Source organism: Lampetra fluviatilis, chromosome 38, assembly GCF_964198595.1.
Source record: "Lampetra fluviatilis chromosome 38, kcLamFluv1.1, whole genome shotgun sequence".
In the NCBI taxonomy this organism is placed as follows: domain Eukaryota; kingdom Metazoa; phylum Chordata; class Hyperoartia; order Petromyzontiformes; family Petromyzontidae; genus Lampetra; species Lampetra fluviatilis.
The window spans coordinates 1,485,837-1,557,925 of NC_136312.1; the positions used below are offsets into that span (position 1 = coordinate 1,485,837).

General features: G+C 49.3%; 1 protein-coding gene across 1 annotated transcript; it reads left to right on the forward strand.

Annotated features, from left to right (window-relative positions):
• Positions 1-28,361: 28,361 nt before the first annotated feature.
• Positions 28,362-55,510, forward strand: LOC144945669 (dual specificity tyrosine-phosphorylation-regulated kinase 2-like). The gene is made up of 10 exons (XM_078874235.1): positions 28,362-28,367; positions 30,089-30,220; positions 31,812-31,948; positions 37,277-37,423; positions 49,301-49,376; positions 50,858-50,933; positions 51,312-51,487; positions 52,980-53,040; positions 53,704-53,821; positions 55,453-55,510. The coding sequence occupies exons 1-10, from the start codon at positions 28,362-28,364 to the stop codon at positions 55,508-55,510; spliced, it is 987 nt and encodes a 328-aa protein (XP_078730361.1).
• The last annotated feature ends 16,579 nt before the right edge of the window (positions 55,511-72,089 follow it).

A 72,089-nucleotide genomic window follows, 5' to 3' on the forward strand; every position in this document is an offset into this window, starting at 1 on the left:
GCACAGACAACAGCCAACGCAGCCTCGCCTGCCGGAGGAGCTCGCTGATGATCGGACAGTGTCCAGATTTGTCAAGGATCTGTGAGCTACTCGCACACAAAGACCCCCCATGTAGCCTTTAACATACTGTTGGGGCAAGTGCTTTATAACATCATCAAAGGGGCGCTGCAATACGATGCTATCAAAATCACCGATCAGAGATTTTCCCATATATGGTCTTTGTTGATCGTGAATCGAGACTAATTGTATTGATTCCACTCAGTCGATCCGGAAGCAAGCTCTAAATGTCCGATTTTATCTGAAATATTCTGCGTTTCACAGATCATACAAAGCAACGGTATTGATGCCCGATTTGTTTGTACTTTTTATCTAAAAAAATGCATGTAGTCTATCAGACTTTTGTGTAAAATCGCTCTGCAAAAAGTCCTTTTGTATACTTATAAATCAATGTTATGCTATTGCCAAATTTCATCATAGCCAAGACTCAGTTTACTCCGATGTGCTATGTCATCCTTAAATCGATCTTGTGAGTGTACAATTTTTTATTAAACTTCATTTAGTGAGTGAATACAAAACCATTTAAATGCTGATGTCCATTTTTATCATAGCGGTGATTTCATTCAGCCATTCACTCACTCCGCCACAAACTCACTCAGCCACTCACTCACTCAGCTATTCACTCACTTAACCACTCACTCACTCACTCAATAAGTAACTCAACCACTCACTCAACCAATCATTCAACCACCCACTCACTCACTCAACCACTCAACCATCACTCTCTCACCCACTCAACCATTCACCCACTCAGCCACACACTCACTCAACGACTCACTTACTCAACCACTCAGCCGCTGACTCACTCAGGTGTTCACTCACTCAACCACTCACTTAATAATTAACTCAACCACTCACTCAACCAATCATTCAACCACTCACTCATTCACTCCGCCACTCACTCATTCAACCATTCACTTACTCAGCCACACACTCAGCCGCTCACTCACTCAATCACTCAACCACTGGCTCACTCAACCAGTCGCTCATTCAACTACTCAGCCACTCCCTCCTCCCTCAACCACTAACTGACTGAACCACTCAACCACTCACTAATTCACTCAACCACTAATTTGTTCACTCAACCACTCACTTGCTCACTCAACCTCTCTCTCACTCACTCAGCCACTCACTAATTCACTCAACCACTAATTTGTTCACTCAACCACTCACTTGCTCACTCAACCTCTCTCTCACTCACTCAGCCACTCACTCTTTCACTCAGCCACTCACTATTTCACTCAGCCACTCACTCATACAGCCACTCACTTAACGACTCACTCATTCAACCACTCACTAATTCACTCAACCACTCACTCAACCACTAATTTGTTCACTCAACCACTCACTTGCTCACTCAACCTCTCTCTCACTCACTCAGCCACTCACTCTTTCACTCAGCCACTCACTATTTCACTCAGCCACTCACTCATACAGCCACTCACTTAACGACTCACTCATTCAACCACTCACTAATTCACTCAACCACTCACTCAACCACTAATTTGTTCACTCAACCACTCACTTGCTCACTCAACCTCTCTCTCACTCAGTCAGCCACTCACTCTTTCACTCAGCTACTCACTCCTTCACTCAGCCACTCACTCTTTCACTCAGCCACTCACTCATTCAGCCACTCACTTAACGACTCACTCACTTAACCACTCAGCCGCTCACTCACTAAGCTACTTACTTAACCACTCACTCACCTAACCACTTACTCAAGCACTCAATCATCACTCTCACTCACTCAACCATTCACTCACTCAGCCACTCACTCACTCACTCAGCCACTCACTCATTTAGCCACTCACTCAGCCACACACTCAACGACTCACTCAATCAACCACTCAGCCGCTCACTCACTAAGCTACTCACTCACTCAACCACTCACTCAACCACTCACTCACTTAATCACTTACTCAACCACTCGACCATCACTCTTTCACTCACTCAACCATTCACTCAATCAGCCACACTCACTCAACGACTCACTAACTTAACCACTCAGCCGCCCACTCACTCCATAACTCAATCACTCAACCACTCGCTCACTCAACTACTCAGCCACTCACTTCCTCAACCACTAACTGACTGAACCACTCACTCAACCACTCACTCATTCAACGATTCACTAATTCGCTCAACCACTCACTCAACCATTAACTCGCTCAATCACTCACTCAACTACTAATTTGTTCACTCAACCACTCACTTGCTCACTCAACCAATCACTTGCTCACTCAACCACTCACTCAGGCAGCCACTCACTCAACCAATCACTTACTCACTCAATTATTAACTCAACCACTCACTCAGCCACTCACTTGCACACTCAACCATTCAATCAGTCAACCACTCACTCACTCAACCACTCATTGAAGCACTCACTCAGCCACTCACTCAACCACTCACTCAACCCCTAGCCCAACCACTCACTCACTTAATAACTTACTCAACCACTCAACCGATCACTTTCTCACTTACTCAACCATTCACTCACTTGGCGACTCACTCTTTCACTCAGCCACTCACTCAGCTGCAAACCCACTCAACGACTCACTCAACCACTCAGGCGCACACTCACTGTGCTACTCACTCACTCAACCACTCACTCAACCACTCACTTACTCAACCACTCACTCAACCACTCGATTACAGCAGTGCATACTGCTGTGGTGGAACCTGCTATGATGACAGCAGTGGATACTGACTGTGGTGGTACCTGCTTTCACTACAGAAGTGCATACTGACTGAGGTGGTACCTGCTATCACCACAGCAGTGCATACTGACTGTGGTGGTACCTGCTATCACCACACCAGTGCATGTTGACTGTGGTGGCACCTGCTATCATCACAGCAGTGCATACTGACTGTGGTGGTATCTCCTATCACACACACTGCGTGTATGTACAGGATGGCCCATAAGTTACCACACGTAGGGTTATGTTTATTTTAACAAATGACATCCAGGCTATTTGGTTTATTTAAATAAACGTTCAAACGAACTCCCATTAACATTAATGCGTGCTTTATGTACAATTGTCTTGTCTCAATTAATTCTACTGAATGTTATCTGAACACAAAAACAACATTAATAATGATAATACAATATTAACTTAAAGAAAAAAGAAAACGTTTTAATGGCGGTGTTAGAATAAATGAAATCAGCACCTCTGCGTCCTGACTTTTTGGGCCACCCTGTAAATACAGAAATACTGCATTTGTCAGTGCACGTGCGAATCTGTGCCCGTGTGGCCTCTCGCACAACGGTGACGTCATTCCTAACATCCGCAGAGGGCGGGCGCAACACACGCACAACGGTCGCACGCAAATTAACCTCCGTTGCCATCGTCAGAGACTCCACGGACACTCTTCATTTTATTTTTGGTAGCTCCGCAAGGAGACAAGGTCCATGGAGACATTGAGAGGTGTCATGCTTAAGTCGAAGCAACGCGCAGCTTTTGTCTGCAGAGGGGTGGGTGGGGGTGGGTTATACTTTATAGACAACCCGGTGCACAAGTCTCACTATTCTTAGGTTTTTCGGTAAAGTCACGTAGGTAAACATTTTAAATTAATAAAAGTTAAATAAAACAAAATAAAAAATCACGACGTTTCGGAAGAAACACAAGCCTCCGTCTTCAGGTGGAACCGTCACAGCCACGACAGCTGTATCAAGTAAATGAGAGATCACAAGAAATACCACCCCGTATATATAATGGTTGAGGGGGGAAGGGCCAGGAACGGCACACTTTTTATTAATATGGTAAGGTGAGGCTGAAGACTAAGAATATACTGCATAACAAAGGACTGAGCCTTTGTTATGGGGAGGTGCGGTTTGTAACTAACACCTAGCATACATAACAAAAGTGTGAAAAAAGAAAGCAAGTAAAAACTAAAACTGGTAAAACAACAAACTGGATATGATGACGACGAACGTAATTACATTCTGGTGAGGCTCACTACAAAACTAGTCTTGGGGGCGGTCACAGGGCCCAGAGGTAGCGGGGTTTGTGGCTTCTTGTTATTGCACTTGAATTTCCAACCAGGGCAATGACACACGCACACACCAACGAGCTTCACAATCAGAATGTTTAATCCTGAGTGAAGCCCTTTAAGATAAGAAGCATTTTTTCAAGGGAATCTTAGCCAGCAGACAGTTTCAAAGCATTCGACAATTACACCCACTTGCACACTTACTCACCCACCCACACACGCACTCACTTGCTGACTCACTCACTCATTCACCCACACAATCACTCACCGACCCACTCGCCCACTCACCAACGCACTCACCCGCACACATCTGAATCAGAAGTTAATTTCCCGAGTAAAGCCCGTTGAGCTCAGAAGCTCTTTTTAAGGGTGACTAAGCCAGCAGACATCTAAGCATTCCAAATTATGGTAAAATAAAACTTCATAATTCCAGCAATTTTTTGTATTACATTCACACTTCTTAAACGTTGTGATTTTAACAAGTCAGTTTAAATGATTGTACCTTTCGTGCAGTTCCGACATGATCACCTCCACTACCGCTGAGGTGCTCAAGATGATTGGGGAAGGTCAAGGCCAGGTGATCCAGTGCCTTGACCACAAGAGTAACACCCTGGTAGCTGTAAAGATCCTGGTGTCACCGTCGAGGTAAGACTTCAGAGACGTGCCATCACGAGGCCGACGTTGTTGTTAAGTCCATTGCAGGGCGATGCGGTGGTGACACTCGTGCTTCACAGCGAGAAGGGGGGGCCTTGGTTCGGCTCCTGACTCGGGCGCCATTGTGTGTGGGGTGTGTACGTTCTACCCCTGTTCTGCATCGGTTCCTTCTGGGTACTCTGGTTTTTCGTCCCTAAAGCTTAACATACACACACACAGTGTCAACTGGTATGGGCCACAACATCCCGTTGCTAAAAGATTACCTCCACATTGCAGTAAGTCATCATTTAATGCTGTAGATACATTCCTGGAAAGTTCCGAGTTAAGTGAAAAAGCATTGAGCGAAAATAATCTCTCCATAAATAATGTAACAATAAAGTTTGGCGAGATACAATGTATGCATACACTGTGAGATGATGAGACCAATAACTGAGGGTATGCTGTCATGTTACTTTTATCATTCCGAGTACTGTATCATACCGCTCAACGGTGCAGCTCAAAAAAGTATTTTGTTGTAGACTACTCACAAACCACGTTATGATGGGCTTATTCCGTGTTATAATGGGTGCGTATCTTGTTAGAATGGGCGTGGTCCGTGTTGTAATGGTCGCGTTTCGTGTTACAACGGGCACATTCCTGCATTGTGTAAAAAGTGTGGAAGAACCACGTTATAGCGAAAACGCGTTGTTTTAACACGCGTTTGCATTTAGTTTTCCCGAATGACCAATCTGATTTGAATGGCTATTCACCTTCATATCTTATTGGGCACCCTACGTCGGCTCCTGCCCCCCGTATGGTACCAATGAGAGTCGAGAACGCTACTTTAGCTCACAATGCCATTAGACCTGGTGAAAGCATATTTAATTATGAATAGTATTTGCCTCTGGGTATTTCTTAAGAAAGTGTAAGTTATTAATTTGTGGACTTCCTCTGCGGAGCTCCAAGGAAGAAACATTGCAGAGGATGGAGCTCCAGATAGCTCTGGAACTTCAGTGAGGCCAGCAATGAAGATTACAACGTCATCAAAATCCTAAATAGCTTTGATTTCAGGGACACCACTGCCTTGTCCTGGAGCTGTTGAAGTATGTACCGCGTGTTCCATCTCCCCCTCCCCACACTAATAGCGTGGTCAACTGATTAACTAAACAAACTTTTTTGATTTTCCTGGGAAAGTCCACTGACCTAATAGTTATTTTTTGTAAGCGACCTGCCCACAAATTATAGCTTAACAAAGTAACTTATCACGCGGAAATGTATAGCAGCCAAATACTATAAATGCATGTTGATTTGAAATGTGGAGGGGAAAACCAGAGGACCTACAGAATAATCCACATGACCACAGGGAGAACATGCAAACTCCAAATGTACATGCGTCAAGTTCGGGATCAAACCCCACGACCTTACCAGGCGGAGTTTTTATCTTCTCCCCATGGATAACCCTCTACCACCTGGCAAAAATGCCAATGAAATCAATTTGTCAAGTGGGCAAATGAGCCAACTGATTTGGTTTATCGGCAAACCAACGACCTGAACCCACACTGAACTATGACTCTAAATATTGGTCGTGAATATGCATGAACAATATTAAGATTATTGTCGTTAGCAGAATCAGCACAACATTTAAGGAGATGACACTGACACTGTGCTGGTTTTGTTTCTGCTTTTGTCTCTCTCACAGGGAGAGCCTTTATGATGTGATGAGAGAATTGGGGTTCCGGTTGGACATGGCAATGGTGAAAAGCTATACCAGGGGAATCCTCATGTTCCTGTGCCACATCTATTCCAGGAACATAGTTCACGCGGACATCAAGCCAGTAAGTGGACACAGCGCTCAGTATGACTTTGTTGCAGAGGTGTATCATTATTAGGGAATCGTTCCACGGAGAAAACCGGCCACGTTCGTCACAAGGTCGATGCGTTCGCTCTTTCTATCTAACTGGAAAGAGGCAGGTCATAGTAGCCCTGGTGAAGATAATGCGGTATGAATTAAACTGTAGTGTAGAGTCGTGTCGGTATTGGGGACTCACCATAGACAAAACCGGCAACGTTGATCACAGCGTTACCCCAGTCCTTCGGAGACAGAAACTGGAGCAAAGAAAAACGATTTCCTAAGTGTGCCAAACATGTATTTTGACCTGACAGCTTGCCCGTTGTCGGCTTCCACACTGCGAATGGAAAACTTCCGAAGACAAACGCGCGGAGGATAGCGTCATGGAATCCGCGAGCTCTCATGTGGAGCATTTGGTCCGTAACCCGTTAAAGGGCACTCTTGCAGCTGTGAGCACCATGCGGCTCTCCTGTCGGAGGAACCACGATCAGTTGTCAATAGGGCTGCCCTCCTTTAGTTCAAAGGTGCCTCAGAGTGCTTTGAACATGAGTCTCAACTCAAATCTCTATTTTAGACGCAATTGAAAGGGGCAACCCCCAGTAATAGCTGTCAACAAACACCGAATGTTGCACTTGACCGACGCTCGTCAACGGCACTACGCCTCGTTTAGTTCCCCTGTTTAGTGTAGGTGGTGGTACGTGATCGTTCAACTGCTGGCTGAATGTTATCGGCATAACCTCTGAGTTTGAATTCATTCTGCCCCTTCTCCTGCAGGAAAATGTTCTCGTCAAGGACACCGTGACCGGCACTGTGAGGGTCACGGACTTTGGCACGAGCTTTTTTGTGGAAAGTCAACGTGAGTGACCTCACCTGGGTGTGTGAGCGTCTGCGTGTAGGTGTCTATGTGGGTGTCTTTGTGTATGGGTGTATCTGTGTCTGTGTGCGAGTATCTGTGTGTAAGTGTTTGTCTGATTGTGTCTATGTGTGAGTATCTGTACATGTGACTGTTTACGTGTGTGATGAAGATGCTGTTTAAGAAACAATGAGTACACAAACACACATGTGTTGTTCTTGTGATTGGTGTGCAGCTATGGATGTTGGTGGGACCCTGGAATACACGGCTCCGGAGCTGTACCTGGGCTACAGCTTGACCTGTGGAGTAGACATGTGGGCGCTGGGTTGCACGGTGGCGGAGTTGGCAACGGGCAGGCAATTATTCCAGTCCGAAAGTGACGAAGATCACCTCCCACGCTGCATTGAGGTATTTCCCACTGAGCGTCCATCCGCTCGTGATCCCCCTCTCTTTCCTTGGAGTCGTGGGTTTTGGGGGTGGCAGGAGGGGGGGTGGCCACTTAGTGATCTGGCGAATAGCGGCCGTCGTATGTTGTGTATGTGTGTACACGTGTCCGTCTTGTACGTGTGAGGGGAGCGGTAGTGTAGCGGTTAGCATGCTGCGCTATAAACTGAGTTTTATCCCAGCTCATGGCCCACGCTAGTGATGATTATCTGAACCTGTCCTGGGCCTCCCTTAGTTAGCCTCAGCCTTAAATGAGTACCTAGTGCAGTGTGTAAAATACCTGGGGCAATGTGGCCCACCACCCCCTGTCTCTGTGTGCCATAATGCTGGCCCTCAACAAGCGCTGCTGCTGTTGCTACGCCATACTAACAGCACTTGCCCCTACAGTCACCCGAGATTACACGGGTGACCTTTGTCTTTGTCTCAACCATGTGCAGATTCTGGGAATGCCTCCAAGATACATGGTGAACGCAGATCCCGACAGAAGGCAGTTCTTTGGTGAGTTAAAGGGTGGTGCGAGCGACGGACGGGATTCAGTTTTAAGGAGAGGCCTGCGGCTGTTGTCATTTTTGGGGGGGGAGGGAATGGCCTCTTTGTATTTTAAATTCCTTGGGTGAGTGGGTGGGTATATAGGTGTGTGTGGGCAATTGGGTGGGTATGTGGTTGAGTAGGTGAGTAGGTTGTAGGGTAAGTGGGCGAATTGGTCAGTGGGTAAGCGGGTGGACGGGTGAGTGGGTGGGTGGGTCGGTGATTGGGTAGATGGGTAGGTGAGTGAGTGATTGTGTAGGTGGAAGAGTGGGTGGGTAGGTGAGTGGGTTAATAGATGAGTTGGTAAGTGGGTAAGTAGGCGGCATGGTGGTTGGTGACTGCATCTGTCCCGCTGTGCATGGCTCCCGCAGACCGTCGAGGGAAGATGTTCTGCCCAGGCAAGACAAGGGTACCGGGGAGCTTCCCACTTGACAGGGTGCTCAAAAGCCACGACCCGGCGTTTGTGGAATTCGTCAGCTCCTGTCTGCGGTAAGAACCCCCCACCACCCTCTCCCCATGAGGATCCCCCCCTCTCCAATTGATCGGAGATCACTCTCCACCGATCGCCAGGAAAATGTGGAGCTGAGTGAACCTGCTGATGTGCAGTACCACCGGTGTCAAGATCACCCTCTGTGGAGGAGGGGGAGGTCCGTGCAAGATGCTGCTGGCCAATGCGAAGCTCGGGGCGTTTTTAAGCTACTGGGCATCAGAGGATTGCCACTGCTCCTGCTGCTTCCGCTGCTGCCGTGCATTCCTTGACCTCTTCGGAGAAGGGAAGGAACTTCAATGCTCTCACCACGCTTCTCTCACCACATGCGGCGCGTGTATCTCCCACGCATCTCTCAACAGATGGGATCCGGATTGTCGTATGACGCCAGTGCAGGCGCTGGATCACAGGTGGCTCCGGACCGCAGTCACCAGCAACACCAGCAATGCCACCACCACTGCTACTCCTGGCCGTGTACAGTGCTTTGGAGCTGCTGAACGACGGTAACCCACTTTATGCTTGTCCAATGTCCAAGGCAGTCCATAGAGAGGTGTGGGGCCAAGGCAAATAACAACTCCATATTCCACATGGAGAAAGTGGCCCAAGTATGGGCATTAAACCCAGGTCCCTCTTTGGCTGTGAGTTCCAGCCCTGCCGCCCACAAACTAATACACGGAGAGTTCAAATCCCACGTGTACATTCGGTTATATACGGATATATTTGTATAATTACTTTCTGGGTGAGGACAACTAATGAAGCGGCCATATCTTTGCCATGTAGCCCTTCATCCACTGTGACATCGCCAGTCCCCCCCCCACCCCCCCCGATGGTGGAGGAGGGATGGCTGCAGTCTCTGCTGTAGCAGTAAGTTTGAACGATGTCGTGCGCATCTCTTCACAGAGCGGAGCCGGCGCTGCCCCCATTCTCGTCGCTCGCCCAGGCCTCTGAATGGAAGCTGAAGGTTGTGGAGGAAGAGGAGACCCTGGTGGAGGAGCTGGTGATGCAGGAGGAGGAGGAGACCCTGGTGGAGGAGCTGGTGGTGCAGGAGGAAGAGACCCTGTTGGAGGAGCTGGTGGTGCAGGAGGAGGAGACCCTGGTGGAGGAGCTGGTGGTGCAGGAGGAAGAGATCCTGGTGGAGGAGCTGGTGGTGCAGAAGGAGGAGACCCTGGTGGAGGAGCTGGTGGTGCAGGAGGAAGAGACCCTGGTGGAGGAGCTGGTGGTGCAGGAGGAGGAGACCCTGGTGGAGGAGCTGGTGGTGCAGGAGGAGGAGACCCTGGTGGAGGAGCTGGTGGTGCAGGAGGAGGAGACTCTGGTGGAGGAGCTGGTGGTGCAGGAGGAGGAGACTCTGGTGGAGGAGCTGGTGATGCAGGAGGAGGAGACCCTGGTGGAGGAGCTGGTGGTGCAGGAGGAGGAGACCCTGGTGGAGGAGCTGGTGGTGCAGGAGGAGGAGACTCTGGTGGAGCAGCTGGTCGTGCAGGAGGAGTCCCTGGTGGAGGAGCTGGTCGTGCAAGAGGACACCCTCGTGGAGGAGATCGTGGTGGAAGAGATGGTGGTGGAGTAGAAGGAGAAAACAAGGGTAGAGGATCAGGTGATGGTGATGCAGGAGAAGAGGAAGCCAGGGGGCCTGACCCGCATGGGGAGAGTCATCCGCTCACTCCTCCGACGCGCGCTGCTGTGTGGTGGCCGGTCCACCGCACAGTAGAGATGGTTGTGGTCGTTGATCGTTGTGATCCACGACCACTATCACCACACCCACCACGCACACCCTGCACCCACCCACCCCGTGACACCAACCATCCTCCACACACCCCACACACACCCTGCACCCACCCACCCCGTGACACCCACCACCCTCCACACACCCTGCACCCACCCACCCCGTGATACCCACCACCCACCACACACACCCTGCACCCACCCACCCAGTGACACCCACCACACACCACACTCCACACACACCCTGCACCCACCCACCCACCCCGTGACACCCACCACCCACCACACACACCCTGCGCACCCACCCACTCCGTGACACCCACCACACACCACACACCACACACACCCTGCACCCACCCACCCACCCCATGACACCCACCACCTACTGCACACCACACACACCCTGCACCCACCCACCCACCCACCCCGTGATACACACCACACACCCTGCACCCACCCACCCCGTGACACCCACCACACACCATACTCCACACACACCCTGCACCCACCCACCCCGTGATACCCACCACCCACCACACTCCACACACACCCTGCACCCACCCACCCCGTGACACCCACCACCCTCCACACACCCTGCACCCACCCACCCCGTGATACCCACCACCCACCATACACACCCTGCACCCACCCACCCAGTGACACCCACCACACACCACACTCCACACACACCCTGCACCCACCCACCCACCCCGTGACACCCACCACCAACCACACACACCCTGCGCACCCACCCACTCCGTGACACCCACCACACACCACACACCACACACACCCTGCACCCACCCACCCACCCCATGACACCCACCATCTACTGCACACCACACACACCCTGCACCCACCCACCCACCCACCCCGTGATACACACCACACATCCTGCACCCACCCACCCCGTGACACCCACCACACACCATACTCCACACACACCCTGCACACACCCCGTGACACCTACCACCCACCACACTCCACACACACCCTGCACCCACCCACCCCGTGATACCCACCACCCACCACACTCCACACACACCCTGCACCCACCCACCCCGTGACACCCACCACACTCCACACACACCCTGCACCCACCCACCTACTCCATGACACCCACTACCCACCACACTCCACACACACCCTGCACCCACCCACCCCGTGATACCCACCACCCACCACACTCCACACACACCCTGCACCCACCCACCTACCCCATGACACCCACTACCCACCACACTCCACACACACCCTGCACCCACCCACCCCGTGATACACACCACACACCCTGCACCCACCCACACCGTGACACCCACCACACTCCACACACACCCTGCACCCACCCACCTACCCCATGACACCCACTACCCACCACACACCACACAACACACACACCCTGCACCCACCCACCCCGTGACACCCACCACACACCACACACACCCTGCACCCACCCCGTGACACCCACCACACACCACACTCCACACAAAGGGTTAAGAGTTTTGAGGGTTAGGTGTTTAAAGGATTAGGGGTGGAGAGATCTAGGGGTTTAGAAAATTATTGTTTTAACAGTAAAGAGGTTTAGAGTGTTAGGGGGTTTGGGATTTTATGGTATTTGGGTTAGGGTTTCAAAGGGTGAGGAGTTATATGGATAGGGTTTTATGGGTAAATCGGTTTAAAGGGTTAGGGATTTAGAGGATTATAAGTTGAGGGTTTAGAGATGTACAGGGTGATCGGTTTAGAGGTTTAGAGGGTTAGGTATTTAGAGGGTTTGGGGTTTAGAGGTTTAGGGGTTTAGAGGGTGAGGGTTTTAAGGGTAAAGGGGTTTAAGATTTTAGCGATTTAGAAATAATTGAAGACTTAGTCCAACATGGACTGAATCCTGACGTACCAACTTTGCTTAGGCACCAACACTTACTTCACCTGGAATGGTACTTTCTAGCCAATGTGTTTATGGAAAAGTTTGAATCAGACGCCATCCAGACGTCCACCCTGTGTCCTTCCCTGTGGAAGAGGTATGTGGATGACACTTTCGTCATTTGGCCACATGGCCTCCCAGCATTGAACCATTTCCTGGACCACATCAATTCCAGCCACCCATCCATCAGATTCACCATGGAAGTGGAGAAAGATGGCAAACTACCATTCTTAGATGTTCTGTTTGAGAGGAGACCTGATGGATCCTTGGGACATTCTGTCTACAGGAAAGCCACCCACACAGATTCCTATCTAAAACCTGATTCCCACTACCGTCCAGCACAGAAGGATTCCCTCATCAAAACACTACACCTTAGGGCCCACTGCATCTACGACCAACACCACCTAGCCAGTGATCTGGAACACGTACACCAAGCCCTCAAGATGAATGGGTACTCAGACCGCATTTTTCGCAAAGCTGTTTCTCCAACCATGGAGAAACAATCTCCTGAGAGTCCAATCAAAACCATCACTTTACCATACATACCAGGTGTTACCAAAAGATTTCCAAAATCTTAAACAAACACAAGATCCAGGTCCGATTCATTACAGTACACAAAATCCGTGATCTAATCCCATCTGTGAAGGAGATCATTCCTGACATGCATTTCCCTGGAATCTACAAACTGAGATGAACCTGTGGTAGCAGTTACATTGGGGAAATGAAACGACACTTCTCGGACCGTGTTCGCGAACACAAGGCAGATCTGAAACATGGCAGAACCAATACCTCTGCCGTAGCTGACCATTGTTATAAAGCTGTGGGCTCACATGATATTGGTTTTGTCCGAGACCAAGGTACTCTGCAAACCTTCGGGCTACTATCAAAAGTTTGTTTATGAAGCCGTCCAGATATATAAACATAGACAAAACTTCAACCGAGAAGATGGATACAAATTGAACAATCATTGGAAGGATGTTATCAACCAGGCAATGCCTTAACTTGTTGTTTCCATCATTACCTGCCGGTTTGCTGCTCACCCTGCCCACGTCCCCCCCCAGCCTCACGTCCTCTATCTGTTCTTCCACCACCTTCCCACTTCTAGCCCTGACCACTTCCCCCCCCCCTCTCAGCCTCACGTCCTCTTCCCCTAGCGCTCACGTGCCCCCCCTCTCCCTAGCACACACCCCCCCCCCCTCTCTTCCCGTGCCTCCTCCCCCCTCTCTTAACTATATAACCTCTTGCCACGGCAGCTCTCCCGCCGACTTCAGCATTTTCTTGCTGTGGTTGTCCCACCTGATGAAGATCGCTTGTGTTGCGATCGATACGTCGTGATTTGTTTAATTTTATTTCTACCTACGTGACTTTACCGAAAGAATAATAAAGTATGAACTATTTTAATCTTACCATAGAATCACACAGACCGGTTAGACTCACACAGAGACCTAAACCACTAAACCTCTAACAATTAAAACCCATAAACCCTCTAAACATCCAAACACATAACTATCTAAACCCCTAACCCTCTAAACCCATAACCTGCTAAACCCTAAACCTCTAAATCCTAAACCCTCTAAACCCCTTTACCCTTAAAACCCTAACCGTCTAAACCCCCAACCTTCTAAATTCCTAGGCCCCTAACCCTCAACCATTACACCCCAACCCACCAAAAACCCATTACCCTCTAAACCCCTAACCATTGGAACCCAAACCTTCTAAGCCATTAAAAACCAAAGCCTGTAAACACTCTGAACCCCTAACACTCTGAACCTCGAAACCCTAACCTTCTAAAACCCTAAATCCCTAACCTGAATCCCAAACAATCTAAACCACAACCCTCGAAAGAACTAACCCTCAAGACGCCTAACCCTTAACACACCTATACCCCTAAAACGCTAACCCTCTAAACCCATAATAAATATATCTTCGGGTTAGATCGTGTAAATATAAATATATCCTCACAAACCCCATACATGCACTTAAGGCTGTGATCGACTGCGAAGATTTCATAGCAATTGTTGTCAACAATCATCACTGCAATAGTTTCCACAGATTGCTCCATTATAAAGATCTTGTAGCCCATAATAACGACACATTTCACTGTAGTGCCCATAGTGGGCAACTGGAATGGCAACTTCAAAATCAACTAACAGACAATTAATGTGACTGATTTATATAATTCTGTCTTCATTGGTAATAAATTACCACTTCAAGTGCTTGCATGAGTGGGATGGTGGAGAGATCGGGTGATGATGTCGGGAGATGGTGTTGTTATTTGGAGAGGTCAAATAGTGGAATGTTCTCGAGAGATGGTGTCTTGTGATGGTATAGACACACGATGAGGCTCTATGATGGTGCATTTAATTGGCCGTGGTGGTGTGGTGTCATGAGAAAGGTAATGTGAAGAGATGGTGTAGTGATATTTTGGTGTGATGGTGTGCTAGTTTTGGAGAGAATGTTGTGTGTTTGACTCCCACAGACCCCACACCTTTGGGGAGTGATGCTTGTAGCAACTTTGGCCTGGGAAAGGGTCCATCTTATCCATGTCCCCCCACGTGGTCGATTGACACGACGACTCCCGGCCTACAAAGAACAGAAAATGAATTCAAACGACGAGTATGGAATTAGAGAACGAAGGACGTGGAGTTTCACAGAAATAATTTTAAGATCGCTGTAATTGCCTCTTACCACACAACAGGACCTGATATTGAGAAATATTCATCACATGGCAGTAAAACTTTACAAGTCATGTTTAGCTTGAGACCCCAGTTTAAACAAAAATGGCTGAAACTCAGATCTGAACCCATCCTCTCAGCCAGACTCGATCATTACGTCTTCCCATCACCACCAAGCCATGTCTACTAAAAGTAATTGATCAAGGAGCCTCCTTCTCTGCATATAAGCAATGTGATGCAGGTATCTGGGACTTACCCTCATAGTCATCCAAGATCTCAGCCCACTTGATTTGGCTGTCCATGTTGTTGGGAAGGAGTAGATGCTGTATGAAGTTGGATGGCCTGGGGAGGTTGGAACGCTCAGATTTTGCAACCTTTTGACTTATTCATCCTCTCAATTATTACATATTTGACCACTCACTGTACCAATTCAATAAATTTCATGCCTGTTGCTTTACAAGCCATTCACTCGCTCGTTTGCCCAATCATGCATGCGTCCGATCACTCATTCATCCACATGAACATGTTTATTCCGCCTGCATTAAACATCATCGCCAGACTTAATGATATTTAACCTCTAATCCAGACATGCATGTCAATGTACAGACCATTTGTATTAATAGAATGCTTGATAAAGGCCCCCCCCTATGCCTTGTACGTCATCAGGGTCATATGACCATACTTAAAATTATTTGTTATAACCCGAGCATGACTTCGCAGGTTATTTGATGTCAGAAATACCATCCATGTGGCTGTGCCTTCAGATTGGAGACAACTATGGCAGCAGCGAGTGTCTGAACATGAAGGCAAACTCCTCCCCAATGTTGAATAACATTTAGTACATGTAATTGAGGGCACAATTGTGCCAGCAATCAGAACACAATCATTGTAGACATGTTATTCATATTCTAAGAGCTTTAAAAAGGTTCGTTATGCATGTTTTAAATGCTGACTCACTTGGGGTCTAAACAATGACAGTAACAGCAACATATCAGGGCTTGCCAAGATACTTATCTAACAGTCCTTGTTTCAGTTTCATTAATACTGGTAGGAACCTTCTGGTTACACCAGCCGACAGGGGATTATTATGTCCGTCCGTTGTGCAGGGAGGGCGTGGGTGGGGAGGGTGGGGAGGGGCTGGGTGGGGAGGGGAGGGGCTGGGTGGGGGGTGGGAGGGGTGGGGCTGGGTGGGGAGGGGCTGGTCACCCCGTGGTGCCCTGATAAAACTCAACGTTTAACCTACTCATGCCAGCTTGTGCCCGCCCTCACAGTCGGCCATATTTGCAGAATACGCCACGCCGCCGTTGACCCTGGCCATTGACCGAGCAACCCAACGTTCCTACCAGCTCCCTCCGCAGGAATGTGTTGTTTTATAACCCTGTGAGCCATGCGGCTCTTGACTCGGGTGCAACCGCAAAAAAAAGCAAGAAACATCGCAACAGAAAAATCCTGGATAAAACAGCAAAGTCTTCCAGAATAAACACCGGATTCCAACGCCATGTGCAAAAATCCAAGTGGGATGCAAGTCAAACAATAACAACCATTAGACAATGTAGATTAAAGTTATCAGGCTAACTCTGTACTACAACAAACAAACATGGCTTAACAAAACGTTTTCAAAATCACAAAAATAAGGCTATAAATACAATGTAACAGTGATCATAGAAACTGTGATTCAAATTTAACAATAAACGATACACATAACATGTACGACCAAACTTTGCAGCTGTAGTTGGCTGCATGAGTCACTCCACAACAGCAGGAGTATCAGTAGCAGAATATAAATTTTTCAATGCACCTTTAAAAATCAGCACACTCTAATCAAAAATCAAGATCGTAGAGTTCTGCCCTTACTAGTGTAGTGACATAGAACGGTCACTACTGTGTCGGCCCGTACGAGGGCTGGGGCCCCCAAGGGGGTGCCTGGGGGGTCACGTGGTGGAGGGATCCGGACCTTCCCAGAGGTGGGGGAAGGGAGGCGTGGCCTGGGAAGGGAGGCGTGGCCTGGGAGGGGAGGCGTGGCCTGGGCGGAGCCAGCCACGCCGGGGCGGAGCCGGCCACGCCAAAGCAGATATAAGTGTGGTGTGAACGCAGAGTGAGGCTGTTGTACTGTACTCCGAAGTGAAGACACCATCGGTCGTCAAGTCTCGAGTCGTCGTCCTGGGCCAGGCAGGCCGTTTGCTTATTTCTATCGATGTTCCAAAATCCGACCTTTTCAAGCGGTGTTTCTTCATCTCGTGTACATTCGCTCACTTCCCAGGCGCATTTCTTTAGAACGACTCATTCTTTCAGAACTGCCTTCTGCGTTTAGTTTGTTGTCCTGCCCCCGCACCTCCTCCGATTAACACGGTTGGCTACGTATGGTGGGAAAGAAGTTAAACGTACGTAAAGCACGCTTGTAACGTTTAAAGGAGTCTGCGCTTTAATCTTGTGTCTCGTAACCAATCCGTGCGTACGGTGCTGGTAAACGTCGTGTTCAACAGACGTTCACATATCGGACGTATCCGCATATACTTTGGTACCACGGCGAGTCTGATACGCACTCCCGCCCCCCCCCCCTACAACAGGTAGACAGACTGTGGCATAATTGTGGATTTTCAGGAGGGCCTATAATAGCACCCCATCAACATAGATTGCCATAAAGATGTCAGGAGCATTAAACAACCTCTATGAGTGCAGTCTGACAAGGTATGATCATCAAACTGCCAGTGCCAACTGTTTCTGCTTGGTCAGAGAGTGGTGCAATTATTCCCTTTAGAATTCCAGATCATGCTCTTGGGTTAGGTTTAGTCTGACCTTAATCCAGATGCAAATGTGCACCAACTATATAGTCAGTCAGGCAGTTATTTTGGGTAACGGCCATTTAGTTAAGCATGTATTTTTTTATGGTGACCTAAACTGGTCATAGTAGCAATAAACAAATTATTTTCCAAATGGGCCCCATGGTTTTCGTTGTCTGTTTACCCATATCTGTGCACGAGATCGCCCTAAGTGTTGAGTGGGGGGGGGCAGGGGTTGTCATCGCCCGGCAAATTCTTGAGCGCGCACACGCGGTACCCAAAAACCGAACACTTTGCCAGGAGCATGGCCCAGCCACGCGAGACTAAGTGCCGCTTGTGCAACAGAGCAGCGTGGCAGCCGGCGAAGAAGGCTTCACGAGCACTAATTACGTAATAATAATACCGTGCGGTAATAATTGTGCTCTACTAAATTTCAGAATGATGTAAAGGATGTTTTGTGGGGGTTGTTTTCTACGAGCGGCAGGATAAAGTGTGGGTTACTACAACCTATTCCAAGGCGTCTTGCAAGCTTGGAAGAGCTCACCAAAAAATACCCTCTAGAACAGCACTCTTGAGCTATTTCTAGCAGAGGCCCTTTCACCAGCAGTGGCACAAATAATTGCAGGGGCTGTACCATTACCTTGTATTACAGTTACCACGGTAGCGAAATGTTAACTACCTCGACTGGTATACACGAAGTCGTGGATTCGATCTCGACCCTGACATCAGCATATTTGGGGTTTGCATATTCTCCCCGTGGTCGCGTGGATTTTTCTCTGGATCCCCCGGTTTTTCCCTCCACATTTAGAATATAAACATGCGTTCGGAGTATTTGGCTGCGAAAAATTTCCAAGCGATAAGTCACTTCGTTTTGCTATCATTCGTGGCCAGATCGCTTCTAAAAAAGAGTTATATAGCTTAGTGGGCCTTCCCTGGTAAATAACAAAAAAGTTTAGTAATTATTTCACGGCTATTATACGACAATCAAGCTAAGACAATGTTCATGCGAGCACTGGGGCGTCACCCATCTCCATTAGTGGTAATTCCATAGAGACTTTCCACAAGACAACCACCGATTCATTATTCCACAACACAACAGTCGTATATTTTGCAATAATCGCACATTCCGAGTGGAGTATTACAGCGATACCAGTGTTTGTCTCTGGAAATTTTCCGATTTACAATAAAGTGGAATGGTGGCGCAGTGCATTCACATACAACTGAACCTCGAAGAGTTGCTCTTCATAGCCCATGTGACGGAAGACGTTTGATACCCGGCCCGAGGTTTAACACTTGAGCCAGCCTTGGCTCCCCTTCATCAACCTGCAATGACCAGTGTAGTGAGGGCCTAGTCAAACAACAACCATGACAAACATGTTGTGGGGAAGCCTTCAATCAGCAGTGAATTGGACAATTACTTTGGTATGCCCCCCCCCCCAACCAGACCTCAAGACTTCGCAAAAACTACCTAACACGGCAATCAGATTTGTCTTCACGTTACATCTTTTTTTTTCTTCCAAACTTGCAACTCAATAAAAAAATATCGGAATGAGAAGACAGTTTAGAACATACTGATTGTCCATGAACATTTTCAGTCGCATTTTGTTACCTAGGTCAAAGATTATACATATTCGATTATTGATACCATCGTTCACACGTCCCTCCTGTTTAGGACGAGCCCTATGTACGACAAAATACTGCTGTGATTGACAGGATGACTCGCGTCTAGACAAATTAAGTTTCTCGTCATGTACACCGCTGTGTGGAGAATGATGTAAACGCCGAGCACACGTTTTGGACGGGAACCATGTTGGAAGAGCCATCAGATGTGACAGTGGTTCTCATTGCCACAACGTAAAATGTTAAACTCATAAACATCAAAGCAGCTGGCTCCTAGATCTCTGAAAACAACAATGTCTTTGGCAACCGTGTTGTTAAAACTGTGCATGATGGTCGTGCACACTCCAAGGGTGAATAATGTTAACAAATGTATGGATTTGTATACGACTTGCCACTATGAGCGCCGGTACTAAAGATGTTTGTTGTAGAGACAAATGAAGGAACGATTGTCTACGAATTGCGGTTAAAAAAAGTGCATGCATGGCAATTAAGATTGGTTAATTTTCCAGTGGCCGTGAGTTGCAATGAAACTATGACTTGTTACAGCAACAGTGTGTGATGGATATAAACAGTATATCTATTTTATGTTTTGCGTGACTTGTTATATCAGTGTTACAGATTACATTTTTCCAAATTCTTCCGGAAAAAATACATGGAATTTCAATAAGCTCAGATCTATTGACGCACATACTGTATATGAGATAGATGCATTTCTTTGATAGTTGTTTATGCTTACCATTTTGTATGTTGAATTGTTTTCACTTGAGTAAATAATAGAAACTGTAATAATGATGATAAATTCGGTCTGCTTAATATCATTCCTCATTTATGTTTCGTAGTAAACTCATGCAACAGCATTCGTGTAAAAAGTATTCACCCGTGGTGTTATTCTAATGCCCCATATGCACGAGTAGAGAAAGGCACGTATGATATGAATGTGTAATAATCCTTCTTGAGACGGCTTCGGAATCAGTCCTTTTTATTTCCACTTCCACAATACACTTTACTCACTCACTCTCCGTTGCTGGCAGACAACGGAGAGAGGACTGACTTTACACTAAGTCCCTACCGCGCACGTGGCACCCGGAGCCCCCATCCGCGCGTGACCCTGCTCTTATCGTTTCCCAGTCTGCTCTCGATCGTTCTCTCTCACTCTCTCTTAATCCCTTCGTCACGTGGTCCCCCCAGCCAATCGTTCATGGACAGCTTCGACCATTCTCGATGGTTCCCTGTCAATCCCGGGACCACGCCCCTCATCCGGCTCCCCATTAGCTGGGGCCCCGAATGGCTAGGCCAATCACTCCTGATGACATGCCGTGATCACGCCTGGGCCATGGTCTCTATCTCGACCCTTATTGGCTACAAGCAGGACCGGCAAGCCAATCCCCACGTGAACCCTCTATGGCTGTTATTACATCACCCCCCCCCCCCTCCGGTGAAAAAATTTAGCCGTCTCGGCTGGGAAAAGGGTGAAGAACCAATTCCGCAACATCTTATTAGGGCACCAAGGTGCGTTTAACAATTCGAGGGTGAACCGGCGTTCCCGCGCCTAACAACATTTAAAACAGTCACCCATAATAAAAAAAAATCACGACATACATTAGGGTGCCCCTGCAGCGCAGTAACGACAGGGAAATCAGCGAAACGATCAAACGTTAATGAAACGGAAGAGATTTCGACCGCCTACGCGACGCGGGACCCTCTCCGCTCCCAGCGCAAGGTCGCTTTGCTTCCGGATGGACAGGAGGTGGCAGGCTCGAAGAAGAAGTAGGTTGTTGGTGCTTGGTCACGTCCAGGGCGGGCCCCGTTGGAGGGGGGGCAGCGGGGGCTTCCTCAGCCCTCAGAACCTGTTCATCTGCAGGAGGCACAACACAGTCCCCCCTGGGATCAACGGGCGTGTCAAGCGGCGTAGTCGGCCCGGCAGAACCCGGCAGGTCAGCTAGTGGAGATGAAGGACCGACACGCGCGTCAACATAGGGTTTAAGTCGCGAGGAATGAACATACCACCGACGTTTTCCGTATTGAACGCGGATAATTTGCGAGTTCCGAACATCTACCAGCGTCACAGGCCCCCGCCACGGCCTGTGCAGTTTAGGGGATGTGCCCGCCGGTACCTGGGGGCAGTGGAGCCACGCCAGGTCTCCCACTGACCAAGGCATGCGAGTATGCGATCGACACGCATACCGTTCGTTCCTTGCCTGAGCACGGGCCGTCGCACACCGGGCAGCCTCTCGCGCCTCCGTTACTCGTTCAAGCGAGTCACGCACGTGGTCAGGCAGGGAGCAGGACGGTTGTTTACTCGGCGTCCCCAGTTGCACATCGATGGGTGGAACATTTTCACGGCCATACATAAAAAAAAAATGGTGAGTATCCCGTGGACGTGTGCGGAACCATGCCGTATGCCGCTAAGATGCCTGGTATGTGCAGGTCCCAATCGGTTTGCTTGTCACTGACCGTGTGACAAAGCATAGCCGAAAGGGTACGGTTGAATCGTTCCACCATACCATCTGTTTGTGGATGGTATGGGGAGGTGCGAACTTTCTTTGTACCTAGCGCGTCACAAACTTCCCTAAGCAATTTAGAGGAGAAATTCCTCCCTTGATCTGTGAGCAGCCTCTCAGGTGCCCCCTTGTCCATGACATACCCGTTCAAGAAAGCGTCGGTGATGGACGCTGCCGTTTGGTCGGGCAGAGGCCAGGCCATCGGCCATCGAGAAAAATATTCCACCCCGACTAGAAGGTATTTATTGCCCCTAGCCGACGGGGGAAACGGACCCAGAATGTCGAGAGCCACTAATTCGTTTATACGGGACACTTCAATGGAACGCAACGGTGGTACATAGTGGTTCCGAGGCGGCTTCCTCTTCGCACAATCATGGCACGAGCGGACAAAATCGTTGATGTCTGCCGTCATACCGACCCAGAAAAAATCCTTTTGCATCGCGGCCACAGTCTTTTGGACGCCGAGGTGCATCAACTTATCAGCGTGCAGAGCACGGAGCAGGTCGTAGCGAAGTGAAGTAGGCACTACCAAGCGTGGTCGGTCAGACAACCCGTCGGTACACATTAACAACCCTGACTTACCCCGGAACATCTGCCACTTCCAACCCGCCAATTGCGATTTCTGTTTCCCAACCAATTTACGTAGCGGAGACAGCGAGGCATCGGCCTCCTGCTCGCGCAACCAGACCGCGTGCGGCAGCCGTAAGGTATCATCGGTGTCCACCGACACCTGCTGGTCCTCCTTCACTTTCGCTCCTGCGTCGTCCTCATTCGCTATCGCCCCCATAACCGGGCAGGGCGACGTGGGCGGTGCCGCGCAGCGGTGCGTGCCCGTCAGGCAAGTGCACGGAGGAACGGGCGGCAGCCTTGAGAGCGCATCAGCGTTCGCGTGGCGTGCCCCCTTTCGGTATGTTATATCGAAGGAAAATTCCTGTAACGATTCCAACCACCGGGCCAATTGGCCTGACGGCTGATCCAATTTAAGGGAATATTGCAAAGCCGCATGATCAGTGCGGACCAGGAATTTCCGTCCATACAGGTACTGCCGGTACAATCGAACAAAATGGACAATTGCCAAAAGTTCCCGCCTTGTCACGCAATATCGCGTTTCCGCAGGGGATAGAACCCTGCTGCCGTACGCCACCACCCTCTCAACCCCGTCCTTGCGTTGCGACAAAACGGCCCCAATGCCGATATCACTAGCATCCGTATCAAGGATGAACGGCTGCGAAAAATCTGGTGGTCCCGAAGTGCCATAAAGGAACTTTCTTCCTCCGCACCCCATTTAAACCTTTGATTTTTGCCAGTTAGAACGTGTAATGGTTTTGCCAACGTCGCAAAGTTCTTAACGAAGCGGCGATAATAGGAAGCGAATCCAATAAACCGCCGAACATCACCCACCGAGGTGGGTGTGGGCCACTCACGTACACACTTCGTTTTCAGAGGGTCAGTGGATACACCGTCCGAACTGACAATATGACCCAGGTAACGGACGGAGTGTTGCAGAAGGTGGCATTTCCTCGGTTTAAACTTAAGGTCAGCCGCACGCATTCTTTGAAAAACTGTCTCAAGGCGTAGGAGATGTTGCTCGAATGTGCGGCTAAAGACAATTATATCGTCTAGATATATGAGGCACGTTTCCCACTGCAGTCCCGCCAACACCAATTCCATGAGCCGCTGAAACGTGGCCAGAGCCGCGTTCAGGCCCATCGGCAACCGATTAAATCAAAGAGACCTTACGGCGTGCGGAATGCCGTTTTGGCTTTTGACTCGTCATCGAGGGGAAGCTGCCAGAAGCCCGAGGACAGGTCAAGGGTGGAAAAGAATTTAGCACCCGATAAAGCATCCAATGAGTCATCCATCCTCGGTAAGGGGTACGCGTCCGCTACCGAAATTTTGTTCAACCGGCGGAAATCAACGCAAAACCTCGTACCACCATCTTTCTTCTTAACCAGAACGACGGGCGCGCCCCAAGGGCTGTTGGACGGCGAAATAATATCGGCCGCCAGCAATTCATCTACTACCCCACGCACGTGTTCCCTTTCCGCCGGGCTCATGCGGTGAGGGTGCATACAGACGGGAGGCGCCGCACCGGTTTCAATATGGTGCGACAAAAGCGACGTGCGGCCGAGGTCCAAATCATTTCTGCTGAAAACATCAGCGTACCGCAGCAATAGCGAATGCAAGGCGTTCCTATGTTCATTTGACAAGGAAGAATTCTCTCCGCATAAATCTGCGATCCAGCGTTCTTGTGAACGATCATGCGGAGACCCATCCGCGGGCATCCGAGCGCGCGGCGGTTTGTCACAAGAGGCGAAATCGGTAGTGGCGTGAGCCAGCACCGATCCCTCCGGAACAACAACGCGGTCAGGTCCCCCATACAAGACCTGTATGAAAGGTGCCTGACCTGGGCGCACGATCGTTTGTGCCGCCGCCAAAGAAAAAGATTTCGATACCGAATTCGATGGGGATAATAGCACGCCCTTCGCATCCCTTCCCATTTGAAGTGGTTTTCAGTAACGCAGCGGGATAAGCATTTGCGCTCCCGATGGAACCTCCACCGTAGCCGCAACGACAGCAGTAACTGCGTTACCTGTAGGCACATTGGCCAGCAGGGAAGGCAGGAACGCCATCCTACGACCCCCCGGCATTTCCAAACAGCCCTGGTCGACCCGTATTCTCAGCGGCATCCGGCGCAGGAAATCTGTACCCAACAAGCATGGAACAGCTAGCGAGCGAGAAATTAACACAGGTCCTGCGGCGGTAATATTTCCGATAGCGATGCTCACATCCACCTGTCCGCAGATACCCATGCTCCCCCCATTGGCGGCAACACACGCATCATTAACCTTGCGTATCCGCGACGCAGGAATGGACAACAAATGAAAAATAACATCAGAAATGATGGTAGCCGATGCGCCAGTGTCCACCAAGATACGGACGTCAATGCCGTCGATGGTACCTTGTACCGTCGACGAGCCCGACGCCGCAGCCACAATCCTGCGAGCCAATTTCTTCCACTGTGTAGCAGAGCGTGTCAATGGAGCAGGATAAGTAAAATTATCCTTAGGAGTGTAAGAATGAGTGCGAGTGGATGAGTGATGTGACAAGACCTGCCGGTTGTCTGATTTGTGCCGACTCGCCCGAGGTTGTTGCAGTTCCGCAGCAGGTGGAGGAGATGGAGGTCCCCTCGGCAGAAGAGGCGACAGCAGAGGTCGGCAGCGGCAGTCACGGGCGAAGTGGCCCCGTCTGCCGCACTTGAAACACGCGGCCGACGTCGGCCGGCGGTCGGACGACCCGGCCCTTGCACGCGGCCGGTTCGTGTAGTCGCCACGCTGGTCGCGCAGCTGCCGTCCCGGATTCCTATGCGGAACAGCAGCAGCCAGCATGTCGTCGTCGCCCGAGTCGTCGGAGCAGTGGACCACCAGTCGCGGAGACCATCCCAGAGGCGGCCCATCGATATCGGGTTTCCCCGTCCACGCCGCCATCTGGTCCCAACGCTTGATATTAAACGTAGCGTCCAGGCAGCGCGCCACCCATCGCGATGAAAGCGGTTCGTGGCCGCACACTGGTAGAGAGATGTTGAGCTCCTGAGACAACTCCAGCATACGGGAAAGGATGAGTGGATCCAAATGATCGGCCGTCGCGTCGGGGTAGGCAGCCATGGCCAGCGCCATCAACGCCCCCCGATAAGCCAACGGCGATTCCTCCGGTGCTCGGCGACGCGACATAAATTTTCTGGTGGCTGATGTCGGTGGGTCATAAAATTCCGCCTTCTCTGCGAACGCATTCCGCAGTGTCTTCTTCTTGGACGCCGGGATGGAGCGGAAGACTCCCAGAGACACATCATCGAGCAGTGTAGGTAGCGCTCCCAGCGCTTCTTCCTCCGTCCAGTTCACAGATCTAAAAGCTGACTCGAAGCGCCACGTAAAAGCACTCCAATCGCCCCCGGCGATAAATTCTTTAATTTGTGGAAGGCGATGTCCGCGGTGGCACGCGCGCGCCGCGGGCGTCTCCGACTGCCGTTCCCGCTCTCCACCCGCTGCAGGCAAAATGGCGTCCGGCGGCCGCGTGGTGGTAGGTGCGCCCAAAATGGCGGCTGACGACTCCGGTGCAGCCGCCCCACCCAAGACGACGGCGTCCTCCCGCGTGGCAGGATTAATGGCGGACTCCGATTCTTTTTCAGGACCTCTTCCCGCGGCGTCCAGCTGATCGGCGATCTGGCGACCCACGGCTGGTGAGGACGCCACCGCGGTCACCAGGCTTAGCAGAATGGCGCGTAACGATTCAATCTGCTCCGCCATCAGCCGCCATTCGTCTTTTGTTCCTGCGGTGGTCGCATCTTCCCCTGGTCGACGCTGAGAGGCGTCGAGGAGAGTGTCATGAGCAGGCGGCATAAGGGCTGTAGCTCCCAACAGCTCATCTTCATCCGTCTCGACCTCTTCCTCCGATAGAGGCACGGGCAGGTTCTTTTTTCTGGGGTGTTTAGACATCTTGACGATCGTCCAAACAGTCACAGAAGCACTTCTGACACCAGTGTAATAATCCTTCTTGAGACGGCTTCGGAATCAGTCCTTTTTATTTCCACTTCCACAATACACTTTACTCACTCACTCTCCGTTGCTGGCAGACAACGGAGAGAGGACAGACTTTACACCAAGTCCCCACCGCGCACGTGGCACCCCGAGCCCCCGTCCGCGCGTGACCCTGCTCTTATCGTTTCCCAGTCTGCTCTCGATCGTTCTCTCTCACTCTCTCTTAATCTCTTCGTCACGTGGTCCCCCCAGCCAATCGTTCATGGACAGCTTCGACCATTCTCGATGGTTCCCTGTCAATCCCGGGACCACGCCCCTCATCCGGCTCCCCATTAGCTGGGGCCCCGAATGGCTAGGCCAATCACTCCTGATGACATGCCGTGATCACGCCTGGGCCATGGTCCCTATTTCAACCCTTATTGGCTACAAGCAGCACCGGCAAGCCAATCCCCACGTGAACCCTCTATGGCTGTTATTACAAAAGGAATAATTGTACAGGCACAATTGTTTTAAAAACCACGAGCTGATTTCCCCACTCTTCATCTCAGCAATAAGGGTTAAGCAGGCGACAGTAAAGACGGCAGCTATGCCAAACTTAGACTTCAAAGTCACCGTTTCTCCACTTTCAAAGCCTCACTGAACTCTACTCATCTCCGTTCGTGGTCCCTAGCCGGTGGTGGAAATTCCACATTCCTATGGTGGTAATCAGAATGTCCACACGATGACCACACAGAGACCCAAAGACTCACCACACAGAGACCCACAAACTCACCACACAGAGACCCACAGACTTACCTCACACAGAGCCCCGTGTCGGCATCTTCAGGCTGAGTCGACCACGAAGAGGCCCAGACAGGGTTCAGATTTTTCCCGCCATCGCCGCCATTCGCCCCGACCGGAAGCGGAAGTAGAAGCTGGGGGTGGAGGTCACCCAAAGAGGAGGGGCAGGGGGCAGCTTCCGGGGGCGTGGTCGCGCATTGGCACGTCACTCGGAGGGCGTAGCTAAAGGGGGCGTGGTCACGTCCCTCGCTCTGTGACATCACCGGTTACGTCGCAATCACCACGTGCTTCCTCAGTGTTCGAGACGGGCGTGAAGGAGACGGCAGCTTCTTAAACTTCAGCTGCTTCAGCTTCATCATCGTCGCCTTTCGAACAACTTCTGCTGAAGCCATCCGAGCGAAACTTTTGACGAGGTGAGTTTTGTGGACTCATGGTGAGTGTGTGGGTCCCTGTTGTGGGTTCGTGGTGAGTGTGTGGTTCCGTGTTGTGGGTTCGTGGTGAGTGTGTGGATCCGTGGTGAGGATGTGGGTGCGTGGTGAGTGTGTGGGTCCATGTTGTGGGTTCGTGGTGAGTGTGTGGGTCCGTGTTGTGGGTTAGTGGTGAGTGTGTGGGTCCGTGTTGTGGGTTCGTGGTGAGTGTGTGGGTCCGTCTTGTGGGTTATTGGTGAGATTGGTTCCGTGGTGAGGATGTGAGTCCATGTGAGTTTGTGGTGAGGATGTGAGTCCATGTTGTGAGTTCGTGGTGAGGATGTGTGTCCTTGTTGTGAGTTCGTGGTGAGGATGTGAGTCCGTGTTGTGAGTTTGTGGTGAGGATGGGGGTTCGTGGTTAGAATGGTGGGTTCCTGGTTGGGGGATATGGGAAAGTGGTGAGGATGTGAGTTCGTGTTGTGACTCTCTACACCATCTCCACCCCCCCCACCCACCCACAGCTTTCCACACAGAGACCTTGGGAACTGCTGCGTGAGAGAAGCCACTCTGAGTATCAACACCATGGAGGTACGCATGGGCCCCTACGCTCGACTTACGAACACCACCAGCACTCACCAACACCACCCACACTTCCGAACACCACCCACACTTACTAACACCACCCTCACTTACGAACACCACCAGCACTTACTAACACTACCAGCACTTACGAACACCAATAGCACTTATGAACACCACCCATACTTTCGAACACCACCTTCACTTACGAACAACACCCTCACTTACGAACAACACCCTCACTTACGAACACCACCCACACTACGAACACCACCCACACTTACAAACACCACCCACACTACGAACGAGCTTCCATGAAATATATATTTGTTTAACATCGACTTACAACTCGCACTTGCAAACCGAACGGCGGAACGATCCTCTGCGAGATATAGTGAGTGTTTGTGATGCCTGTACACTACTCTGTGGCACCACAATGGCGACATATTAACAACCTCACTTGGTTTCCAGTAGGTCGTGGGTTCGACCCCGACCGTAACATCTACTGTTTATTTGAAGTTTGTGTGTAGAGGAGCCTACTCCAATATTGTTTTTATGTGTGTGTGTATGTGCATGTAGACGAACCAAGCTGGAGCAAGAAGGAGAGAGGCAGTCTCTGGCAACACGTGGAGTGCGTTGTCCGCAACCGGCACCGGCCTTATCCACAGTAAATCGCTTCGAGGTGAGGAACAGCAGTGAGCAAAAGTGGCCACGGTGAATGGAGGGAAGTCACTACCGCCATTTTTCATGGGGGACTTCACGTTGGCCATGTGGCTTAGGGGACTTTATTGCAGTCCTGTTGCATGGGAGACTTCATTGTGCCCATTTTGCATGGGGGATATCACGGCAGCAATGTTGCATGGGGTACTTCACTACGGCCATGCTGCATGGGGGGCGTCACTATGGCCATGTTACATGCGAGATTTCATGGCTGCAATGATGCATGGGGGTTTTTAGGGCGGCCATGTTTAATGAGGGATGTCATGATGGTCATGATGATCATGCTGCATTGGGGATATTACAGCGGCCATGTTGCATGGGGGTTGTCATGGTGGCCATGTTGCATGGGGGTTGTCATGGTGGCCATGTTGCATGGGGGATGTCACGGCACCCATATTGCATGAGGGATGTCACTGCGGCCATGTTGCAAGGGGGACTTGATTGCGGCCATGTTGCATGGGGGATGTCACTGCAGCCATGTTACATGGGGGACTTTATTACGGCCATGTTGAATGAGGGATGTCCTGATGGCCATGTTGCATGGGGGATGTCATGGCAGCCACATTGCATGTGGGTTGTCATGGTGGCCATGTTGCACGAGGGATGTCATGGCAGCCATGTTACGTGGGTATACAGTATTTGGCTGCCGCTATATATTTCCACGTGATGAAGATCACAGCCACTTCGGTTGGGCCTTACCTGCCAAAATAAAAAATATATAGTTTAGTTTTAGTATGGGTCTCTATGGGTCGTTATGGTTCGATATGAGCATGGATCTCTGTGGGTCTATGGATCTATATGAGTGTGGTTCTCTATGGTTCGATACCAGTATGGGTTTCTGTGGGTCTGAGTGGAGTGATGAGTCTCCACGTGATGATAATTACGACGATGACGATATAGCTCTAGCGGGGGTCTTACTTGGCATGTAAACAAAACAGAAATAGTTAAAAGTCTAAGATGTCGTTGTTGTTGTCACGTGTGCAGCGATCCTGGATCTCTTTGGGCCTCAGGTAAGTCATCGCCAAAAGCCGGAGCTGGAGGCCATGAAACAAGTATGGTTCTTCACTGTGGACAAGGTCGGCAAACCCCGGGGCGGCAACAACAACGACAGCTACGACGACGATAACAACAACTACATCCCTGTGAGGCTCACAGTGACACCCATGGAGACCCAAAGAGACACCCACAGAGACCCACTCCCATTGAGACCCACAAAGGCATCCAAAGAGACACCATTAGACACCCACAGAGGTTTTTGTTGGGTTAGAAGGCATGAGTATAAATATGTAATCGTTAAACTTGCCACCACCATCAGACACAGACAGTCAGTTAGGGTTTTGTGTTACGGGTTTCTGGGGGTCTCTGTGAGTGTCTAAGGATCTGTTTGGGTCTTTATTGGTCTGGGTGTCTGTGGGTCTCTGTGAAAGTGTTCAAGTTATTTCGCACCGTATGTAGTAAACTTTGGCTAATCCACTCACGACGTCGGCCGTGGTGGCCAGGAGATGTTAACTCCCTCCCCTGGTATACAGGAGGTCGTGGGTTCGATACCGACCCTGACGCCTGCTGTATATTTGGAGTTTGCGTCTCTCTCTCCCCGTGGTTGCGTGGATTTTTCTCCGGGTCCTCCGTTTTTCTCCTTCCACATTTAGAAACAACGTCAAAGAGCAATTGGCTGCTTCTGCTGTAAATTTCCACACGGTGATAATGATGAGGCCCCACTTCGTTGAGCAATGATTTGTGATGGCCAGGTCGCTCCATAGCAGCTCAGTGTGGGGCCTTTAACAGCGTAGCAATAGGCTGTAGCCTTTCTGGACATAAAACACATACTTGTGGTTAATATGCAGACAAAAACATGCTCTGATAATGTGTGGCATTGCCTTTGAAACTGATTGGTCTACACCAGAGAGAGCAGCCTTCTTTAGGGCCTAGTCTCAATACCAGTGTCTCACTACCCAGTGTCTCACCACCAGTGTTTCACCACCAGTGTCTCACTACCCAGTGTCTCACAACTTGTGTCTCACCACCAGTGTCTCACTACCCAGTGTCCCAAAACCTGTGTCCCAAAACATGTGTCTCACAACCTGTGTCTCACAACCAGTGTCTCACCACCAGTGTCTCACAACCAGTGTCTCACTACCCAGTGTCTCACTACCAGTATGTCACTACCAGTGTCTCACCACCAGTGTCTCACCACCAGCGCCTCACCACCAGTGTCTAACCACCAGTGTCTCACTACCAGTGTCCCAAATCCTGTGTCTCACCACCAGTGTCTCACCACCAGTGTCTCACCACCAGCGTCTCACTACCCAGTGTTAGATCAATAAACGCAAAAAGGCGAACAACCCCCCCCCCCCCCCCCCCCCAAGTTTTAACGGCATTCGGTATTCTTGGGTCTTTCGGTAAAGTCACGTAGATAGGTTCAAAGAAAATAATACAAAATAACAGAAAGACGACCGCTTGCGTTGCGATCGAAACGTCATAGTTGTCCGTTATTTTTTTTTATTATCTTTGAACCTATCTACGTGATATTACCAAAAGATCCAAGAATATGAATTCCTGCAGTCACGAAAGCTTTAAGTCAAGCATTCGGCAGTTTCCACGATCTAACACCCAAGCAAAAAGAAACCTCCGTAGCTGATAATGGCAGTCGTGGAAGCCCCGACTACTGCTGCAACTACCGAACGTTCGACGCTCTGATTGCGACGACTCTGACTACCGGCCTCCGCCTCCTAGGTCCGCAAGGAACAGCTCCACTACCGCTATGAGGTGCAGAAGATGATCGGCGAGGGAGGCCAGGGCCTGGTGCTGCAGTGCCTCGACCACAAAACCAAACTGCTCGTGGCCGTCAAGATGCTGTCGCTGCCCTTGTCGTGAGTCGGAGGGCCTTCCGCGGTGGCCCGCTCTCTCGGAAAATAATCATCAAATGATTGGAGGCACCGCCGTGAAACTGCCACTAACTATGGACTCGCTGACAAAATACTAACTGCCGTAAGACTTCTGCTAACAATAAACTATCAAAATACTGACATAAACCTGCTGCTAAATATGAACTAACAAAATATTAACTGACATAAAACTGCTGCTAACTATAAACTAACAATATCTTACTGCCATAAAACTGCTGCTAATTATAAAGTAACAGACTAACTGACATAAAACTTACTAACTATGAACGAACTCACGAAATAATAACCTGCCGTAAGGCTACTGCTATGAACGAAAATTAACTAACAAAATAATAACTGCCATACAACTTTCGATTTAAAGCTTTCGTGACTGCAGGGATTCATCTTCTTGGTTCTTTCGGTAAAGTCACGTAGAAGGGAAGTAATAAAATAATAAAAATAAAACATAATAAAACAATTCTCACGACGTTTCGGCCACAACGCAAGCAGCCATCCTCAGGCGAAGAATGAAACACCCCAAGCTTGGAGCGTATATTTAAGCTGGGTTAGAGGGGGGGGAGGTGGGAAGAAGAGCGCCTAAACAAAATAATTTGCATATCAAGAGGAATTCAGCATATGGAAAATGCGTAGGAGGTGGGCGGGGGGGGTTCCAAATCAATACTATGCCCGTGCATTATGCAGGATTAGCAGCATCAAAGGGGGGGGGGGGAAGGGGGGGAGCATTAACAAAGGAAAGGAATGTTAATAGTATGTAGCTGTAGTTACTAAACAACCACGTAAAAAACTACAGTATAAACTGCATGACAAACTAAAGTATAAACTACATAGCATCATCAGTAAACTTACTATACTCTACAATAAGCTGAGTTACTAACAGTAAGTAATACATGAAAAATTCTACGTTGTAAAAAATTATATAATATGCTTCCATCTAAACTTTATTCTCTTACATCACACGCGTCTATACCGTACTATATACTTCCATAGGCAAAACCAACATTAAATTACATACTGTATTGCTATAAACCACCCTATACCTTATACATTTTTAATATAACACTATGTATTATTCTACCCACCCTAATGTGTATCAAAATGGTTTATTACGTCCTTCCAGTGATTGCTAAGCCAGAATCCATCTTCTCGGTTAAAATTGTCTCTGTGTTTGTAAATGTGGATCGCCTCATGTACGAATCTCTCATGATAGCCAGATGGCTTGCAGAGAACCTCTGTCTTGGAGAAGTCAATGTCATGTGAGCCCACTGAGTTGTAACAGTGATCTGCCACGGCTGAGGTGTTTGTCCTACAGTGTTTCAGGTCAGCTTTATGTTCACGGATGCGGTCCGAGACATGTCGTTTGGTTTCCCCAATGTAACTGCTACCACAGAGGCAACTTAGTTTGTAGACACCAGGGTACTGTATGTCTGGAACCACATCTTTTACAGACGGTACCAGATCACGGATTTTATGTACTGTGTTGAATCGGACCTGGATCTTGTGTTTAATCAGGATTTTGGAGATCTTTTTTGTGACCCCAGCAATGTAGGGTAAGGTGATGGTCTTGAAAGGCTCCTCAACAGGATCTTTCTTGGTGGTTGGAGTGATGGCTTTGCGGATTGTGTAGTCGGAGTAACCATTAGCCTTAAGAGCTTGGCGTACGTGTTTGAGTTCACTGGAAATGTGTTCATGGTCGGAGATGCATTGGGCTCTATGATATAGAGTCTTGATGAGAGAATTCTTCTGGGATGGATGGTGGTGGGAATCCGGTTTTAGATAAGCATCCGTGTGGGTGGCTTTCCTGTAGACAGAGTGGCTCATTGAACCATCAGGTCTCCTTTTGATTAGGACATCCAAAAAGGGTAGCTTGCCATCATTTTCGACTTCCATGGTGAATCTGATGGCTGGGTGTATGGAATTGATATGGTCGAGAAATTGGTCTAGAGCAGGCCGGCCATGTGGCCAGATGACAAAAGTGTCGTCTACGTACCTCTTCCATAAGGTCTACGGGGAGGGTTTCCACATAACTTTGAGATCCTTCAACAAGCTCCGGGACAAGAAGGCTCAGCTAATCGAGTCTCTCACCTTTCTGAAGAGATGCCGCGACTCTAAGGTAATACCGAACGCATTTACACTAACATCTGCTGCTGTAACTTCTTCTAATGCGAAACGAATTCTGTCTAGAACTAGCTTAGCTCTTATCTCAGAGAAAATCAGACTTACGCGCACCGAACTAGATCAGTTAGACAAGACACTCTACAAATCACACTTATCCTTGAGTGCAACAATGTCCACATCGGATTGGGAACATGTGGAAAAAATGACTGCCTCTTCAGCTGCCGCTATGTCGACTAAATGTAAGGACAACTTGATTTCCAAATTCAACCGCCTCTCAAACAAGAAACCGGACCCACACATTAAAAAGCTAGATGTTAACAAAGTCGTAATTAATCGCAGTAACAGTCCTATTTCTGAAGGTTTGAAATCCGTTTTAGCTAAAGGACTAAACTTTGCAGTCACACCTAGACACATACCAGTTAATGATATAATTGCTCGAGTAGATGTAGCTCTCAAGGGCTTGAGTCACATCGCTGCAGACGTAGCAAGATCGGAAATCTCTGTAACCCTCAAAAACGCTAAGATGCCAGCTAGCAACATCAGCAAAGATGAGCGTTTTGAATTAGCTCAATTAAAAAAGAGGGATGACATTGTCATCCTCTCAGCCGACAAAGGCAATGCCACTGTCATCATGGACAAAATAGAATACAACAACAAAATTCAAAAACTACTCACCGATGGCAGCTATACAAAAATAAAAAGAGACCCCACCAACAGCCTCGTCTCCAAAACCAACAACATCATTTCTGCTTCAACCGCATTAATTGATCAGACCAAACAGTTCTCGTTGAAACCTTCTGCAGCCAGGCCACCAAGATTGTACGGCTTGCCAAAGATACATAAAGAAGATACACCTCTTCGTCCCATTGTCTCTACTATCAACTCCCCGACTTACAAACTGGCTCGTTTTTTTTCCGAAATCCTACGGCCTTTCACTGGAAAAACCACCTCTGCAGTACTAAACTCTACTGACCTGGTATCAACAATCAAGGGGATTGCCCTGTCCCCAGACGACCTGCTTGTCAGTTTTGATGTGGTTTCCTTGTTCACCAAGGTGCCTGTGCCTGACACCATCGCAATCATTGAAGACTTGGTTCATCAAGGACTGAATGCTGGGGTACCCCCCCTGGTGAGACACTGCTTAACCAATACATACTTCACCTGGAATGGAACCTTCTACAAGCAAATTGAGGGCACCCCAATGGGCTCCCCCTTATCTCCGGTTGTAGCCAACATCTTCATGGAGAAATTTGAGACGGACGCCATCCAGACTGCGACTCTACGCCCGACCTTATGGAAGAGGTACGTAGACGACACTTTTGTCATCTGGCCACATGGCCGGCCTGCTCTAGACCAATTTCTCGACCATATCAATTCCATACACCCAGCCATCAGATTCACCATGGAAGTCGAAAATGATGGCAAGCTACCCTTTTTGGATGTCCTAATCAAAAGGAGACCTGATGGTTCAATGAGCCACTCTGTCTACAGGAAAGCCACCCACACGGATGCTTATCTAAAACCGGATTCCCACCACCATCCATCCCAGAATAATTCTCTCATCAAGACTCTATATCATAGAGCCCAATGCATCTCCGACCATGAACACATTTCCAGTGAACTCAAACACGTACGCCAAGCTCTTAAGGCTAATGGTTACTCCGACTACACAATCCGCAAAGCCATCACTCCAACCACCAAGAAAGATCCTGTTGAGGAGCCTTTCAAGACCATCACCTTACCCTACATTGCTGGGGTCACAAAAAAGATCTCCAAAATCCTGATTAAACACAAGATCCAGGTCCGATTCAACACAGTACATAAAATCCGTGATCTGGTACCGTCTGTAAAAGATGTGGTTCCAGACATACAGTACCCTGGTGTCTACAAACTAAGTTGCCTCTGTGGTAGCAGTTACATTGGGGAAACCAAACGACATGTCTCGGACCGCATCCGTGAACATAAAGCTGACCTGAAACACTGTAGGACAAACACCTCAGCCGTGGCAGATCACTGTTACAACTCAGTGGGCTCACATGACATTGACTTCTCCAAGACAGAGGTTCTCTGCAAGCCATCTGGCTATCATGAGAGATTCGTACATGAGGCGATCCACATTTACAAACACAGAGACAATTTTAACCGAGAAGATGGATTCTGGCTTAGCAATCACTGGAAGGACGTAATAAACCATTTTGATACACATTAGGGTGGGTAGAATAATACATAGTGTTATATTAAAAATGTATAAGGTATAGGGTGGTTTATAGCAATACAGTATGTAATTTAATGTTGGTTTTGCCTATGGAAGTATATAGTACGGTATAGACGCGTGTGATGTAAGAGAATAAAGTTTAGATGGAAGCATATTATATAATTTTTTACAACGTAGAATTTTTCATGTATTACTTACTGTTAGTAACTCAGCTTATTGTAGAGTATAGTAAGTTTACTGATGATGCTATGTAGTTTATACTTTAGTTTGTCATGCAGTTTATACTGTAGTTTTTTACGTGGTTGTTTAGTAACTACAGCTACATACTATTAACATTCCTTTCCTTTGTTAATGCTCCCCCCCTTCCCCCCCCCCCCTTTGATGCTGCTAATCCTGCATAATGCACGGGCATAGTATTGATTTGGAACCCCCCCCGCCCACCTCCTACGCATTTTCCATATGCTGAATTCCTCTTGATATGCAAATTATTTTGTTTAGGCGCTCTTCTTCCCACCTCCCCCCCCTCTAACCCAGCTTAAATATACGCTCCAAGCTTGGGGTGTTTCATTCTTCGCCTGAGGATGGCTGCTTGCGTTGTGGCCGAAACGTCGTGAGAATTGTTTTATTATGTTTTATTTTTATTATTTTATTACTTCCCTTCTACGTGACTTTACCGAAAGAACCAAGAAGATGCCATACAACTATTGCTAACTATAAACTAACAGGCCCATACAGACCCGCAAAGACCCATAGAGACCCACAGAGACACCCAGACCCTTAGAGACCCACGGATGCACCCAGACCCTTAGAGACCCACAGAGGCCCACAGAAACACCCAGACCCAGAGACCCACAAAGACCAGCAAAGTAACCCACAGAGACACCCACAGAGACCCCACAGAGACCCCCACAGAGACACCCACAGAGAGTCACCGTTGATTTCGTGGCCTTCCCGCTGCGCAGCTCCTCGACAGCGGCCCGCCAGAGGACGGAGTTGGAGGTGGCCAAGGAGCTGCAGGGCAAGGCCAGCAATGAGCGCTACGGAGTCATCCCGGTCCTGGACACGTTCCAATTCCGCGGACACAATTGCCTCGTCGTCGAGCTCTTGAAGTACGCGAACCTCCCCCTCCCACCCCCCCACCCACCCACCCACGAGTGTGTGCGTGTCCATTGCTCCGCTCGATAGTTGATTTATTTCGGAATAAATATTTATTTAATATTTGATCAAGCAACCAGATTTATCACATTTATTTATTGAGTTTCACACGCATGGCTTTCGCGACCAATATCATCCATAATAAAGATATTTTTGGGTTAGATCAAGTAAATATATAAATGTTGTGTCGTTAAACCCACAACCACCCAACATAGCCAACTAGTAAGGGTTGTCACGCAAACAGAACGTGACAATTCGTTACTAGTATAGCACTATTGTGTAGTGTCGTGTAAAGTGTAGTAGTGTATAGTGTGGTGTATAGTAGTGTATAATGTAGCAGAAAGTGTAGTGTATAGTAGTGTATAGTGTAGTAGAAAGTGTAGTGTATAGTTGTGTATTGTAGTGTATAGTAGTGTATAGTGTAGTGTATAGTGTAGTAGAAAGTGTCGTGTATAGTAGTGTAGTGTATAGTGTAGTAGAAAGTATAGTGTATAGTAGTGTATAGTGTGTCTGACCAGCTAGTTGTGCCTCAGGCTTGTTCCATCTGGGCCGGCCCTCTAGCTGCTACCGTAGGCGCACACCAGCTCAACATCCCTGGTGAGTCGGTACAGTCAGCAGCTGTCAACGCCGAACCCCGGGCGGCGGTTAACGAACCCGGAAAATTCAGCTTGTCTGAGCCAGAGCATGTGGAACCCCTGGTGGAGGAAATTCCACCAAAACGGGTCTTCGGACCTTCCACTGCAACCAGGACCATCTCCAGTCTTGACTACGTCTTGCCACTGGGTACAGATGCGGCTGGTCGAGAGAGTGAGGTTGAAGCTGCGCAAATCACCCTCACTTAAATCCAAGTTCTCTGCGCAAGTCATGGCACTTTTTACCATCGTCATTATCCAAGTCCTGTGGCGATGGGTGAGCGACGAAGCAGCAGGCACGGATATGCTGGAAGCTGTAGCCGCAAACCTGCACGCAGGCGGCTCAGGATATTGGTCGTTCCTTCACTGGACCGAAGCAGCAGTGAAGTCCGGCAGCACCCTGAGTGACTGAGCAGCCCTATTCAGGATCAGATATGGCATTGGAAAATGTAACAGCAACGGTCTTCTGCTGCTGAAACATGCTCTGAATTTGACCTGCTCATCACCAACACGATATTCCAACTACCAAAGCGCAAGAAAACTTCATGGATGCATCCTTGTTCACACCACTGGCACTGGATTGCTGACGTCATCATGAGGAGGAGCGACCGGCACGATGTCAGGGTGACCAAGGCAATGTGTGGTGCTGAATGTTGGACTGGCCATCGTCTCATCATCTCCAAACTTAACATCCGGATTCAGCCTCCCAGACGCCCACAAGGAAAAAGACGTGGCAAGCGTCTTAACATCACTCGCCTACAACAGGAACACACCAGATTAGCCTTTGTTGAGGCTCTAGACCATCACCTGGAGTCTCTAAACTTCGAGCATACAGACGCTGAGGCAGACTGGACTGCTCTCAAGACCGTGCTGCATTCTATAGCCCTTGAATCACTTGGTGTTCCATTACGTACACATCAAGATTGGTTTGATGAGAACGATGCAGAAATCCGAGCACTCGTTGACGAAAAACACCGCCTGCATAAAGCATATCTGAATGACAGCAGCTCAAGTTTAAAGAAAACTGCCTTCCTCAACATTCGCAGGATTGTCCAGCAGAGACTCAGAGTCATGCAAGACACCAACTGTGCGCAAAAGCTGAGGAGATTCAATCCTACGCTGACAGTAACAACACCAATTGCCTCTATGATGCACTCAAGCAGGTCTATGGTCCGCAACGCTCAGGAACTTCACCTTTCCTGAATGCAGATGGAACAACACTCCTCACAGAGAAGGACAAAATACTTGCAAGGTGGGCCGAACACTACAGCGCAGTCCTCAACCGGCCATCATGCATAAATGAGGAGGCAATTGCGAGACTGCCTCAAGTTGAAATAAACCAGTCCCTTGCTGTTCTACCATCCATTGAGAAAACCTGCAAAGCCATAACACTCCTCTCATCAGGCAAAGCTCCAGGGTCCGATGCCATTCCAGCAGTAATCTATAAGGCTGGAGGGCCACGCTTAGTCGAGAAACTGACCGACCTCTTCCAGTCTCTGTGGAAATTAGAAGCTGTTCCCAAGGAGTTCAAGGATACCACTATAATCAATCTATATAAGAGGAAAGGCAATCGGCAGGACTGCGACAACCATGGAGGCATCTCTATATTATCAATCGCTGGCAAAATCTTGGCAAGAATCCTTCTGAACCGCCTAATTGTCCACCTAGACCAGGTTCTGCTACCTGAGAGTCAGTGTAGTTTCAGAAAAGACCGCGGAACCACTGACATGGTATTTACTGCCCAGCAGTTACAGGAGAAATGCCAAGAACAAAATGTTGATCTATATATGGCTTTCGGGGATCTAACAAAAGCATTCTCCACAGTCAGCCGGGAGGGCCTATGGGAAATCATGGCCAAGTATGGGTGTCCAGACAAGTTAATTGGTATCGTGCGCAATCTCCATGATGGCATGATGGCCAGCGTCAGAGACCAGCAAGAACTCTCTGATCCGTTCCCAATCACAAACGGGGTGAAGCAAGGCTGCGTATTAGCGCCAACGCTCTTCAGCAAGGTGTTTTCTGCCATGCTGCAAGACTCATTCCAGAACCACAACACTGGGATTAACTTCATCTACCGTTTTGACGGTGGGCTATTCAATCTGCGGAGGATGCAAGCCAAAACTAGAGTGGAGGAAGTCACTGTTCGAGAACTTGTGTTTGCTGATGACTGTGCTCTGGCTGCTGGCTCAAATAAAGATCTACAGGACAGTATCGACCACTTCTCCTCAGCTTGTAACAACTTCGGCCTAACAATCAGCACAAATTTCGATTTAAAGCTTTCGTGACTGCAGGGATTCATCTTCTTGGTTCTTTCGGTAAAGTCACGTAGAAGGGAAGTAATAAAATAATAAAAATAAAACATAATAAAACAATTCTCACGACGTTTCGGCCACAACGCAAGCAGCCGTCCTCAGGCGAAGAATGAGAACATTATCAAGCTAGGAGCTTATATAGGTGTAGCGAGGAGGAGCGCCTTAACAAAAGAATGTGCATATGAAGAGGAATTTAGCATACCAATGGGCAATGAGTAGGAGGTGGGCGGAGGGGTTTCAAAGTCCCATTATGCCCATGCATTATGCAGGATCAACAGCACCACGGGGGGGGCGCAAGGAACAGCGTTAATAAAGGAAAGGAATGTTAATGATATGTAGCTGCATTTACCAAACAACCACGTAGAAAACCAAAGTAAAAACTACATAAAAAACTAAAATATAAACTGATACTTACTATACTCTACAATAAGCTGAGTTACTAACAAAAAATAATAAATTACAATTCTACGTCGTAAGAAGTATATAATATACTTCCATCTAAACTTTATTCTCTTAGCATATACAGTACTATATACTGCCATAGATAAACCCAACATTAAATTATATACTGTATTGCTGTAAACCACCCTATACTTTATACATTTTAATATAACACTATGTATTATTCAACTCACCCTAATGTGTATCGAAATGGTTTATTACGTCCTTCCAATGATTGCTAAGCCTGAATCCATCTTCTTGGTTAAAATTGTCTCTGTGTTTGTATATGTGGATCGCCTCATGAACGAATCTCTCATGATAGCCAGATGGCTTGCAGAGAACCTCCGTCTTGGAGAAGTCAATGTCATGTGAGCCCACTGAGTTGTAACAGTGGTCTGCCACGGCTGAGGTGTTTGTCCTACCGTGTTTTAGATCAGCTTTATGTTCACGAATGCGGTCTGAGACGTGTCGTTTGGTTTCCCCAATGTAACTGCTACCACAGAGGCAACTTAGTTTGTAGACGCCAGGGTACTGTATGTCTGGAATCACATCTTTTACAGACGGTACCAGATCACGGATTTTATGTACTGTGTTGAATCGGACCTGGATCTTGTGTTTAATCAGGATTTTGGAGATCTTTTTTTTGATGTTGCTAGCTGGCTAAGATGCCAGCTAGCAACATCAGCAAAGATGAGCGTTTTGAATTAGCTCAATTAAAAAAGAGGGAGGACATTGTCATCCTCTCAGCCGACAAAGGCAATGCCACTGTCATCATGGACAAAATAGAATACAACAACAAAATTCAAGAACTACTCAACGATGGCAGCTATACAAAAATAAAAAGAGACCCCACCAACAGCCTTGTCTCCAAAACCAACAACATCATTTCTACTTCAACCGCATTAATTGATCAGACCAAACAGTTCTCGTTGAAACCTTCTGCAGCCAGGCCACCAAGATTGTACGGCTTGCCAAAGATACATAAAGAAGATACACCTCTTCGTCCCATTGTCTCTACTATCAACTCCCCCACTTACAAACTGGCTCGTTTTTTGTCCGAAATCCTACGGCCTTTCACTGGAAAAACCACCTCTGCAGTACTAAACTCTACTGACCTGGTATCGACAATCAAGGGGATTGCCCTGTCCCCAGACGACCTGCTTGTCAGTTTTGATGTGGTTTCCTTGTTCACCAAGGTGCCTGTGCCTGACACCATCGCAATCATTGAAGACTTGGTTCATCAAGGACTAAATGCTGGGGTACCCCCCCTGGTGAGACACTGCTTAACCAATACATACTTCACCTGGAATGGAACCTTCTACAAGCAAATTGAGGGCACCCCAATGGGCTCCCCCCTATCTCCGGTTGTAGCCAACATCTTCATGGAAAAATTTGAGACGGACGCCATCCAGACTGCCACTCTACGCCCGACCTTATGGAAGAGGTACGTAGACGATACTTTTGTCATCTGGCCACATGGCCGGCCTGCTCTAGACCAATTTCTCGGCCACATCAATTCCATACACCCAGCCATCAGATTCACCATGGAAGTCGAAAATGATGGCAAGCTACCCTTTTTGGATGTCCTAATCAAAAGGAGACCTGATGGTTCAATGAGCCACTCTGTCTACAGGAAAGCCACCCACACGGATGCTTATCTAAAACCGGATTCCCACCACCATCCATCCCAGAAGAATTCCCTCATCAAGACTCTATATCATAGAGCCCAATGCATCTCCGACCATGAACACATTTCCAGTGAACTCAAACACGTACGCCAAGCTCTTAAGGCTAATGGTTACTCCGACTACACAATCCGCAAAGCCATCACTCCAACCATCAAGAAAGATCCTGTTGAGGAGCCTTTCAAGACCATCACCTTACCCTACATTGCTGGGGTCACAAAAAAGATCTCCAAAATCCTGATTAAACACAAGATCCAGGTCCGATTCAACACAGTACATAAAATCCGTGATCTGGTACCGTCTGTAAAAGATGTGATTCCAGACATACAGTACCCTGGCGTCTACAAACTAAGTTGCCTCTGTGGTAGCAGTTACATTGGGGAAACCAAACGACACGTCTCAGACCGCATTCGTGAACATAAAGCTGATCTAAAACACGGTAGGACAAACACCTCAGCCGTGGCAGACCACTGTTACAACTCAGTGGGCTCACATGACATTGACTTCTCCAAGACGGAGGTTCTCTGCAAGCCATCTGGCTATCATGAGAGATTCGTTCATGAGGCGATCCACATATACAAACACAGAGACAATTTTAACCGAGAAGATGGATTCAGGCTTAGCAATCATTGGAAGGACGTAATAAACCATTTCGATACACATTAGGGTGAGTTGAATAATACATAGTGTTATATTAAAATGTATAAAGTATAGGGTGGTTTACAGCAATACAGTATATAATTTAATGTTGGGTTTATCTATGGCAGTATATAGTACTGTATATGCTAAGAGAATAAAGTTTAGATGGAAGTATATTATATACTTCTTACGACGTAGAATTGTAATTTATTATTTGTTGTTAGTAACTCAGCTTATTGTAGAGTATAGTAAGTATCAGTTTATATTTTAGTTTTTTATGTAGTTTTTACTTTGGTTTTCTACGTGGTTGTTTGGTAAATGCAGCTACATATCATTAACATTCCTTTCCTTTATTAACGCTGTTCCTTGCGCCCCCCCGTGGTGCTGTTGATCCTGCATAATGCATGGGCATAATGGGACTTTGAAACCCCTCCGCCCACCTCCTACTCATTGCCCATTGGTATGCTAAATTCCTCTTCATATGCACATTCTTTTGTTAAGGCGCTCCTCCTCGCTACACCTATATAAGCTCCTAGCTTGATAATGTTCTCATTCTTCGCCTGAGGACGGCTGCTTGCGTTGTGGCCGAAACGTCGTGAGAATTGTTTTATTATGTTTTATTTTTATTATTTTATTACTTCCCTTCTACGTGACTTTACCGAAAGAACCAAGAAGATGAATCCCTGCAGTCACGAAAGCTTTAAATCGAAATTTAACCGCCTCTACGGGGAGGGTTTCCACATAACTTTGAGATCCTTCAACAAGCTCCGGGATAAGAAGGCTCAGCTAATCGAGTCTCTCACCTTTCTGAAGAGATGCCGCGACTCTAAGGTAATACCAAACGCATTTACACTAACATCTGCTGCTGTAACTTCTTCTAATGCGAAACGAATTCTGTCTAGAACTAGCTTAGCTCTTATCTCAGAGAAAATCAGACTTACGCGCACCGAACTAGATCAGTTAGACAAGATACTCTACAAATCACACTTATCTTTGAGTGCAACAATGTCCACATCGGATTGGGAACACGTGGAAAAAATGACTGCCTCTTCAGCTGCCGCTATGTCGACTAAATGTAAGGACAACTTGATTTCCAAATTCAACCGCCTCTCAAACAAGAAACCGGACCCACACATTGAAAAGCTAGATGTTAACAAAGTCGTAATTAATCGCAGTAACAGTCCTATTTCTGAAGGTTTGAAATCCGTTTTAGCTAAAGGACTAAACTTTGCAGTCACACCTAGACACATACCAGTTAATGATATAATTGCTCGAGTAGATGTAGCTCTCAAGGGCTTGAGTCACATCGCTGCAGACGTAGCAAGATCTGAAATCTCTGTAACCCTCAAAAACGCTAAGATGCCAGCTAGCAACATCAGCAAAGATGAGCGTTTTGAATTAGCTCAATTAAAAAAGAGGGAGGACATTGTCATCCTCTCAGCCGACAAAGGCAATGCCACTGTCATCATGGACAAAATAGAATACAACAACAAAATTCAAGAACTACTCAACGATGGCAGCTATACAAAAATAAAAAGAGACCCCACCAACAGCCTTGTCTCCAAAACCAACAACATCATTTCTGCTTCAACCGCATTAATTGATCAGACCAAACAGTTCTCGTTGAAACCTTCTGCAGCCAGGCCACCAAGATTGTACGGCTTGCCAAAGATACATAAAGAAGATACACCTCTTCGTCCCATTGTCTCTACTATCAACTCCCCCACTTACAAACTGGCTCGTTTTTTGTCCGAAATCCTACGGCCTTTCACTGGAAAAACCACCTCTGCAGTACTAAACTCTACTGACCTGGTATCGACAATCAAGGGGATTGCCCTGTCCCCAGACGACCTGCTTGTCAGTTTTGATGTGGTTTCCTTGTTCACCAAGGTGCCTGTGCCTGACACCATCGCAATCATTGAAGACTTGGTTCATCAAGGACTAAATGCTGGGGTACCCCCCCTGGTGAGACACTGCTTAACCAATACATACTTCACCTGGAATGGAACCTTCTACAAGCAAATTGAGGGCACCCCAATGGGCTCCCCCCTATCTCCGGTTGTAGCCAACATCTTCATGGAAAAATTTGAGACGGACGCCATCCAGACTGCCACTCTACGCCCGACCTTATGGAAGAGGTACGTAGACGATACTTTTGTCATCTGGCCACATGGCCGGCCTGCTCTAGACCAATTTCTCGGCCACATCAATTCCATACACCCAGCCATCAGATTCACCATGGAAGTCGAAAATGATGGCAAGCTACCCTTTTTGGATGTCCTAATCAAAAGGAGACCTGATGGTTCAATGAGCCACTCTGTCTACAGGAAAGCCACCCACACGGATGCTTATCTAAAACCGGATTCCCACCACCATCCATCCCAGAAGAATTCCCTCATCAAGACTCTATATCATAGAGCCCAATGCATCTCCGACCATGAACACATTTCCAGTGAACTCAAACACGTACGCCAAGCTCTTAAGGCTAATGGTTACTCCGACTACACAATCCGCAAAGCCATCACTCCAACCATCAAGAAAGATCCTGTTGAGGAGCCTTTCAAGACCATCACCTTACCCTACATTGCTGGGGTCACAAAAAAGATCTCCAAAATCCTGATTAAACACAAGATCCAGGTCCGATTCAACACAGTACATAAAATCCGTGATCTGGTACCGTCTGTAAAAGATGTGATTCCAGACATACAGTACCCTGGCGTCTACAAAACTAAGTTGCCTCTGTGGTAGCAGTTACATTGGGGAAACCAAACGACACGTCTCAGACCGCATTCGTGAACATAAAGCTGATCTAAAACACGGTAGGACAAACACCTCAGCCGTGGCAGACCACTGTTACAACTCAGTGGGCTCACATGACATTGACTTCTCCAAGACGGAGGTTCTCTGCAAGCCATCTGGCTATCATGAGAGATTCGTTCATGAGGCGATCCACATATACAAACACAGAGACAATTTTAACCGAGAAGATGGATTCAGGCTTAGCAATCATTGGAAGGACGTAATAAACCATTTCGATACACATTAGGGTGAGTTGAATAATACATAGTGTTATATTAAAATGTATAAAGTATAGGGTGGTTTACAGCAATACAGTATATAATTTAATGTTGGGTTTATCTATGGCAGTATATAGTACTGTATATGCTAAGAGAATAAAGTTTAGATGGAAGTATATTATATACTTCTTACGACGTAGAATTGTAATTTATTATTTGTTGTTAGTAACTCAGCTTATTGTAGAGTATAGTAAGTATCAGTTTATATTTTAGTTTTTTATGTAGTTTTTACTTTGGTTTTCTACGTGGTTGTTTGGTAAATGCAGCTACATATCATTAACATTCCTTTCCTTTATTAACGCTGTTCCTTGCGCCCCCCCGTGGTGCTGTTGATCCTGCATAATGCATGGGCATAATGGGACTTTGAAACCCCTCCGCCCACCTCCTACTCATTGCCCATTGGTATGCTAAATTCCTCTTCATATGCACATTCTTTTGTTAAGGCGCTCCTCCTCGCTACACCTATATAAGCTCCTAGCTTGATAATGTTCTCATTCTTCGCCTGAGGACGGCTGCTTGCGTTGTGGCCGAAACGTCGTGAGAATTGTTTTATTATGTTTTATTTTTATTATTTTATTACTTCCCTTCTACGTGACTTTACCGAAAGAACCAAGAATCAGCACAAAGAAGACTGACGTCCTATACCAACCTACTCCTGGGAAACCCTTCACTGAGCCAACCATCTTTGTGAATGGGCAAAAGCTTTCAGCCGTTGACAAGTTTATTTACCTTGGTAGTACACTGTCTCGCGCTGTGCACATAGATGATGAAGTTAACATCAGGATTGTCAAGGCCAGTGCAGCCTTTGGGCGTCTACGTGACTCGGTATGGGAAAGGACTGGCATCAAGCAGAAGACAAAACTGAAGGTCTACCGGGCTGTTGTCTTACCAACTCTTCTGTATGGGTGCGAAGCCTGGACAGTTTACCAGCGACATGCCAAGAAATTGAATCATCTCCACTTGAGCTGTCTGAGGAAACTGCTGAGGATCAAGTGGCAAGACAGAATCCCTGACACGGAAGTCCTCAGCAAGGCAAATATCCCCAGCATCTACACCTTGCTTGCTAAGGAACAGCTTAGATGGACTGGCCACGTGACCAGAATGCCCTACGCGAGACTTCCAAAACAAGTCTTCTTTGGCGAGCTGAAGAATGGCAAGCGAGCACAAGGTGGCCCCACAAAGCGCTACAAGGACACCCTTAAAGCTTCCTTGAAGAGCTTTGGATTCGACCTGAAAAGCTGGGAATCCCTAGCACAGGACCGACCTGCCTGGAGAAGAAAAGTACAGGACGGTGCAGTCCTCTGTGAGAGTAGAAGCTCCTGTGCTATCTTGAAGAGGCAGCAGTGCAAATCTACCAAGGACTTGTGGCTGCGCCTCAGAGCTCTACATCCTCCCTGACCTGTCCAGTGTGCCACAGAGAATTCCGGGCTCGGATTGGCCTGTTCAGCCATCTGCGCACTCATCAAAACCCAACAAAATGACAAACGTGCCATGGTCATCATCAACTATGATGGACGAACAAGAAGAAGAAGTGTAGTATAATGGTACAGCACAACGGTGTGTTGGAGAGCCAAGCCAAAACATTTACAATCTCTGAATATGATGTTTCGCCAGTAATTACAACTGGCTTCATCAGGCGACAGCCACAGTTTGTGGAGAATTCCACCTGTTTCGTTCTTTATATAGAGGCACAGATGTGGTGATCAGGCTTCTGTGCTCTTGCGCAAAGTGGGCAGGGGGGGGGATTAATTTTCTAATTTGTTCCAAAATAGCTTTTTTTTAATACCTTTCATAATTAACTTATTTTTGCAGTTTATTTAATGAGTTTAAAGATAGTTAACAATTCATCAAAAGATGTCTCGCCTCGTTAAATCAATTAATTTAATCGATTACATAACTTAATTAATTGCTATTTTGATAATTAATTCATGCAATAATTAATCTGACAATTTTACAAGCACAATTTGTTTGGCAACCGAGTCTCCAAAGCTCTGGGAAGTCGAGCAGCACGCGCCCACGTGGCCCCCGTGGGTCAAGCAGCTCAGCACGGCGAACCGCTGCGTTATCGACAATCGCAGAACACCGTGGCGACAAAGCAGACGCAGGAAATCCCCCCGGGTTGCGAAAGACGCGACTCACGGAAATGCTCCCCATGAACCATACATTAATTTCTTTCATGATAATCTACGTAGAAATAAAAGGGAAATGTGTGGATATGTGTGTCTGTTCGAAATGTTTAGCATACTTGCCAACATGCAACAAACTTGAAATTTGGCACGTGGGTAGCTTCCGTACTGTACACAATGTAAAAAGTATAAAAATAGACTTTTGTATTTTGGGGGGTAATAATGGATATAATCTATTGCATGGCAGTGAGCGATAACGTCACATCTGTGATGGACTAAACTATTAATTTCCGTGCGAAGAACGGGTACACCTGCTAGTAAAATTAATAGGCTATTTTATAAAATAATAAAATAATACGATATTAATAGGTGAATAATAATGAAAAAATACTAATTAACAATAATATGGCAATTAAATGACGGAAAAAATTCTAAGATAAGGAAATTATATTGAAATAATACGAATATATTGCTAATTAAAATTATAATACAATTTTTTATTAAGAAATATTGATAATACAATAATAATAAATAGAATACATGTATTGTTAAATTGTGATATGATAGTAATAAAATGATAGTAATGAAATAATAAAAGGGAATAACATAATCATGGTGAAATTATAATAAAATCATAATGAAGTTATTATTACAAAATATTCAGTTCCCTTGGCGCTAGTGCGGTGCGGCGAGGCCGCGGATGAATACCGCGGAGCGACGAGGCGTTTCATGACCCCTCCCCCCCCCCAAAACTAACCAAGTGGCACAAGTCGGTTTGGGGTCCGGGTCGTGGGTCGCCGAGCGGACGTCATCGGAACGGGAAAGGGGTTTAAACGTCGTCGTCGTTGTCGTGCCAGGCAGAGCCTCTACGACGTCATGAGGAAAGGGAGCATCGGGCGAATCTACGTGAGGCGTTGAGGGAGCACAACAAGGCCATCCTCGACTTCCTGTTGTACGCCAAGGGGCGGGGCATCGTCCACGCGGACATCAAGCCGGTGAGCGGAGCGGGCGCGGTGGTCACGCCCTCTCATCGGGGCGCTCGGTTAGCTGGCGCGGAGGCAGGTCAGCCACGGTTGATCGCGGGGTCGATGCGCTGGCTCCGTCCATCGGGAGGGAGGTGGTGGTAGTGGTGGTGGGGTCACGGTACCTCCGGCGAAGACGATCCGGTACGAGGTGGACACTCGTACCGCAGAGGCAGGCCGGCCACGGTTGATCACGGGGTCGATGCGCTGGCTCGTCAATCTACTGTGACTCTGCCACCTCCTCCTTCCAGATAGAGGTAGCAGGTTGACGGTAGGCAGCTGTGGCTAGGAGATGTTAACTACCTCGCCTGGTATACAGGGGGTCGCGGGTTCGATTACAACCCTGACGCCTGCCGTATATTTGGAGTTTGCGTCTCTCTCGCTCCCCGTGGTGGTCACGTGGATTTTCCTCCAAGCCCTCCGGTTTTTCCCTCTACGTTCAGAATCAACATGACCACGCGTTTAGAGTATTTGACAGCTGCTGTAACCTTTCCGCATGATGATGTTGATATCAGCCCACGTTGAGCTATCGTTTGTGATGGCCAGGGAGCTTCCGACAAAACAGCTGCACAGCAGCTCAGAGTGGGGCCTTACACCTAGTAAAGTAAAACATAACTTAGTTTTAGTCTGTGTCTCTCGAAGTCAGTGTGGGTCTCTGAGTATGGGTCTCTCTATGTCTGTGTGGGTCTCTATGAGTATGGATCTCTGTTGGTCTTTGTGGGTCTCTATGAGTATGGGTCTCTGTGGGTCTGTATGGGTCTCTATGAGTATGGGTCTGTGTGAGTCTCTATAAGTATGGGTCTCTGTTGGTCTTTGTGGGTCTCTATGAGTATGTGTCTCGATGAGTATGGGTCTCTGTGGGTCTGTGTGGGTCTCTATGAGTATGGGTCTCTGTGGGTCTGTATGGGTCTCTATGAGTATGTCGGTCTCTATGAGTATGTGGGTCTCTATGTCTGTGTGGGTCTCTATGAGTATGGGTCTCTGTGGGTCTGTATGGGTCTCTATGAGTATGGGTCTCTATGTCTGTGTGGGTCTCTATGAGTATGGGTCTCTATGAGTATGGGTCTTTAAGGGCCTGTTGAAAGACGTCTCTAGAGTGTTTGGCTGCTGCTATATATGTCCACGCAATTATTATGTTGATGCTGATGATGCTGATGATGCTGATGATGATGCTGACGATGATATCAGCCCCTTGGTTGAGCTGCTGTATTACGTGATGGCCGGGTCGTTTGCAATAAAAGACCTACACAACAGCTCAGCGGGGCCTTACACCCTGATAGTAAAATACAACTTTGAACGGGTCTCAGGCACGTAGCCCGTGTCGCAAGTCGGGCGGGGGGCTGCCCGTGTGGGTGTCAATGCGTCACTTTGCGTGATCGACCCACTGCTGGCTGGACACTCTCGCCGTAACCTCAGAGCGTGGAATTCCTTCTTTGTCTCTCCCCTTTGTCCAGGACAACATTCTGCTCACCGCGGCCGGCAAAGTGAGGGTCACCGACTTCGGGTTCAGCTTTTACCTGAAGCATAAAAGTGAGTGGCCTTGCGTGCATGCGTGGAATTTTTTTGGGGGGGGGGGGAGTTTGATGGCGTCAATGTAAACGCAGCCGGCCGGCGAGGTTCAGCGTCACGTAAACAGGACGCTCCAATTCGCCACTTGCACAGCACTAACCGGTGTGCTGGAGATGTAGACCCACTACGACGTTTACAATTCGAGCGTTTACAGCCGAGCATCATCATTAGGCAGGCAGCCAGAGTACGCTGTCCAACCCAATAACTCGCCTCCGCCGTGAAATATCGGTCGCAGAAGCCGACTACGCGTTTAGCCGACAAAAAAAAAACTTGTTCCCCCCACGTCGCTGTTGACGGAGGGATTACTTCATATTCATCGTCGTTGTTGTTGCTGTGCAGCAGCCCAAAACGTGGGTGGGACGTTGCCCTACATGGCCCCGGAGCTGCTGCTGGGCTACGATGTCACCTGCGCTGCGGACATGTGGGGCCTGGGCTGTACCTTGGCCGAATTGGCCACCGGCAAGGTGCTCTTCGATTCACCTGCCGTCGAAGAACACCTGCCCTGCTGCATTGAGGTACGGGCGGTGGGTGGGTGGGTGGGTACGGTGGGTATAGTGGGTGGGTATGGTGGGTAGGCGGGCAGGTGTCTATGGGTATGGGTCTATGTGGGTCTGCACAGAGACCCATACTCATAGAGACCCATACAGACCCACAGAAACCCATACTCATAGAGTTTGATTCCCTCTCACGGCCCCAAACACCAGAGAGGACTATCTGAACTGGTCCAGGGCCTCTCATAGGTCGACTAAGCCTCAAGCGAGTACAGTAGAATATCTGGTCACGACCATAATTCGTTCCATAACGTTGGTCGCAACCCGATTTGGTCGTGACTCGAACCTAATTTCCGCATTGGATTGTATGTAAATACGATTAATCCGTTCGAGACTCCTACAAACTGTATATAAATATTGTTTATTTTTGGATTTTTAAGCACAAAAATAGTTAATAATGCCGTAAAATTCACAGTGTAATAGTAAACTAAATGTAAAAACATTGAATAACACTGAGAAAACCTTGAACAACAGGGAAAACTAACATTGCCGCTTCAAGGTTTAGAATCGTTCAACAAGATGATTGTTTCGTCTGCTACATCAGTCGGTCGATTCTGAGAGAGAGAGAGAATATTTGCATGAGAAATTCATGTTTCTATTGAAAGTATGTTAACAGTAATATTTGCTTACAGTATTGTTTTTGGAAGCATTCACCGTAATATCGTATGAACGTTTACTTCACCGCATCATCGTATGAATGATGTGAGAAGAGATTAACGGGTTATTACGTGAGCGATTTACGTACTCAGCACTTTCGCTCTCTAAATTACGGCTTGAATGAGGGGGGAGGGGTATGACTACACTCACAAAGTTAATATCTTACTAGGAATTTTATATAACAAAAGTTACATAACTGTTACGCGTTGTGTAATTCAACAAAAAAACGGCACGGAAGGGGAAATCGGCCGCGGCCGTGTTTGATCGCCACCCGAGTATGTGTTCGTTACCAGATTAAAATTTTCTGTGAATTTTTTGGTCGGAACCCGATTTGGTCGTGATCAGAAGCATTCGTGACCAGAGGTTCTACTGTACCTGGTGTAGCAGTGTGTAGTAAACATTTCCACTGGGGGAGACAAAGGTGGCCGGGCGTGGCACTGGGCACCCACCCCCTCGTGTGCCGTTCATGCCTTTATAAGTGCTGCTCGCTGCTAACAGCACTTGCCCCAGCAATGAGATGAGGCTAATAAGGAGAGGGAGAGGGATTGTTGTCTTTGTACACAGTGCGTCCTTCATAGGTGCTGCTCGCGATTAAACAGCACTTGCCCCAGCAATGAGATGAGGATAATACGGGGAAGCGGGGATTGTTGTCTTTGTACACAGTGCCGGCCTCCACAGGCGCTGCCTCCACCACGACTCACCGCTGACAGACAGCATTTGCCCCAATGGGCCCGCTGAGGCTCCACCGGCTGTAACCCCCCCCCCTCCTCCTTTTGTCTTCGTCTGAAACCATGCGCAGATCCTGGGCATGCCCCCGAAAAAGATGGTGGACGACGCCCCAAACAGGACACTTTTCTTTGGTGAGTCGAGGAGCTCGGGCAGGCTGGCGCAAGCGACGTAACCCATTCCGTTTTGTTAGGTGGGGGTGGCAGTGAGGCTCTTATATGGTTATTTTGTGGGGGGGGGGGGGTGGCTGGGGGGGACTGATTATCTCGGGGGTGGGGTGGGGTTTTGGGCTCCCAGTAGCAGTCGTTATGAAGCATAGGTGCGTGGGTGAGTGAGCAGGTGGGTGGTTAGGTGAGTGGGTGGGTGAGTGGGTGGTTGAGTGAGTAGGTGGGTGAGTGGTTGAGAAGGTGAGTAGGTAGGTGAGTGAGTGGTTGGGTGGGTGAGTGGGAGAGTGGGTATGTAGATGGGTGAGTGGGTATGTAGGTGGGTGAGTGGATATGTAGGTAGGTAGGTGGGCGAGTGGGTGGGTAGGTGGGTAAGTGCATAGGTGGGTGGGTGAGTGGGTCGGTGTGAGGGTAGGTGAGTAAGTGGGCAGGTGAGTGGGTGTGTAGGGTGGTTAGGTAGGTTGGTAGGTAGGTGGATGAGTGGGTATGTAGGTGTTTCGGTGAGTGGGTGAGTGGGTGGGTGGGTAGATGGGTGGGTGAGTGGGTATGTAGGTGGATAGGTAGGTGGGTAGGTTAGTGGATGAGCAGGTATGTGGGCGACGTGGTGGTTGGTGACTGCGTGCGTCTCTGCAGACTCTGAGGGCCTCCCCGACAACCTGTCCAAGCAGCGGCCACCAGGAAGCCTCCCTCTGCACCGCGCGCTGCAGGGCCACCACCCTCAGCTGGTGGACTTCGTCAGCCGCTGCCTGCAGTACGAACCACACTCACCCCTCGCTCACCCCCACGTCTCCCCACTTATCCCCACACCACTCACCCCCACTCACCATCCTATACCTGTCAACACCTTATCAGTGCCCTACCTTACAACAGACCCAACTCAGACATTGTCGGTTACTCCGTGCCCCTTATAAATCTCAACGTTCATCCTAGAAAGTCCCATCACAAGGGACAAACACAAACAAATAGATACAAGTTATTATTTTTACCCAGGATTGAAACGGCTGCACTACGTACGGACCTGAAAACTCAATTTCCGTGTACAAGAATATGGAATAATCCGTACGGGTTGACAGCTCTGCCACCCACTCACTACCCACCACCACTCCCTCCCACCATCTCCATCCCCCACCTCTCCCCACTCTTCCCCCACCTCCCACCCTGTCAAATCATCTCACCATGCCCCTCTTACCACGTGTGCGTCCCCCCCCCCTCCCTCCCCGTGCGTCTCCCAACAGATGGGATCCGAATCTCCGGATGACGCCTGAGCAGGCGCTGGCTCACAGCTGGCTCCAAACCACCACCACCATCCGGGCCACCACCAGCAGGGCCACCCCCACCACCACCCGGGCCACCACCACCACCCGGGCCACCACCACCACCCGGGCCACCACCGCCAGTGAGGCCACCCCCACCACCATCCGGGCTACCACCACCACCCGGGCCATCCCCACCACCGCCACCATCCGGGCCACCACCACCACCCGGGCCATCCCCACCACCACCACCATCCGGGCCACCACCACCACCCGGGCCATCCCCACCACCACCACCATCCGGGCCACCACCACCACCCGGGCCATCCCCACCACCACTGTGCCCAAGGAGGACAGCCGGCGCATCATCACGCTCGCCAAAGACGACGACTACATCTCGTTCAGGTGCGCTGCCGCCGCGCCTCCTCACAACGTCTCGGTCGTCGTCGTCGTCCGCTGTCCGTCGCCGATGGGTCTGCCACAGCGTTCTTCATTGCAAGGCCCACCGCGAGCCACTTGGGGGCCCTGGTGGCCTTGAGTGCAGACTCCAACAATGCACATATGTGAAACTAAACTATTTTGATGTTGCGATGTGATTTGACCCAACTAGGTCATTTGCGGGTTGTTTTACAAACTGTAAATTTTCACCGTAACGCCGGCATCCCACGGTGGTGAGATGTTGATGACTTCGCCAGGTATACAGGAGGTCATAGGTTCGATCCCGACCCTGACGCCTGTATATTCGGAGTTTGCATGTTCTCCTCCTGGTCGCATGGATTTTTCTCCGGGCCCTCCGGGTTTTTCCCTCCACATTTAAAAACTTGAATTTAGAGTATTTGGCAGCTATACATTTTTATGTGAAGAGCTACATAGCTCAGTGGTAAAATAAAAATAGTTTCGTTTTACTTGAGTTTTCGAGCATGGGCACAGAGTTTTTATTTAACGCAATCTCTGAGCTGACGGCGTGTAATGTTGTTCATTTGTTTATGCATCCGCAGTTTTTAACAGGGCGGGCGTTGGCCTCTAACTGGCAAACGTCTGCTAGGACGCGTAATGAGAGTCCAGCACCGACCGTGTGACTTGCCGCGACCCCTCCTGTGACTTCTGTGCCCCCCCCCCCTCCCAACAGGCACCACGTCTACAAGCGCGACGGCAAGGACATCGAGTTGAAGGAGGTGGGACCGTGATTCAAGATGAAGTGTAAGTCTGCTTGACACGTTCCAGCTCGTCTCCACTTTATACCCCTGCGGAGGCGGTGGAAAATCCTTGTGGACTTCCCTACGAAGTGATCGACCCCAGGGAGGATGATGGGCTTGAATGTAAGAGTCTAGCGTCGGGCCGCGCGGCCCGCAAGTGACTTGCAGAGCGGGTCGGAACTTGAGTCGGTGGGGTCGCTGCTCTGGTCGCATTCGCTGTGCCGTGACCTGACCCGCATTCCCCCACCCCCGATGCGATGTGTAAATTTAAAGATGACCGGGCGTAATGCTGGCCACCCACACCAACCCCTTCGTGTGCCGTGGTGGCTTTCCTACGTGCTAATAAGTGAACAGCGCTTTTCCCACACGATCTTAAAGGCTACATGGGGAGGATCTTTTCCTTCGTGTGTCGCACAGTCTACGAGATTAAACTGGGCACGCTGGACAACGCGGCCACCGCCGAGGTGGAGTGGCCCTGGTGACTGTACATGAACACGGCGAAGAAGCGGAAGTTCCTGAGCGTGGATTGAGGGGGGGGCAACTTCTCCCCCCCCCCCAACACTGCGGGCCTGGGGGGAGGGGCGGTGGGGTGGGGTGTTTGTCCCTGAAAACCTGGAGTTGGAGTCAACTCGCGGCGCTCTCCGCCGAGGCTCGAGGCGTTGAGGAGAGGTCGCCGTGTGGATAGGGCAGTGCGTGAATTGCTGTTCCAACCCTCGTCACACACGCGCATCATACGCGTCACACACACATTGCGGATGTACATTTATCAAACACAAACATGCACATCGTCGCATGCGTCGCGCAGACGCACACAATTGCACAAAAAGACAAAAGTACCCCGTATCGCCTTTAACAGATTGCTGGGGCAAGTGCTGTTAGCGGGTAGCACCTATGATGGCCGGCATGGCACAGAAGTGGGTGGGTGGCCAGCCCCACGTCTGGCTGCCTTTGTCTCCCCAGGTTTGCGATGTTATACACACCACACCACGTACTCAGATGGCTGAGTTCGTAGGGCGTTAACTGCTGTACCACCGCTCCCCAAACGGTGTACACAAACATACACGTGTACACAAAACGAAATTAACATTTATTTAAGTAAAAAAAAAGAAAATACCAAGTCAGGCAGATGGAGAAAGTGGCTTGTCGTTGTGTATGTGTAGATATGAAAAACTGCCATAAATAAATAATATTTTTGGGAAGTCACAAGCGCCTTACATCACATCTCGACCATTTGAATGGACATCCCCCCCCCCTCTGTGGCACAAAATAAACTAACAAAACTAATCTATTTTTATTTTAGCAGGTAAGGCCCACTGCTATGCAGCTCTTTTCCAGACGCGACCTGGCCACAAATGAAATACCCATGAAGTGGCTTGTTACGCAGAAATTTATAGCAGCCAAATACTCTTAAACACGTTTCTGAATGTGGAGGGAAAAACCGAAGGACCCAGAGAAAAATCCACGCGGCCACGGGGAGAACAAGACGCTTCTCATCCGTGAAGCACTTCACTTTAATGAGGCGCTGCTGGTGGAGATCGTCTCTGAGGCACTTCTCCTCTGTGCGGCACTCCACCCTGGCAAGGCGCTGCATCTCAAAGAGGTGCTCCTCTACCACGAGGCGTTTCTCCATGGCAAGGTCCTTCTCCTCCTTGAGACGCTTCACCCCGCTGAAGTCCTTCACCTCCCCAAATATCCTCTGTTCAAGTAAAGATGACCACAGGAATATTCAGACATGCACATGCAAACACAAATTCATACCCTCATAATCAACGTTTTTGTGTTAGATCGCGTTATTTATAAATGTGTCGTAACCTTCCACCACCCGACACGGCCAATCATCAAAAAAGTGTCACGTTGACAAAAGACAAATAGTTCACTACTTTAGCCCACCGGTGTGTTGAAGCGTGAAACCACAACATTTACAAAAAAAACTGGAAATGTGGATTCACTCTTCAACACACCGGTGGGCTAAAGTAGTGAACTATTTGTCTATTTGTCAACGCGACACTTTTTTACTGATTGGCCGTGTCGGGTGGTGGAAGGTTATGACACATTTATAAATAACGTGATCTAACACAAAAACGTTTATTATGAATAATACTGGTCGCGAAAGCCTCTGTGTTAAAAATTCATACCCACAGGCACGCAAACATAAGACGTGCACATAAACACAAATGCATACTCACACATCTATGTACAGATGCAGACATCCACATTCACTCATTCAAGCCTGCTTAGCACACACATGAATATACACTATCACCTGATGTTAACATAACACCTTATCCATCAATACTTTTATCACATTGTACGTGTAGCCCTAACCCCTAAATTTCCCAACCCCTACAGAATCAAAATACATGTTACATCCTCACAAACCCCATACATGCACTTAAGGCTGTGATCGACTGCGAAGATTTCATAGCAATTGTTGTCAACAATCATCACTGCAATAGTTTCCACAGAATGCTCCACTGTAGTGCCCATGTAGTGCCCATAATGGGCAACTGGAATGGAAACTTCAAAATCAACTAACAGACAATTAATGTGACTGATTTATATAATTCTGTCATTGGTAATAAATTACCACTTCAAGTGCTTGCATGAGTGGGATGGTGGAGAGATGGTGTTATTTGGAGAGGTCAAGTAGTGGAATGTTCTCGAGAGATGGTGTCTTGTGATGATATACAGTGAGGGAAAAAAGTATTTTATCCCCTGCTGATTTTGTACGTTTGCCCACTGGCAAAAAATGATCAGTCTATAATTTTAATGGTAGTTTTATTTGAACAGTGAGAGACAGAACAACAAAATCCAGAAAAACTAATGTCAAAAATGTTATGAATTGATTTGCATTTTAATTTGGGAAATGAGTATTTGACCCCTCTGCAAAACATGACTTAGTACTTGGTGGCAAAACCCTTGTTGGCAATCACAGAGGTCGGACGTTTCTTGTAATTGGCCACCAGGTTTGCACACATCTCAGGAGGGATTTTGTTCCACTCCTCTTTGCAGATCTTCTCCAAGTCATTAAGGTTTCGAGGCTGACGTTTGGCAACTCGAACCTTCAGCTCCCTCCACAGATTTTCTATGGGATTAAGGTCTGGAGACTGGCTAGGCCACTCCAGGACCTTAATGTGCTTCTTCTTGAGCCACTCCTTTGTTGCCTTGGCCGTGTGTTTTGGGTCATTGTCATGTTGGAATACCCATCCACGACCCATTTTCAATGCCCTGGCTGAGGGAAGGAGGTTCTCACCCAAGATTTGACGGTACATCATCCCTTCCATCGTCCCTTTGATGCGGTGAAGTTGTCCTGCCCCCTGAGCAGAAAAACACCCCCAAAGCATGTTTCCACCTCCATGTTTGACAGTGGGGATGGTGTTCTTGCGGTCATAGGCAGCATTCCTCATCCAAACACGGCGAGTTGAGTTGATGCCAAACAGCTCCATTTTGGTCTCATCTGACCACAATACTTTCACCCAGTTGTCCTCTGAATCATTCATATGTTCATTGGCAAACTTCAGACGGGCATGTATATGTGCTTTCTTGAGCAGGGGGACCTTGCGGGCGCTGCAGGATTTCAGTCCTTCATGGCGTAGTGTGTTACCAACTGTTTTCTTGGTGACTATGGTCCCAGCTGCCTTGAGATCATTGACAAGATCCTCCCGTGTAGTTCTGGGCTGATTCCTCACCGTTCTCATGATCATTGCAACTCCACGAGGTGAGATCTTGCATGGAGCCCCAGGCCGAGGGAGATTGACAGTTCGTTTGTGTTTCTTCCATTTGCGAAAAATCGCACCAACTGTTGTCACCTTCTCACCAAGCTGCTTGGCGATGGTCTTGTAGCCCATTCCAGCCTTGTATAGGTCTACAATCTTGTCCCTGACATCCTTGGGGAGCTCTTTGGTCTTGGCCATGGTGGAGAGTTTGGAATCTGATTGATTGCTTCTGTGAACAGGTGTCTTTTATACAGGTGAAGTATTTGAATGACGGCAGGAAACTCCTTGACGGGTAACACACTTTTTATTAAATCTTGACTTGTCACTATACAACGAGTGGTCTCTATTCCTCGGACTACACACACTTCACTCGACACGTGTAGTTACTATTCCTCCGGCTACACACACTTCACTTGACTCGTGTAGCTTCTATTCCTCCGGCTACACACACTTCACTTGACCCGTGTAGCTTCTATTCCTCCGGCTCCACACACTTCACTTGACCCGTGTAGCTTCTATTCCTCCGGCTACACACACTTCACTTGACCCCGTAACGTCCGTGGAGCCTACAGGCCCACCCCAGCTTGGGCGTGGGCCACAACCTCTGAGTCCCACGAGCCGGCCCTCTCACGGACGTCTGGCCCCGGGTCCCAGGGTTCCGCCTCCTCCTCCGTCTTCAGTCTTCGCTGGTACTCCCTCCCCGTGCGCCTGTGCGCATCCCCTTATATAGTCCCCACTCACGGGAGACGGAGTGTATGCGGACCTCGACGTGAGCATCGCTCCTTAGTTGACCAATCACGACGCGCTGTTCCTACGATCCGTTTTCCCCAGCGCGTGTTACCACTACACAACCAATCACGCCGCGCTGCCACACGATCACTCCCTCTCAAGCGCGTCACCGGCACACAGCCAATCACTACCACATAACCCATGACCCCGCGCTGACCCCTGATCCTTCACCGTCAGCGCGCGTCACCAACACACACAGCCAATCACTACGCGCTCACACACGATCCCTACCCCAGCGCGTATCACCACTACATCACCCCCTCCCACATAGCTCGCAGCCGGCCCGGCTGCTAAACAACAACACAACACAACGTCAACACAAGAAAAACCCCACCCCCCAGTGTGCCCTGTAACGCAACAACAACAACACAACAACAACCTATGTACAAATCGACAACCAACGCAATAAAAGTCAACAACAACAGACACAACACCTAGATAAGAAGCTATGTACAGCCCGAAGAACAACACAATAAAAGCGAATTCCAGAAAATGAACGCGTCCAGTGTCTCTGCGACTACATGCAGTGACCAGGCGCTCCGGCCGCCTCGACTCCTCAATCGGTAGATCATAACAAGTAGCGCGACCTAGCGCGAGTCCGCCTGGCCGGTCCGTCATATGGGACGGGACGCTGACGACTGTCCGGTGGCTCCGGCTGCTCTGGACGGCGCGGATCGGGCCTGGAAGGACCGGCCGCGCCGCGAAGATCCGGCCGCCGGTGGTCGGCAGCTGTCAGTTCCGAGACACCTGGGAGCGGATCAGGCGGAGACATGTGAGGATCAGGCAGAGACATTTCCCCCCTTGGGTCGTCGGTCACGTCACATGCTCGGCCCTCACGACACAAAGGGAGGCCATATGGAGGCGAGAACGGTTTCAGTCGGGAGGGGTGGACATACCAACGGCGCTTTCCCCATTTTATTTGAACGCACTGGGGGCGTGCAACCCGCACGACCTCCACGGGTCACCGCCATGGCTTCAACAATTTAGGCGACGTAGCCAAAGGTGCCTGAGGGCAATGCAGCCAGGCCCTATCACCTGGTTTCCAGTCGTGCACGGACACCTTCCGTGCACGCAACCGCTCGTTTGCAATTTGGCGAGCCCGCGAATTAAGCCGTGCGGCCTCCCTTGCCTCTGTCAGCTTATGGATATTAAATTTAATATGTTCTGCCAATTTCGAATTTTTTCGTGGTGCGGACAGGCCCAGCTGCGTTTCCATGGGCGGGTCGGCTTCCCGACCGTACATCAGATAGAATGGGGAAAATCCCGTTGCTGAATGGGGGGCCATTCTATACGCGGCGAGGACCCCCGGGACCTGCAGGTCCCAATCAACATGTGCCTCACACACCCGCTGGCACAGCATAGAAGTCAAAGTCCTGTGGAGTCTCTCCACCATCCCGTCCGTCTGTGGGTGGTACGGGGAGGTACGCACCTTCTTAGTACCCAATAGGTCGCACACCTCTTGCAGCAATTTACTTGAAAAATGTTTCCCTTGGTCGGTCAGCAAGCGTTCGGGAGCCCCCTTGTCCAGGACGTAGCCCTGGACAAAGGCGTCCGTCACAGCCGCCGCCGACTGGTTGGCGAGTGGCCACGCCATAGGCCACCGGGTAAAATATTCGACACCCACCAACAGGTACTTATTACCCCTAGGCGTGACTGGAAAAGGCCCCAAAATATCGAGCGCAACGAGCTCGTTAGTGCGCGAGACCTGAATAGATTGCAGCGGTGGATTAGATGCCACGGGCGGTGGTTTCCGTCTGGCGCAATCAACACATCCCTTTAGAATATTCACCACGTCACTCCCCATCCCCGGCCAATAATAGTCACGCTGAAGCAGAGCAAGCGTTTTGTTTACTCCCAAATGCAAGAGGCGTTCATGTGCGGCCAGGACAACTTTCCCCCTCACAGCGGAAGGCACCACAAGTGCGTGCCGCCGGGACAAACTATCCCATCTCATTAATAGGCCTTGCTTAAGTACCCAGGAGCCAGTTCGCTCCCGGCCCTCCTCGGGACCCCCCACCCTGCGGCGCAATGCTAGCAGGGAGCTGTCTTCCATTTGGAGACGGCCCCACTCAATCAGCGACAGTGAGAGTAGCGAGTCCTCTCCCTCAGGGGTAGCGGGAACATCCCCGATTGGTGCACCCGCGGTCGCAGCCAACGCCCCCATACCTTCCCCAACTGTCGGTTTACAGCGCGCCGATCCCGATAAGCACGCACATTTGTGACAAGGCGACAATCGCGACAGGGCATCGGCGTTTGTGTGGCGCAACCCCTTACGGTATGTAGTCGTGAACTGATAGTCCTGGAGGACTTCCAACCACCGTGACAATTGGCCCGAGGGTTGGGCGACCCTCAATGAATACTGAAGCGCCGCGTGGTCCGTCCGGACCGTAAAGTGACGGCCATAGAGATACGGTCTAAATTGTTGTACAAAAAAAACAATAGCAAGCAGCTCGCGACGGGTGACGCAGTAGCGCTGCTCCGCCGGTGACAATACCCTGCTACCATAGGCGACCACCCTTTCGACTCCCCCAACGACTTGCGAGAGCACCCCCCCAATGCCCGTGTTGCTAGCATCCGTGTCTAGCAAGAAGGGACTCGCAAAGTCAGGATAACGCAAGGGTGGGGCACCCACCAAGGCGTCCCGGAGGGAGCAGAACGCGGCCTCCTTCTCCGGTCCCCATCGGAACTTGACTCCTTTTGCCGTTAGAGCGTGCAAGGGTTTTGCAATGGTGGCGAAATGCTCAACGAATCGGCGGTAATAAGAAGCAAAACCGATGAAACTGCGCACGTCCGAAACTGACGTGGGCGTCGGCCATGAAGTGACACAGTCCGTCTTCGCCGGATCGGTAGAGATCCCCGAAGAGTCGACAATGTGGCCCAAGTATCTAACGGACTTACGAAGAAGGTGGCATTTGGCCGGTTTAAACTTTAAATTAGCCGATCGCATTCTCAAGAACACCCCTCTCAATCGCTGGAGGTGTTCCTCAAACGTCTTACTGAAAACAATGACATCGTCAAGGTAAATCAAGCACGTATCCCATTGCAAGCCCGACAAAACCAACTCCATAAGGCGCTGAAACGTCGCGGGAGCGGAGTGAAGTCCCATGGGTAACCGGTTAAACTGGAACAGGCCCCCTGGAGTCCGAAATGCTGTCTTAGGTTTAGACTCGTCGTCGAGTGGCAACTGCCAGAATCCCGATAATAAATCAAGAGTCGAAAAATATCGCGCACCAGACAATGCATCGAGGGACTCGTCCATTCTGGGGAGCGGATACGCGTCAGCCACAGAGATTTTATTCAGGTGACGGAAATCTACGCAAAATCGCAAGGACCCGTCCTGCTTTTTAACCAGCACAATAGGTGCTCCCCAAGGACTGGAAGAAGGCGAAATAATGTTGGCTTCCAGCATATCGTTGACGGCCGACTGAACGTGTTCCTTCTCAGCAGGACTCAGTCGGAAGGGATTTTGCCTGACCGGTGCCGCATCGCCCGTTTCAATATGGTGGCGTAACAGGTTCGTGCACCCAATGTCATACTTATGCTTACTGAACACATCAGAAAACTCTATCAGCAACGCCCGCAGCGCACCCAACTGTACCGTTGACAAATCGTTCGAGTCCGCGCACAGCGAATCGACCCATCCAAGGTCCTCCCTCGCTGTAATGTTCCGCGTGGGGCTCGGATCAACCTGCGCAACCAGCCGCTCTTCCGCAGGGACCCGTGCCGCGTGAGCTAGCACGGTGCCCTGCTGAATAACGGCCGGCCGCGACCCAGCGTTTAAAACCATCACAAACGGGTCCTTGTCAGCCCGAACCAAAGTGTGAGCCACCGACAAATCGAGACCTCCGACAGCCCTATTTGAAGGACCCAAAAGCATGCCTTGTTCCGAGGTCTCCCCCACCCACGGTTTCCGCAACCGGAGGGGAATTAACATCTGTGAACCCGGGGGCACGTGCACGGTCTGTGTCGCCAACGCTTGTATCGTAGCGCACGCCGTCCGAATTTCAGTAGGGTTCGTCAAAAATGAAATACGGCGACCCGATGGTAGTTCAATGCAACGCTGATCGATGAGAATTTTAATGGGCATTTTAGCCAAAAAATCTGTGCCCAATAGACAAGGAACCGCCAAGGAAGAAGAAACGAAAACGGGTCCCGACAATTTTATATCTCCAATGCAAATGGACGCCCTAATCTGACCGATAATGCCCAACGATCCCCCATTAGCGGCGTAAAATGGCACGTCCACTGGGAGCAGCGGTCGACATTGGACGGGGAGAATGTTGTAAATGAGGTCCGATATAATAGTCGCCGACGCCCCCATGTCCACTAACACCCTGACCTCGACCCCATCAATGAATCCCGTAACGACGGATGATCCCGCCGAGGCAGCCACTGTGTCCCAACTCCGACCATTTAATGTCCCCCCGGTCCCGGCCGAACCCCCCTCGCCGAACCGAATCCCCGAACCCTAACCGGCTCTCCTCCGCCGCAACGCGACGGCCCATGTGTGTCGTGCATGTAGGCCGAGCATGTGAGGTGCCGCGACTTGCCGGGGTTAGTAGGGACGACTTGGGGCCTTGGTCGTCGTCCAGCCGAGGTCCCATGGCGCGCTGACGTGGAGCGCGGCAACCGGACGCCACGTGGCCCCGAAGGCCGCAGTTATAACACGTGATGAGGGTCGTCGGAGATCTCGGTTGCTCCAGCTTGCGGGCCGATCGCAGAGGCGAACGACCCCCCGACCTCCAGTCCCCCGGTCGTCCCGTGGTGAACGCCTCCTCTCGTGGGCTGACAACTTGGGGTTCGGGGACCACCGGGCCCGGATCTGAGGCCACGGCAGCATTGCAGACGACCCCCTGTTTACGTTGAAGGACCTCGTGCGCCTGTATACTTGTTGCGACCCGCAAGGAAGAAATATCGATCTCGTCGGCCGTGTTGATGGGGACCCCCAGGTCCTGCGCCAACTTGAGCAGTTGCTCCAAGACCATCGTGTCCTGGCCCTCCTCGTCCATACGAGGGAACGCGGCGTCGGCGAGAGCCAGCAACGCCGTCCGGTAGGCGAGCACGGTCTCCGTGTCCGCCTTCCGCCTTGCGTAAAAATGATGGCGACACGCCGAGGGAGGTCCGTAGACCTTGGCCATGAGACCCAACGCGGCCTTAAGCGTGGAGCGGTCCGACCTCCGTGCTGACGTGAAGGCCGCGAGCGCGTTGTCGTCCAACATGGCAGGCAGTGCCCGCAGCGCCGTAGCGTCGGACCAGGCGGACATTTCCTGATGCGCCAGAAATCTGCGCTGGAATTGGCCCCAGTCCCCGCCATCCGCCTTGAAGGCTGACAATGTTGGAAGGCGCTGTTGAAAGATGAAGTCGTCCTCTGCCTCGTGGTTCCTCTCCGCCGCTCCGTCGGTGTGCGAGATGGCGGCCCCAATGGCGGGTGTCTGACGGCGGTCCGCAGCGCGCGTTGATGACGTAAGCGGGCGCGCTTGGAGAACCGCCGCCACGTGGTGCTCGCCGTTCCCGCCAAAAGATGGCCGCGCAGTAGAAAGGGCGGGAATCCCCCAGTCATTTTGGCGGGAATCCGCGGGGCGACCCTGTTGAATGTCCGCCGACGTCCCCGCTCCTCCCGACGTGCTGATCTCCGCCAGGATGGACGCGGCGGCGAGCAGCAGCTCCGCCAGACGGGAGTGCGCCTCGCGGAGCACGGCTTCGGTCCCCAATCGCTCGTCCGGCGCCCTCGGCGGATCCTGCAGCGTCGGCAATTCTTCTTCCTCACCCCCCGATGCCAGCTGGCCCGAGTCGTCAAGGTTATCCTCGCGGTCAATCTCGTGAGTCCGACGGGTCTTCCTTGTATCCATGCTTGGAAGACTGTTTCACTTCTGACGCCAGTTGAAGTATTTGAATGACGGCAGGAAACTCCTTGACGGGTAACACACTTTTTATTAAATCTTGACTTGTCACTATACAACGAGTGGTCTCTATTCCTCGGACTACACACACTTCACTCGACACGTGTAGTTACTATTCCTCCGGCTACACACACTTCACTTGACCCGTGTAGCTTCTATTCCTCCGGCTACACACACTTCACTTGACCCGTGTAGCTTCTATTCCTCCGGCTACACACACTTCACTTGACCCCGTAACGTCCGTGGAGCCTACAGGCCCACCCCAGCTTGGGCGTGGGCCACAACCTGAGTCCCACGAGCCGGCCCTCTCACGGACGTCCGGCCCCGGGTCCCAGGGTTCCGCCTCCTCCTCCGTCTTCAGTCTTCGCTGGTACTCCCTCTCCGTGCGCCTGTGCGCATCCCCTTATAAAGTCCCCGCTCACGGGAGACGGAGTGTATGCGGACCTCGACGTGAGCATCGCTCCTTAGTTGACCAATCACGACGCGCTGTTCCTACGATCCGTTTTCCCCAGCGCGTGTTACCACTACACAACCAATCACGCCACGCTGCCACACGATCACTCCCTCTCAAGCGCGTCACCGGCACACAGCCAATCACTACCACATAACCCATGACCCCGCGCTGACCCCTGATCCTTCACCGTCAGCGCGCGTCACCAACACACACAGCCAATCACTACGCGCTGACACACGATCCCTACCCCAGCGCGTATCACCACTACACAGGTAACAAGCTGAGATTAGGAGCACTCCCTTTAAGAGTGTGCTCCTAATCTCAGCTCGTTACCTGTATAAAAGACACCTGGGAGCCAGAAATCTTTCTGATTGAGAGGGGGTCAAATACTTATTTCCCTCATTAAAATGCAAATCAATTTATACAATTTTTGACATGCGTTTTTCTGGATTTTTGTTGTTATTCTGTCTCACTCTTCAAATAAACCTACCATTAAAATTATAGACTGATCATTTGTCAGTGGGCAAACGCACAAAATCAGCAGGGGATCAAATACTTTTTCCCTCACTGTAGAGACACGATGAGGCTCTATGATGGTGCATTTAATTGGCCGTGGTGGTGTGCTGTCTTGAGAAAGTTAATGTGGAGAGATGGTGTAGTGATATTTTGGTGTGATGGTGTGCTAGTTTTGGAGAAAATGTGTGTTTGGCCCCCACAGACCCCACCACCTTTGGGGAGTGATGCTTGTAGCAACTTTGGCCTGGGAAAGGGTCCACCTCATCCATGTCCCCTCACGTGGTCGACTGGCACGACGACTCCCGGCCTACAAAGAACAAAAAATTAATTCAAACGACGAGTAATGAATTAGAGAACGAAGGACGTGGAGTTTCACAGAACTAATTTTAAGATCGCTGTAATTGCCTCTTACCACACAACAGGACCTGCTATTGATAAATATTGATCACATGGCAGTAACACCTTACAAGTCATGTTTAGCTTGAGACCCGAGTTTAAACAAAAATGGCTGAAACTCAGATCTGAACCCATCCTATCAGCCACACTCGATCATTACGTCTTCCCATCACCACCAAGCCATGTCTACTAAAAGTAATTGATCAAGGAGCCTCCTTCTCTGCATATAAGCAATGTGATGCAGGTATCTGGGACTTACCCTCATAGTCATCCAAGATCTCAGCCCACTTGATTTGGCTGTCCATGTTGTTGGGAAGGAGTAGATGCTGTATGAAGTTGGATGGCCTGGGGAGGTTGGAACGCTCAGATTTTGCAACCTTTTGACTTACTCATCCTCTCAATTATTACATATGTAATAAAAGACTTGACCACGATCTCTGGCTCAGTGTCCTTTATTTGGTCCGTACTGTATTACCCACACGGCTGTCTCCTCTTTGCTCAGTCCCCACAGTACTGACTCCGATGTCTCTCTCTTCTCCACCAGCAGCCCCTCTGTTGGCCTCTGTCGCTCCTGTAGCCCCCACAGCAGCTCCGCTGCTGTTACTCACTCTCAGCCCCCCTGGCTGTAATCGCTGCTGCTCTTCTCCCTCTTGCTTACTCCGCAGCGCTGACAGCCTCGTGCTGTCTCTCTCTCTCTCTTCGTCGCTCCTGCGACTCTCTGCAGCCACACCGCTGCCTCTAACACACAGCCTTCCTGGCTGTACTCTCCGCAGCTTCTCACCACCCTTTAGCTCCCTGCTATTCTCCGGGGTTGGCTCCCGCTGGCCAACGGTGCCCCCTCAGCACGTTCGCCCGCGCGGCCCCACTCTTTTCCATTCACACCCCGACTGACTTCTCTTTCCGGTTTACCCACTTAAGGACCCCAACCTTTCACCCACGTCACCTGGCTCCGCCTCCCCGTGACGTCACATCCGGAAGGTCGCTCACGCCCGCATTACACATATTTGACCACTCACTGTACCAATTCAATACATTTCGTGCCTGTTGCTTTACAAGCCGCTCACTCGCTCGTTTTCCCAATCATGTGTAATAAAGGACTCGGTCAGGCGATGTAGGTCTCCGTTCATCCTTTATTTGGGTTCTTGTCTCGCACCCAGCTCGTCCTCGTCCGGACCGGCGCCGCCTCTGCCGTGCGCCCCGCGCACGCTCCGTGTGGCCCTCGTCCACACTGCGGCCGCTCTGCTTCCTCCGTGTGCCCCTCCTGCATACGCCGCCAGCCACACCGCTGGTCCGTGTGCCCCCGCACACCCTGCTAGCCACTCGCTAGCTACGTGTGCTCCGCACACTCTGCTAGCCCCTCCACACTCTGCTAGCCCCAGCACCCCCACGCACACCGCTGGCCTACGGTGCGCGTAGGTCTCCGTCCACGTGGCAAATGGCGCCACTTCTCCGCCACTGCCCAGCGTGGCTTCCTCCCTATTCTCACTCTCTTCCAACCTCTCGATCTCTTCCGGCTCTCTCCTTATATCCTCCCCCTCACGTGACCCTGACTCCTCCTTCCCGTACTGCCCCCGTCTCCGCCCCCGCTCACCCCGTCTCCCATTGGAGCCGAGGTGAGCAGTGGCTCCTCCCACACGCTCCGTCGACCAGGCTCCGCCCCCCAATACTCCGGGCCATGTGAGTGTCGCGGAGGCCAGCAACCACCCTATTCTTGCTCGCATTACACATGCATGCGTCCGATCACTCATTCATCCACATGAACATGTTTATTCCACCTGCATTAAACATCATCGCCAGACTTAATGATATTTAACCTCTAATCCAGACATGCATGTTAATGTACAGGCCATTTATATTAATCGAATGCTTGATAAAGGCCCCCCCCATATGCCTTGTATGTCATTAGGGTCATATGAACATACTTAAATTATTTGTTATAACCCGAGCATGACTTCGCAGGTCATTTGATGTCAGAGATACCATCCATGTGGCTGTGCCTTCAGATTGGAGACAACTATGGCAGCAGCGAGTAGGCCTGGCAAGGTAAGGTAATTTACCCTTTTTACCGGGTAAAAGGGTAAAGGTAAAGATGTCGACATGCCAAGGGGTAAGGTAAAAGGTAGGGTAAAGGTAGCTCGGAAGAATTACCCGGTAGGGTAAAGGTAGCGCGAAGTATTACCCGGTAAATACAGTATCTAGTTTACCGCTAAAAGCTCAGTGGCGCAGTCCGTGGCCTCCATTTAATAAGTAATATTTTAAAAAAACTTTCTTAAAAACACACTTTTATGAAATGTATTAGTAATGGAAGAACTCCACGACTCCAGGAAGTGGCCCCGAAGCTTGCCACAACGTAAGGGACCGTGGTGATTTACAGCCAACGACAGTTGACCGTGGACAATTAGACCCAAGCCGAAACAGAACATATAAAAAAGGATTTTATGATAGAATATAGTGTTGTCATCAGTATGACATAAGTATACCAAGTTTGCAGTCGATACCACATTAGGAAGTGGGTAAAAATTTTGTTACAAGATTTGAGGATACGACAACAACGTCAACAACAACAATGACAACACCAACAAGCGTGTAAAATTGGAATCTTCGAGAGTATTTTATATGAATAAAGCGCTCTACCCAGCATTTACCGTTATAAACCTTGTTCATGTGTAGTTCCCTAGTAATTACCCTGTAATTGGGTAATTTATATGGGGTAAGGGTAAAAGGTAGGCTCGTTGCTTTTTACCTTTTACCTTACCTGCTAAAGGGTAAAAGGTAGGGTAGAGTGATTGTATTTTGGTAAGGTAAAAGGTAGGGTAAAAATAGGCTCGTTGTTTTTACCTTTTAACTTTTACCTTACCTTGCCAGGCCTAGCAGCGAGTGTCTGAACATGAAGGCAGACTCCTCCCCAATGTTGAATAACATTCAATACATGTAATGTAGGGCACAATTGTGCCAGCAATCAGAACACAATCATTGTAGACATGCTATTCATATTCTAAGAGATTTAAACAGGTTTGTTATGCATGTGTTAAATGCTGACTCGCTTGGGGTCTAAACAATGACAGTAACAGCAACATATCAGGGCTTGCCAAGTTACTTATCCAACAGTCCTTGTTTCAGTTTCATTAATACTGGTAGGAACCTCCTGGTTACACCAGCCCACAGGGGATTATTATGTCCGTCCGTCGTGCAGGGAGGGCCTGGGTGGGGAGGGGAGGGTAGGGAGGGGCTGGGTGGGGAGGTTGGGGAGGGGCTGGATGGGGAGGGTGGGGCTGGGTGGGGAGGGACTGGTCACCCCGTGGTGCCCTTATAAAACTCAACGTTTAACCTACTCACGCCGGCTTGTGCCCGCCCTCACAGTCGGCCATATTTGCGGAATACACCACGCCGCCGTTGACCCTGGCCATTGACCGAGCAACCCAACGTTCCTACCAGCTCCCTCCGCAGGAATGTGTTGTTTTATAACCCTGTGAGCCTTGCGGCTCTTGACTCGGGTGCAACCGCAAAAAAAAAAGCGAGAAACATCACAACAGAAAAATCCTGGATAAAACAGCAAAGTCTTCCAGAATAAACACCGGATTTCAATGCTGTGTGCAAAAATCCCAGTGGGATGCAAGTCAAACAATAACAACCATAAGACAATGTAGATTAAAGTTATCGGGCTAACTCTGTACTACAACAAACAAACATGGCTAAACAAAACGTTTTCAAAATCACCAAAATAAAGCTATAAAAACAATGTAACAGTGATCATAGGAACTGTGATTCAAATTTAACAATAAACGATACACGTAACATGTACGACCAAACTTTGCAGCTATAGTTGGCTGCATGAGTCACTCCACAACAGCAGGAGTATCAGTAGCAGAATATACATTTTTCAATGCACCTTTAAAAATCAGCACACTATAATCAAAAATAAAGATCGTAGAGTTCTGCCATTACTAGTACGGTACATTTCATTAAAGCGTGTTTTTAAAAAAGTGTTTTTAAATATTACTTATTTCTATCGATGTTCCAAAATCCGACCTTTTCACGCGGTGTTTCTTCATCTCGTGTACATTCGCACACTGCCCAGGCGCATTTCTTTAGAACGACTCATTCTTTCAGAATTTCCTTCTGCGTTTAGTTTGTTGTCCTGCCCCTGCACCTCCTCCGATTAACACGGTTGGCTATGTACGGTGGGAAAGAAGTTAAACGTACGTAAAGCACACTTGCAACATTTAAAGGAGTCTGCGCTTTAATCTTGTATCTCGTAACCAATCCGTGCGTACGGTGCTGGTAAACGTTGTGTTCAACAGACGTTCACATATCGGACGTATCCGCATATACCTTGGTACCATGGTGAGTCTGATATGCACTCCCGCCCCCCCCCCCCTACAACAGGTAGACAGACTGTGGCATAATTGTGGATTTTCAGGAGGGCCTATAATAGCACCCCATCAACATAGATTGCCATAAAGATGTCAGGAGCAATAAAAAAACCTCTATGAGTGCAGTCTGACAAGGTATGATCATCAAACTGCCAGTGCCAACTGTTTCTGCTTGGTCAGAGAGTGGTGCAATTATTCCCTTTAGAATTCCAGATCAGGCTCTTGGGTTAGGTTTAGTCTGACCTTAATCCAGATGCAAATGTGCACCAACTATATAGTCAGTCAGGCAGTTATTTTGGGTAACGGCCATTTAGCTAAGCATGTATTTTTCACTGGTGACCTACACTGGTCATACCAGCAATAAACAAATGATTTTCCAAATGTGCCCCATGGTTTTCGTTGTTTGTTTACCCATGTCTGTGCACG

Coding starts and splice junctions, on each gene's coding strand:
- LOC144945669 (XM_078874235.1), top strand. Junction 31,949..37,276: donor ATGCTGTCGCTGCCCTTGTC/GTGAGTCGGAGG, acceptor CCCGCTGCGCAG/CTCCTCGACAGCGGCCCGCC. Junction 51,488..52,979: donor ACCTGCCCTGCTGCATTGAG/GTACGGGCGGTG, acceptor AACCATGCGCAG/ATCCTGGGCATGCCCCCGAA.